Here is a 72,089-nt window from a genome sequence, read left to right as displayed (position 1 = left end):
TAAATATCCCAATTGAGTGTAAGCCAACTGCACCATGTTTAATGGAAAGTGAGCAATCACTTTGGCACTAGTTAGAAGAGGTAAAGTGGACAGAATCCGAACAGCCAACATAACCGGGTTCAGAAAACAGAAGGGTGAAGGCAAAAAGTTTGAGGGTGACCCAGAAAGAGCCAAGTGCAACAGCATGCTTTTGTCAGTCTAGCATCACAAAGCCAATTATCATTTGGGGAATCATCAGTGGATTCCTGTTCATGTTTTTTAGTGATATTCTGGGCTTGACAAAGGCTACATAACACGTTTGGGCAAATAACAATGGGAATAAGATGAAGACCACAATAAAGGACGTAGAAGGTATTTAAACCTTCAGATGTCCTTTCACTGTTCTAGTACGGTGCTAAAGTGTTTTTAATCTTATCAGGTTGACCATTATTAAATAGTGTTTACATGGTTACAGCCTGGATAATTTTAGCTCCTTCCATCCCTTCAATATCAAAGAGTTCCCAGACTTCTGGTCAAGCCCACCATGATGCACAATCATTCTAAGGTGAAGGATCCAATGATGAAGCATGCCATGAAATTCTGTGGGTGCGCCCCCTCCGCGGATCCCAATGCCCCAGACTACATCGCCTCTAGGGCGCACTCCCCCACTACACCATACACTACCATTCTTCCTTTCCAATTTGTCAAGAATGACCAATGTCCATGGTATTCCCCAGTCTGGATGTGTCAAAGGGTTGTCTTCCCTCCTCCCTATCCCCTACACTTACCTCCCTCTCATATTTTCACCTCAGACAAGAGGCTTGTGCCGTCTCATGCCCCCTCTACTTTCCCTAGATCAGGGAAATTGTCATCAATTGCTACCACATAGCTACGAAAGGAGGGTCTGGCTGAAACACTATTGATGATGTATACTACACTGAACCAGAATACTGCATATTACGATGTTAGAGCTCATTCGTGCTCTGTCAATGTAGACGATGTATATGATGTATGATGTACTCCTTCTCCATACTGTTAAGCCACACCTGTTCTCTACCCCCTCCTTTCAACCCACCCACCCTCTTCTTCCTACCTGAACACCTCACCCCCATCACAGAACTGATGTATCTATTATGTCAAAATCTACATGAGTGTACAATGTTGTGCGCCATCTGCACTGCTGTGTTTTTCTCTGATACTTAATAAAAAATTACAACACGAAAAAAAGAAATTCTGTGGTTTAGGATACTTTTGTTACCCTAACCAGTTATGCATGCAGGGTCATGGAATTGTAGTCTTTTGACTCATTCCGCTTATGGGCTTATTACCTTGTTTGATGACTGGTGGGTTAACACACCAGATTTTAGAATCTGTAAATGGCAATTCATGTATTTGATTCTTAATGCATCTCTGATTGAATAAGTGAGTGCCAATCAGCTGTCAATATTACAGCGTTTTAATTACTCTGCAAGAAATGTGCGCTATCCTACTCAAAATATAATAGTAAAATAGCACCTTACATTAAGCAGTTCTCATATGAGATGACTGTGCTACATCCACGTAGGAATCCACCAGCTCTAAAAAACAAGCGTAACAGGTAGTTTCCTAGAAATAACTTTGCAAAGAAAGGTGTACTACCATGCAAAGGACTCAAGCAATCATTCCTTTAATCTTCAGAACACATTAAATATGTGGCTAATAGGCAATGTCCTGCAAATATGTCACCCCAACAGAAACAGAAACTAATCCTTTTAATAGTCTATGTTAGAATAACAAAAACATGCTTCATTCTCTTTTGAAGCTCTCAGCACATAAAATGTAGAATCAAAACATGATTATTGTCATGCAGGGGCAATGTGCATTATAAAAGGCAACATTTTCTACAAATTTCTCCAACATTCTTTTGAGATGAATATTTTTATGGGTGGGAGGAATTTGCTTAGTCGCGTCACGCAAAATTCCCCAAAATGGTAAAAAATCTCTGTGAGCTACGCAGAATTCCGTGAGCACGCGGAATTGCTTGTTACGCCCGTTCGCAATGTTTTTTCCTGTTCCGGACGCTGTTTGCATACTCGGGGGGAAATATCTTGTGAACTTGCCCATGCGGTCGTGGCCATCTTGTTTCACTTGTCCCATCCGTGTGCTTCCTGTTTGCGACCGCGGATGTCCAATAGCGTGTCAAAATTACATGTGCGCAATCGCACACTCTCGCGGGATCGCGCGGCCAGATGCAAACGGATAGGAAAACTCGTTAGCGAACGCACGCATCTCAGTAAGTCACTCCCATGCACGCGAACACGCATTTTGAAAGCACGAACAAGGAAAAAATTACGCTACGCCGCAGATCGCAAAATTTTCTGCATTTCCACGTTCTCCACGGAACGCAGAATGTGCAATGTTTTTACATTCAAAATCTATCATATATAATATCTGATTCATGCTGCTTTTGACAGACCCAGGCTTAGTTTGACAGCAGAATAAGGTTCATCAATCATTTTGCTGCCAAATTACATTTGTTTCAGGAGGCTGGACACATTGATGCAATGCCTATGCAAGGGAGAACTGGAGTACTGCATCAGTATAGAAACCCTCCTGAAAACAACTACACAAAGATTCTTTGCCTGGCCTTTAAGATCCTGAAAGGCATTGGCCCTGAAATTCTGGCTTGCTCTCTTTCTCTCTATGTCCCTACTCGCACTCTTCGCTCCCAGGGCCAGGCCTTGGCTGTAGTCCCTAGATACAGGCTCTGCCGTATGGGGGGACGTTCCTTTGGTGTAAAAGCGGCATCAGCTTGGAACTCTCTCCCGGTGGAAATTCGCCTGTTGGAGGATCTCATGGCTTTTCGGAAAGCCTTGAAAACATTCCTGTTCTAGTTCCCTCCCTTAAGCCCCAGCCCGTTTGGGTACTTTTAAATTAGAGTGGTCCTTCCTGGTTTCCCTTCCTGCTGTGTTATGTTCCTTTTATGCACTTCCTTGTCAAATGCGCCAGGACGCTCCTTAGCTGGAGTAGCTGTGCGCACAATAAAAAGCAATAACATAACATAACATAACATAACAAACCAAATGTCAAAACAAATTCTACATCTGTCTTACAGTGCATTCTTAGAAACTGACCATAGAGACATTTGCTTTAAACAGAAGAGGTATGACTCTTGTTAGACATAAATTGTAGGCCTGTGTAACAACGGTAAACATATACTTTTGTGTAGGTTTACAATTGTATATTGTTCACAAAGGGATTAACAAGTAGTGTCTTTATGAGTGCTGGTCTTTGCACATAAAAATACCTATCTTTTTATGCGTGGGGACCCCTCACTCGTAAAGATACTACACGTAAATCCCTTTGTGAATAGCAAACAATCATAAGAAGTGTAAGTTTACCTTTGTGAATCAAGCCCATAATGTTCCGGCTTCTCACAGCTAAGCGATCTCTGTCAACCCATAGGTCAGGCGCAAGATACCGGAGACATCCCTCAAGTCACAAATCTCCATCAACAGACACAGGGTCAACAACCATCATTTCTGCTAACAGCTTCTAAAATTGCCACCTGCCCTGATTTTACTGCCTGAGATTACCCACTAAATATACACCGTAAAGCATCTTGGAACTGAACTGACTAACAGCATCAGAAAAACTTTGTAGATAATCAGTGAAATAGGTTGATTTAAGTGCTTTCTTAAACATGGAATGGCTCTTTATTTTGCATTGGCAAGACAAAGGGCCAGATGTAGGTAGCCTAATACCGGTCGGTAACGGCCGAAATTACCGAATTTCGGCCGTTAACGGCCGGTATTAGGCTTTTCAGATGTAGGTGGCATGATTGTAGGATTCTTTATTTTACCAAATCGGTAACTTAAGGAATCGGTAAATTACCGAATTCTTAACAGACCGATTCGGTAAATTACCCAATCCGTAATGTAGGGAGCACTCAAATCAGTGCTTTTTCCATTTTAGGATTCGTTATTTACCACCAACTACAAGTTGGCGGTAAATATCGAAAACCCTAAAAGAAGCAATTTTTTGCAGTTTAAAACAGTGACATGTGGCAGACATACATCGTTTTATTTTTCGTTTGCTGGGTCTGCGCCAGGCAGTGGTGCCAATTTGATATTTCTTTAAAAATATCTGTATTTTTTCTTATTTCATCTAAACACACAATCATTTTATACAAGGGTAAAAGAGCGGAGAAGAACCTAAGTTAAAACAGTCCGCCCACCGCTCTTTCACTTTAAAGGATAACCATTTAACTGTCCTGTCTTATGATGGGAACAATACACCCTTGGTAGTAAGTCCCAGTCCAATCTAAAGGCAGACAAGGGTAAGCATGAGATCCACACATGAACTACTTATGACCACCTTCTTGGTGGCTTTTCAGAAACACTAGTCCATGGGGTGATAGTATTTAAAGGGAGGGGACTCAAAAGGGCTGTTCTCTACAGTTAAGGCACCTTTACTAGGTCCTACGAAGATACTGGAGATATTAGCTCCTCAGTGCTCCAAAATAAATCTTTGCTCAGTCATTGTGAAATAAGTGTCATCTGACATGTTGTGGTTAAAGAACTATTGAAATGTTCTAGACCTAGGAAAGAAGATGAGGAGAGTAGGAGCAAGAGTTAATGGTCTGCTTGTACATCTCCAGCAATAACACATAGGAGTAGACTGGGTGGTGATTTCATACTAGAGAAGTTTCAGCACAGTTCAGTCTTGTAATAATTCCCTATTCTGCAGCAGGGATGTACCCCACCACCATCCAGATGGCCTAAGCATCAATGAAGATAGCAGGCCAGACCCACAGTGGAATCCAGTATTCAGAAGGAGAAGACTGTCTAACATGGACAGAGGCAGTAATAATGAGAGGCTGTCAGGGCATCATCATGTGCTGGTGGAGCAGGTAGAGGAGTTGGGCAGAGTGTAGTGACAGTACCAGTAAATACTTTGAGAACAGGCCAAGACCTTGGAGCAGTGGCAGAACCATTGTCAACTCTAGGAGGACCAGCTTGTTTGCAGTGAGAAGAGTAGATCCAAGTTCCTAAGTCTCTACATTTACCAGCAGCGTTCATCGTGATCAAGATCTTGTAAGGTCCACTCCTGGGGAGCTGTAGTGCAGGTATATGCAGAAATATACCCAATCGTCTACGTGGAAGGAATGGCATGCCTGAGTCGGTTATTCAAGTAAGGTATGTTGCACCTGAGAATGGAAACTGTAGAGCCCTTGTGTTAGCTTTCTGCAATATGGTAACACAGCATTATCATTTAAGTGCAGATTTACCTTTGCAGAGAACGCATGTGGGTCTCGGGGGAGCATCATGGGTCGGCCCATGATTATTTCTCACAGGCTTAGTTTAGTCTTCTGCAAAGGGATCACTCACAAGTACAACAGGGCTAGTGATAAAACATCAGAACAGTTTAACTGTGCCTCCAAACATATGTGGTCTATCTTATTCTTCATGGTCCCATTTTTCCTTTCCACTTTACCTACTGACTTTGGGTGATAAACACAATAGAAGGGCTAGTCCATTCCTAATGCATTAAAACTGCCTGTACCATTGCAGACAAGAACTGAGTTCCTTGAGCATGACTAATTCAGTTTAGTATCCGGAACCTAGGGATGAAGTATCTGAGTAATCAGTTATCAACAGTAATGGCATTTGTTTAAGCACAGGAGTATGTCTGCACCCATCCTAAACTCTTGCACACCACAGTAAAGTAGGAGTAATTGGCACTCTTTGGTAGTTATATAAAGCCACCCTGGATGTGAATGAAGGGACCCCATGGGGGAGGGGAGCATTGGGGTAGTGTTTGGGGGGAGGAAGGACTTAACCACTTTCCCAAATTGTAGGACAGGCATGTGGAACAGGATGGGCAATAACTCAGGACTATTGAATTAAAGACGGGTGCATACCAATGAGTTGCAGCCCCATGTATTATGCTGACCCTACCACCGCGGGCTGCTCCATGATACAACCTGGTGAGGATGGGAATTTTGGTGCTACCATGAGCCCAGTAATGTCCCTCCACACCTTCTTGGGGTTTCGTTTACATTATTGCTTGATTGAGGGTTGTTTTTCATTCCCAGAGGCTTGCTCCTGCAGTTGAGTCAAATATTCTAATGCAGGTATAACATGCATGGCAATATCAGCAGTTTTAGACAAAGTGGCTTTCTTCACAGCAGAATTGGCTACAGCATTGCCTCTTGACACATCATTATGAGGGTGCTGGGCGGTACATTTAACCACTGACACCTATTCTGGTAATGGCAAAGCATTTAAAAGATTTTGAACATACTGCCCATTCTTTTTTGGAATACCTCCTGAGCTTCAAAAAAACCTCCCCCCATCCACAGGAGCCCAACGTGATGCAATCCAAAGCATACTTTCAGTCTGTGTCCAGTAATAGTCTTTTTTTGGCTAGGATGCTAGCTCTGGTGAGTGCAAGAAGCTCTGCCACTTAAGCAGATTTCACAGTGTGCAGATTACAGCTTTCCACCACGTAATATGCAGTGCCAACAGCACAACCAGCAACTAGAGTACCTTCATCGTGTCTGAGAGAAGAACCATCCACAAAATAAATGAGTTCACATTCACTGAGGGGCCCATCAGCTAAATCAATATGTGGCTTAAGGACATGTGCAGTGGTTCAGATAAAATCCTGTGGTTCTCCATCCCCAGTGAGAAGGATCAGATAAGCGGGGTTCATAGCAGGACAGCAGACAACAGAAATATGAGAGGCTGACCCTTGTATTATTTCACATCGCGAACCTAGGACAATATTTTCAGAGCCTTCAACAGTAATTGTGGTTGCTGCCAAAGACCATCAGCATGGTGGGAGTCCAGCTTTTACTGTATACAACAATGAATATGCTATGACGCTTTTGTGATGTCTGTGGCTTTGTACCGACACCCCAAGTACAAATCCATTTAATTTGTGACAATAGTTAGTAAAAGGTTTTATATAGTCAGGAAGTCCTAAAGCAGGCGAGGAAGCAAACCCCTACTTAATCTTTAGAAATGCATTTTTACCTTCATTAGACCACTGCAAGTGTTATTTAAGTACATAAAGGGCCCGATTCACAGAACTTACTTAAGACAAAATCCTAAACTTACTACCATTTTGGTATCCACAGAAGGCACTTACTCATTTTGATATTCACAGAAGGCACTTACTCATTTCGGTATTCACAGAAATTAGGAGTCCTAACTTTAGGACTCCTAAATTCCTTTTGTGAATACCGAAAGTCTTAAAGTTAGGATTTTTCTCAGTTTAGGAGTAGCAAAGTTAGAACTCCTAAATTTAGGACTCCTAAATGCCTTCTGTGAATACCGAAAGTCTTAAAGTTAAGATTTTTTTCAGTTTAGGAGTAGTAAAGTTAGGACTCCTAACTTTAGGTCTCCTAAACTGAGAAAAATGCTTCTGAGAAAACCACATTACATTTATGTAGCACCTAACTAGGTAAAAGGTAATTGCCAGACCTTTTATGTAGAACAATGGTAGATGAGATGTAGGTAAAGGGTTGTGTAACTACAGAGGCCTATATTTGGGTACCTAACAGTGCCCTCCAGAACCAATAGCAGAGCCCAGGGGGTCGGGCCCTGCTAGGGCCCACCAAAGTCTCTTGCTGTCTGCATTTCTATTGTTGGACATTAAAAGACAGGCAGATGGAAAGGGACATTGTGACCCCTACATCGGTGCCTGAGTAGACACAGCCCCACGGTCCCAGCCCCACGGTCCCACTGCTTCTCCGATGGGCTCAAGGAGCCTGTCAGAACAGCAGCGGTCGGACCCTCCCCCAGATGCCTGTAACCGCATCAATTATTGTCTGTGGGCCTGCCACTGACGGCCTGTCCATAGCAGGCCACCCACATCAGAATGAGTGCCTAAATGTGCACTTGGCGTAAGATTTTCCCCCAATTTTCATCCCGTCACTTAGCACTAGTTTCTATAGAACATGATTAGTGAATGCAAGCAGTCATTCACGCTCGCTAACTGTGCTCCAGCAGTAAGAAATTGTTTCCCCACAAATTACTCTTAATTAGGCGAATTGAAATTCCACCCAAGCCTAATAATAACCTCTTTACTCATTTAAATCTTACTGATTATATTCTCCATCTGGTCAATATTGCATCCCTCAATTTTGTGCAAATAGCCTTCTCTTTAGGGTTTCACATTAATGAGAATAGTAGACTCTACAGAGCTATGACACTGCCACTGCCACTTTTCAGAAGACTGAGGGGGATATGTACAAGGGAGTGTGGGAGCATGGTTTTAGCCTCCTTGGTTTAAAGCTGTGCTCTGCCACTTCTGAAACGCAAGGCTGCACCATATTTACAAGAATGTGGTGCAGTCTTGCATTTCCCCCTGCGATGGAGCTAGGTTTAGCAACTTAGGCCAATGCAGGCACTCTTGAACCATAGTGTAAGGGTGTCTGCGTGCAGGGGAGGATTGTTGATGTGTAGGAAGGTGCCCCTTCCTGCACCTAAACAATCCTAAAATTAAGCCCGGGCGGGTAACTACGATCGCCAGTGAGTTTACGTAGTTTCGCATACTGAGGCAAAACTACGACTCCGTGCCGGGGCGTAGTTAGCCGGCCTCTCCACCTGCCCAAAGTACTTATATAGTAAGAAAAAAGGCACTTACCTACCGTTGCTGCATCATCCTTGCCATGGCCGCTCTCCTTCCTCGTCCTCGCCATCCTTCTTCTTTGATAAACCCTACGTAGTACTGTGGAGTAGGGGTTTGGGCGGACCGGTAGAACAGGCGGGGAGGCCGGATGTAGTGCGCTATGATCAGCGAGATTTATTGACTTTGCAGGGTATGGAAGGAAAGTCTCAGGGAAAACAAACAATGTTCGGTAGGTCCCGGATGTCCTCCGCTGGGTGGGCGTCATCTGGAGGGGGTTCTCTGCTGGGCTGGGGTCGTCGGGTGAGGGTCTCTGCTGGGCTGGGGTCGTCTTGTCCTGGGATGTGCACCGGTGTCCCTCGGAGGTATATACAAAGGAGAGAAAGTACAGGGCCGTTAGTCCTTTAGCATAGGACCGTTTGAGTACTGTCACCGACACCGGGTTGTGAAGGTTCGGAACACGAAATGTGGGGGCGGGACGGTAAGGAGGGCTAAGAAGGGGAGGACAAGAAAGAGGAGGGGAAGAGGGTGATATCGTGAAGGGAAGGTGCAATGGCCTCTATACAATATACAGTGCGAGTGGTAGGGTTATCTATAATATACAGTGGCTCGGTGGTCTATCAGGTGAGGTTCTAGTTGCACTACTTTACAACTATCTACAATGGGAACACGGAGAATAGATAACAGCGTACTCACGTGCCCCGCCGCAACTCTCCAGCGAGTTGCGGCAGCTCTCCAGCCACCTCCTGAGGACTCCACCAGTCTTCGGACCAGACGTCCTCTTCCTCGTCCTCGCCTCGGCTCTTCAACTCGCCTCCGCTCTCCGTCACGGGTTCTTTGCTTGCTGGCTCCTGCCACGGGTCTGCTGCTCGGAACGCTCTCCCTTCAGGGTTGTCAGCTTTACTGTGTTCCGGGGATGTACTTCCGGTGTCAGGGGGGACCGCTTCCGGTTCTCCGCGCGTCGCCACTGGTTCCTGTAGGGGGAGAGAGAGGGGAGGAGTCCTGGTTGACAGGAACGCGTTATGGCCGGGCTCGGAGATCAGGGACCTCAGGCTCGGACGCCACCCCGCAGAGGTAAGGGCCGCTTCCTTTCCACATCCCCTTTCCCTAGCAGTCTTTCTTGTAGGGGTGGTGGGTGTTGGATAACGGGAGAGATAATCCGCGTTACCCTGTTCCAGCCCTTTTCGGTGTAGTGTTTTGAATCGATAGGGTTGCAGGGATAGGAACCACCGGAGCACTCGGTCGTTGTGGCCCCTGTTGCGGGCCATCCATTCCAGCGGGGTATGGTCGGTGTACAAGACAAATTCACGTCCCTCTAGGTAATATCTAAGGCTTTCCACTGCCCACTTAATAGCCAGTGCCTCTTTTTCAACAACTGCATAATTCATCTCACGAGGGAAGAGCTTTCTACTGAGGTAGAGGATTGGCCTTTCGACCCCTTTCGGGTCCTTCTGTGATAGGACAGCCCCCAAAACTGATCGGAGGCATCCGTCTGAAGGATGAATGGCTGTGTATAGTCGGGGCTAATAAGTACAGGTTCGGAAACTAAGGAGTGCTTGAGCTGATTAAATGCATGCAATAACAGAGAAGAGGGGTTCTGTAGTTTCTCATCGGTTCTAGTGGCTTTCTTTAACAAGTCGGTCAACGGGGCCGCAGTTTGGGAAAAGTTGGGGATGAACCTCCTATAATAGCCGAATAGACCGAGGAAGGCCCGAAGTTCTTTCCGTGTTTGGGGGAAGGTTATGGCCTGGATGGCCTTTATCTTGTTGTCCTGGGGTCGGATAACCCCTTCACCCAACAGGTACCCCAGATATTTCGCGCTTTGGGCAGCTAGGGTAGTCTTGGAGGGGTTAATGGTGAACTCGTGGTTCCCAAGGGACGATATGACGGCCTGCCAATGTTGTAGATGCTGTCCCCAACTGTCACTATAGATGACAATATTGTCTAGGTATACCCCGGCGTATTGGGAATGGGGCTGTAGTACCAGGTTCATGGCCCTCTGAAACGTAGCCGGGGCTCCGTGGAGCTTGAAGGGCATTACCTTAAATTGAAACAGGCCTTCTGGGGTTGAGAACGCTGTTTTTCTTTTATCTTCTTCTTTTAATGGTATCTGCCAATAACCCTTGCACAGGTCAAGGGTGCTTATGTACTTGGCCTTGCCTATGCGTTCCACCATCTCATCTACGCGGGGTAGGGGGTAGGTGTCGAAACTAGAGACCTTATTCACCTCTCTGAAATCTATACAGAATCTCGTGGAGCCATCAGGCTTGGGAACTAGGACCATGGGCGAATCCCAGCTGCTGATGGACGGCTCTATGATGCCCATCCTCAACATCTGATCTGTCTCTTCTTTGATGATGAGCCTGCATGCTTCGGGGATCCGATAGGGCCGTTGTCTCACTGTTTTTCCCGGTTCCGTGTGTATGGCGTGTTCTATAATGGTTGTGTGTCCCGGTAGTGAGGAAAAACACGCTTGTAGGGTGGTCAAGGACCGTCTGAGGTCCTGTTTGTTTATTTCAGGCAGGTCTGGGTCAATGCAGCTTTCAAAGGGGAGGATTTTCTGGGTTCGTGTCCCGGATAGGACAGGGCGTGGTCCCTCCCATTTTTTAGGAGATTTACGTGGTATATCTGGGTTAGACCTCTGGTGGAGTCTGTTTCGACTTTATACGTGACAGGGGTCACTTGTCTTAGGACGGGGAACGGGCCCTGCCACTGCCCTAGCAGTTTATGGTCGGAGGATGGCATGAGTAGCAGTACAAGATCCCCAGCGACAAAGGAACGGGCCTTGGTTCCTTTGTCGTACTGGTGTTTCTGCGTGGTTTGGGCGGTTACCATATTCTGCATCACTATCTCTCTTATTTGCCCTAAGTGGGTCTTCAGGTTGTCCACGTATTCGGGTAAAGGCCGGGTTTGGTCCGGTTCGGCTTCCCAGGCCTCCCGAGTAAGCATGGGCGGATTTTGCGGATCCACGATTCACGAATTTGCGTATTCACGGATCGTGGATCCGCAAAATCCGCGGATTTTGCGGATCGGCGGATTTGGGGGCGGGGCTTCCATGCCAGGACCATCGTGCCAGATTGAACCCTGCCCTTTATATTTATTCAAGAAGACGCCACCGTTTTGTGCCATACCTCTACTCAACTGGAGTACTTTCTACTGGATAATCAGTAAGTGCTACCTCGTTGGGTAAATGTATAGTGCTTTTACTACACTACAGCTACCTAAAGTGCCCGAGAGTTGTCAACAGCGACCAGGTGTGTGTTACTATGCAATCGCGCCGAAGGGCGAAGGGGTCCCTTGAGTGACCTATCATAGTGGGTAAATGGCGGGAAGACGGTGCACACCTCGAGTGTGTGGGCGGGGCCAAACGGACGGGGCTTCCATGCGAGTGCACATGCCTCTTGTGTGTATAAAAGGTCAGAGACTGATCAGAGCAACAGATGTAGAGACAGAAGCTCCTGGTCACAGAACAGCACGGGGATTGCGCTCGTGAAGGTCAAAGATGCAAAGGCCTGTATCCAGCGTCACAGCTGATTTTCGACGGTATATTTGGGAAGAAGGCACACCTGCCCAGCCTCCACAACGCTCAGGATTGTTTTTGGGCTGATGAATGAGTCACTGAATTAAAGCTTCAACTAGGGCACATGCTGTATTGATATCTGTAAGTGCTTCCTGTTGAGGTGTAATTTTTGTGCCAGGACCGTCGTGCCAGAATGAACCCTGCCCTTCATATTTATTCAAGAAGACACCACCGTTTTGTGCCTGTTGTAACTAATTTACGATGGCGCCGGCAAGCTGCCAGCGCCATCCTAAAATAGTTACTAAATTAGCTTCAACAGGAAGCTCTAATTGGTAACATAAAGCAGGCGCTCGAGCCCCTGCTTTATCTTATTTATTAGAGCTTCCTGCTGAAGCTAATTAAGTAACTTTAGGATGGCGCTGGCAGCTTGCCGGCGCCATCGTAAATTAGTTACAGACCAGCAAGGCGTGAACTTTTGACCGAGGAATCCGCCGCTCGCGAATTGCGGATTTTCGGTAAATTCGCGAGAGTTCGCGGATCGCGGATTTACCGAAAATCCGCAAAATCCGCGATCGGAGCGGATTTTTCGCTCATGCTTACTCCCGAGCCATGTCCAACAGCGTAGGTGGTGATCGCCCATACAGAAGCTCATACGGTGAGTATCCAGTACTGCTTTGGACCTTACACCGGATTGCAAATAGAGGAAGGGGGAGCATCTCTTCCCATTTTTGTACTCTCCAGGCCTAACAGTTTCTTGAGGGTGGCCTTTAGGGTAGCATTATAGCGTTCCACTAACCTGTCTGTTTGGGGGTGGTAAACCGAGGTTCTTATTTGTTTAATACCCAGGTGGGAGCATACTTGGCGCATGAGGGAGGAGACAAAAGGGGTCCCTTGATCCGTTAGGATCTCACGGGGAAAACCTACTCGAGAAAAAATGGAGATGAGGGCTTTTGCAATATTCTGGGTGGTGGGTTGACGCAGGGGAACTGCTTCCGGGAAGCGGGTGGCATAGTCCACCAAAACCAGAGCATACCTACACCCACTCCTGGAAGGTAGCATAGGTCCTATGAGGTCCATCCCCACTCGGCTAAAGGGTACATCGATGAGAGGGAGGGGCTGTAGAGGCACCCTAGGGGGTCGATACCGACTGTTCTTCTGGCACACAGGGCACTCTCGGCAATAACGTTTTATCTGCCCGTACACACCAGGCCAATAGAATTTCTCCAGAATCGTTTGTCCTGTTTTTTCGTCGCCAAAATGACCCCCCAGTAGGTGACTGTGAGCCAGAAACAGTACCTTGTCACGAAAAGGGCCGGGAATGATCAACTGAGGGGTTTGCTGGGGCCCTCCCTTCCTGTACAGGAGACCATTTTTTTTGAAGAAGTAAGGACCTACTTGTAGCGGGTCCTCGTTGTCCTTGGCACGACCCCAAGCGTCCTGTAATACAGGGTCTTCTTGCTGGGCCGCGCGGAACTCCCTGTCGGTTTCCCAAGGATGGGTGTCCACTTGAACGGGATAGGCCATGGAATAGTCCCTTTTTTCCTTCTTCTTTTGGCTCTTGGATTTAAGGGGTTTGGGAGGTGGTTCCAACGAGGGAGAGGTTTGGGAAAACGGGGCCTCGGCCCACCATCTCTCCAGTGAGTCAGTGGTATCATGAAGAAGGCGGGGAAAACCACTGTAGTCGCTACCCAGGATGACTTGTTCTGGTAGGTTGGGCACCAGACCGACTGTTAGTAGACTTCCTTCATCTGTGGGGTGTTGTACTCGTACTCTTGCTGTTGGGTAGTTCTTCGTGTCACCGTGTACACATTTGATGGCCACAGTACCGGTCACGGGGCCGATAGGGGTTGGCAATTCGTGGGGTCGTAGGACGCTCTGCCAGCACCCAGTATCGGCGAGGGCCATCACTCGGTGACCCTCTATTCTTACTGGACAGCGGAAAGGCGGAGGGGTTGCTTCAGCGGTGAGACAAACATAGTTCCTAGCGAAACCAATGTCCATGGGTTCCTCCTTCTGCGGGCATATGCGGGCTATGTGCCCGTATCCTCCACAATGATAGCACTGAGGACCGGGAAGGCTTGGTCGAGGCGGTACCGGGTAGGGAAACAAAGGAACGGGATCAGGTTTCCTGGGCGGGGGGGTCTTTGGGCCCGGAGGTGGCTGCCTTGTGGTGCCCGGGTAGGATGTTCATCCTTGATTTTGTGGAATTCTTGCGCCCTGCTATAGGCGCTGGCTATCTCTACTGCGCTCTCTAGCGTCAGGCAGGCGTGTTGTCGGACCCACTTTTGGGTAGCCGGATGGAGTGAAGCCATGAACTGCTCCAGGTAGATCTTCAAGAGGATGTCCTCCTTCGAGGCCGTGGCAGGCTTCAGCCAACGATTGGCCAGGTCCTGAATCTGAAACGACAAAGCCCGGGGTGTCTCCTGGGGTCCTTCTCGTGCTTGCCGTAGACGAACCCTGTAGGTTTCGTCATCGATCCCCAGACGCTCCAGGATGCAGGTTTTTATGTCGGTATAAGGGGTTTGTCCCTGTATGTTTGCCTGTTGATAGGCTGCCTGTAGTTCCCCCATCAATAGAGGTCCCAGGTAGTGACCCCAGCGATCGGCAGGCCAGGTAGCAGCCTGGGCCAGGCGTTCAAAGTTCGTAAAGAAGAAATCAGGGTCTTTACCTGGCACGTATTTTTGCAAAACCACTGAGGGTAGTGAGGCAACAGGTCTTTGCTGTCCCATGACATCGGTGAGTCGCCCTATGGCTTGATCCTGAGCGGCGCCCTGGTCCTTCAGGACGTCATGTAGCTGTCCGCGATCGTCCTCGGCCGTCTTGAGGAATTGCTCTATCATTTTCCCTAGTTGCTCTTGGCTTTCCGCCAGCTTTTTGACTGCAGCCTCCATGCCTCCGGGAGATTCCACTTCTGACACCAAGCGTGGAGTAGGGGTTTGTGCGGACCGGATGAACAGGCGGGGAGGCCGGATGTAGTGCGCTATGATCAGCGAGATTTATTGACTTTGCAGGGTATGGAAGGAAAGTATCAGGGAAAACAAACAATGTTCGGTAGGTCCCGGATGTCCTCCGCTGGGTGGGCGTCGTCTGGAGGGGGTTCTGTGCTGGGCTGGGGTCGCGGGTGAGGGTCTCTGCTGGGCTGGGGTCATCTTGTCCTGGGATGTGCACCGGTGTCCCTCGGAGGTATATACAAAGGAGAGAAAGTACAGGGGCGTTAGTCCTTTAGCGTAGGACCGTTTGAGTACTGTCACCGACACCGGGTTGTGAAGGTTCGGAAAACGAAATGTGGGGGCGGGACGGTAAGGAGGGCTAAGAAGGGGAGGACAAGAAAGAGGAGGGGAAGAGGGTGATATCGTGAAGGGAAGGTGCAATGGCCTCTATACAATATACAGTGCGAGTGGTAGGATTATCTATAATATACAGTGGCTCGGTGGTCTATCAGGTGAGTTTCTAGTTGCACTACTTTACAACTATCTACAATGGGAACACGGAGAATAGATAACAGCGTACTCACGTGCCCCGCCGCAACTCTCCAGCGAGTTGCGGCCGCTCTCCAGCCACCTCCTGAGGACTCCACCAGTCTTCGGACCAGACGTCCTCTTCCTCGTCCTCGCCTCGGCTCGGCTCTTCAACTCGCCTCCACTCTCCGTCACGGGTTCCTGGCTCCTGCCACGGGTCTGCTGCTCGGAACGCTCTCCCTACCGGGTTGTTGGCTTTTCTGTGTTCCGGGGATGTACTTACGGTGTCAGGGGGGACCGCTTCCGGTTCTCCGCGCGTCGCCACTGGTTCCTGTAGGGGGAGAGAGAGGGGAGGAGTCCTGGTTGACAGGGACGCGTTATGGCCATGCTCGGAGATCAGGGACCTCAGGCTCAGAAGCCACCCCGCAGAGGTAAGGGCCGCTTCCTTTCCACAAGTACATCCTGCGTGTGCGAGTGGTCCTGATTGTCCTGATATGCCAATATACTCTAGGGGCTAGATGTAGGTAAATCATTTTTACCGATTCTAAAATACCAAATTTTACCGAATCGGTATTTTAGAATCGGTAAATCTGATGTAGGTACATTTTTGGTATTTTTTACAGAATCGGCAAGATTCGGTAATTATGGAGGCCCATAGGAATGAATGTCAATTACCAAATCGGTAATTACCGATCTGTAAATACCGAATAATTCAAGGGTGGCAGGGTGTCACTTTGACACCCTGTTGCTCCCCTGATTAGGGCTTGTGTGCCATGTGGCACACATACATGCCCTAGGGGCATGTATGTGTGCCACATGGCACAGGTGTACATGCACAGATTTGCATATACACAGGTATGCGTTATTTACCACCAACTAATAGTTGGTGGTAAATAACGAAACCTTAAAGCCCTGTGACACTGTTTACAGTGCCACCTCCATCTTAAAATACAGATTCAGGTAATTTTACCGAATCGGTAATTTTACCGAATCTGTAAATTTACCGATTCGGTAAAATTACCAAATCTGCATTTTAAGATGCCCTACATCAGGTATCCAAATACCGGTCGGTAACGGCCGAAAATCGGTATTTTCGGCCGTTACCGACTGGTATTTGGATACCTACATCAGGCCCTAAGTCTCTGTAAATTGAGCTTCCTATTCCCCTTGATTGCGGTCCCACTGGTCCTCTTTGCCTTGGTCCTCTTAGGCCTTGCCCTGTTTGCTCTAGTTGCCTGGCCACCTCCTCTTTATTCTTCAGGTCCTTGTCTCCTAGTTTCCCTCACTCTCAGTCTGGTTTGCCTAGCAATGGTATAACTATTTCTGGTCCTTACTGTCCATGTTCTGTTCCAGGTTTTGTGTCCACTAGACATGTTCCTTTTGTTTCTGGACCTCCTTGTATGTCTAATCCTCTCATTTCTAGTCCTTCTGGCCATCATGGTCCTTTCAGGCCCTTTTCTCCTAGCTTTATCTTTTGTTTCCTGATCTCTTTGACCCTCATCCATTTAATTAAATACTTCTGATCCTCCTCACCCTTCTCATCTGATTACCAGTACATCAGTTCCTTGTCCTGCTGATCCCTTCGGTCTACCTGACATCTTGTGTCCTGGCCCTCTTAGGGCTTGCTCTCTTACCTGTTGCCTTTCTTCTTTGGCTCATCCTTGTCCTCCTGGCCCTGTGCCTTGTTCTCATGGTCCCTCTGGCACTGCACCCAGAAGTCTGGGATCTCTGGGTCCTGGTTCTCTTTGTTTGGGTCCTCCTGAGCCTCGTCATTTTGTTCCTGGTCTGTCTGGACATCCAGGTCCAGTCCCCTTAGTCTTCCTGGATCTGGCTGTTTTGGTCCTACTGATCTTCCTCACCCTGGTCTGTCTGCTCCAGTTGGTACTCTGGGCCCTGGTCCTATGGTCATTATCCCCCTGGCACTCCTAGGCCTGATCCTCATCCATTTGGTGCTGGCCCTTCTACTCTTCCATGCTCTGATCCTTCTAGCTTTGGTCCATCTGGTATTCGTGGTACTGAGCCCCTTGTCTTCCTTGCATACTCTGGCCCCATTCCTATTGGCCTGGACTTCGTCTTCCTGGATCTGATCTTCTTGACCCTGACATTCCAGCTGCTTCTCCTCTTGCTGTTACACAAACTCATCATGGTCCTCCTTTATCTGATATGTCTAGGCCATTCTGTTCCTAGCCAACTGGCTCTATAGACCTCCAGGCTGTGATCATCCAGGTTCTGATGTTCCTGGTCCTCCTGACCCTCATTTTTCTCCTCTCACTGTTCCTCCTGGTTCTGGTACTCAAGGTATTGATCCTCCTTACCCGGAGCTTCCCGGTCCCCTTAGTGCTTTGTTTCCTCGTCCTCTTGGAATCTTTCCTTCTGACACTGGCTACCCCTGTCCCTGGTCTCAGCTACCTGGCACTCCTGGCCAAGGTCATGCAATTCTTATTTTTTATAGTCCTTGTCATTCTTGAGAGTCTGTACCCACTGTCCCTGATCCTCGTGGTCCTTTTCCTTAAATTATTTGTTCTCCTAAACCTAGTGCTCCTGAACCTGACCTACCTGCTATCTTAGTCTTGGTCTCCTTGGCCCTGGGCATCCTGGCACTTCTTATCCTCGTGTGCTTCACTCAGTCTTGTCCCATCTGGCCCTGTTCCTTTTGGTCAGTCACCTTGTCCTGGTTCTCCTCACCGTCAACCTCCTAGCCCAGGTACAGCATGTCCTGGTCCACCTTGCTTCTTGTATCCTGGCACTTTTAGTCTTTGTCCTCCTGGTTTGGGTTGTCATTGTTCTCCTGGATCTGTTCAGTGCCCATGTAGTCCCACTAGTACTGTAGCCATTGATCCAGGTCCTCCTGATCCAGCCTCCCCTTGTAATTTGGGTCCTGGTCCTCCTGCTTACCACTGTCCATTCCACTTGGCCTTTTAGATGCTGGATAGCCTTCTTACCTCAGATCCTCCTCACCCTGGTCCTGTTACTTGTAATGATTGCTCTGCCCCACTCACTAAACCAAGCCCTGCTCCCATACATCCTGATCTTCATGACACTCTTACCCCTGTTTCTGGTCCTCCAAATCATGATCCTTTTAGTTTACCCTGTCCTCCTGCTCTGGTCTTCTGTGTGCCTCGCCAGTCTTCATAAACCCTGTCCTGCTTGTCCTAGTATCCTGCACATACTAGCATTGCCCTTCACTATGGTCCTGATCCCCCTGACCATCGTCTTCCTGCTTCTTGCCTGCATGACTCTGCAATAGTTTGTCCTGTCACAGATCATACCAGCCTTTCCTAGTTTTGATGTTCCTTGACCTCCTGTTCATGCTAGTCTAAGAACTTCTCGGCCCTGTGTTCCCTGGTCCTGGTTTGACTGGGTGTCATTCCCATGTACTCCTGCCCCATGTCAATTGGGTTCTAGGTCTTCTGTTTCACAGGCTACCAGTCTTGGACCCTTTCATCCAAAGGCATTGATTTTCCTATCCCTCATAGTCCCTGGTTCTCCTGCCCCATCCTGTCCCACCCCACACCTACTAATTCTCCTGGTTTGCCTATTCTACCTTGCTCTTGTCCATCTGACCATGGGCCGCTCTATAATTGTCCTCCTAGTAATGGTCCTACTGGGTCTGGTCTTCCTCATTCGTCTGGCACTGGTCCTCCTAGTTCCCATGTTGTGGGATACCCTGGTTCATGTAGTTCTTGTCACCCTGGTTTTAAGATCCTCCTGATTCAAACACTCCTGGACCTTCTAACCCTAGTCCCACTGGACCTAGACTTTCTCACATGTATAACCCCTTGGTCAATCTGATCTATTGTCTCCAGGTGCTGATATCCTGGTTCTTTCTGGTTGTGGTCTTCCTTGTCCTGGTCTTTTGCTTCTGGCCCCTTGGTCTCTGGTCTTTCTCTCAATTGCTCTCCTGGTACTGGTCCTCTTTGGTCTGTCAACTTGGGTCTGCTACTCCTGGCTCTAGTTGCCCTTGTCCCTTTGGTCCTAGTCAGTCCTTGTTATGATGGTCCAGGGCTTTCTGTTCCTTCTACCTCTGGTCCTTCTGTACGGGTACCCTAGTGATGTTTTTCATTGTCCTGTTCACCATCATCTATTTGTTCTTGGTCCCCTCCGGCGACCTGTTTGCAGAGCACAAAGCACCATTACTGACCACGAGGCATCTACAGCGACCGAGGGAAACGTTTAAACCAGCCTGGACCCGCCCGCCAGTCTCCAGCCGCCGACCGCCTGAGAAACAACGAAGAGCGGGGCTGCCTGGAGGAGACCGGCGAGGGGCCTTGAACTACATCACCCAGCAGCCCTTACTGGGGTCCAGCGTCACCACTGAGCGCCAAGCGGCGCTTTAAAATCCCATCAACCCGGTCGAGTGGGCGACCTGTTTGCAGAGCACAAAGCACCATTACTGACCACGAGGCATCTACAGCGACCGAGGGAAACGTTTAAACCAGCCTGGACCCGCCCGCCAGTCTCCAGCCGCCGACCGCCTGAGAAACAACGAAGAGCGGGGCTGCCTGGAGGAGACCGGCGAGGGGCCTTGAACTACATCACCCAGCAGCCCTCACTGGGGTCCAGCGTCACCACTGAGCGCCAAGCGGCGCTTTAAAATCCCATCAACCCCGTCTCGCGGGACGCCCGGGGCTAAGCCCGGGCAAAGGGCGGGCCCTCTGTGGCCCTCAGGGGACCGAGGAGGACGGGACGGGGCCACCCCCCTGAAATCCCGCCTAGCTGACATCTACTAAGGTAAATACCAAATGCCATTCTCATCCTTCGCACTTGCAAGCCGTTACTCTTCTATCAGCAACTTTGTTTACAGCTTATAATAATCCGGTGAAGATGCATAAATGTCGAAATACTCCCGTGGCCACAAGATCTGCAACTAGACTGAAAGACGTCACAAATAGCCCTCTTCCCACAATAACCGCCATAGACTTAATGCTACAAAAAACGATCAATGTAGTGGCGGACGCTATTCAGGACTCCGAAAGACGCCTTTCACTTACCCCAGACCTATGTTTCCCGGACCTCTCTTTACACACCACTGGAAATATTAACATACTGGACAATACTATAAATTCCCAGGAGTCCATCCTAACGTTGTCATTCACAGGGCTCCCTAGCCCTCAAACAAGAGACAACACACAAACAGCCTTGCCTATACCCTCTATAGGCAACAGCAGGAACAACAGTCTTGAGCTACCTGGTGAAAACGGCATTAATACTCATCTGTCACCTATAGCCCATTTACACTCAGTGGCCCCCTCCCCGGGTGGTTTAACATCTACAATGACGAAACCTGTCACCAAAGTTAGTCGCACGATAAAGAGAAAAACTAGGCCCATAGGCACACGAGGCAAAATCAAGTCATCTATAGCTAAAAAACAAAAATCTCACCTCAAGGCTAAACATCTCATCTTAGCTAAAGACATCTGGTCTACCTTTAGACTGGCCAAATCTGTCCCCGACACAGTGTCCTCATGTCCTTTCATAAGCAGTCAAGACCCAGACCTGATCTTGAATAAAGAGCCGACAGTACCCACAAATATGCCTACACACACCACAGTCAGGGCTGATCACACAATGATAAACACAAAATCACTCTTGAGTGACCTTGAAAGTCTAATCAAGTCCCTCCTGTTACCCATCAGTGAGAGAGTCCTTAATATTGAGAACGCTTTAGGGAAGTTTGAAAGGGCCCAAAATGATGCAACATCTACCTTGCTTAAAACACTGAAGGTACCACAACCAATTTCTACCTTTATACCAGCCAGTAATTCCCTCGCTTCGACTAGTAATAAAAATCTCAGGGCAAAAAAAGCTATAGCTACCTCTACTTCTGCTGGTAAGCGAAATTTGCCACCATGTCAGGAAAAGATTCCTCCTACCATCCTAGTGACAACTCAAGATAGAGGTATTAATATATGCCATCCAGTGGCTGCCATTCCAAGTAGCCCTCAAACCTCACCTGACGCTGAGATAGAGGATTGTGAATGGGCCGCTGAAAGCTCCCCGATTAAAATAGTAACCACCCAGGTAGAACAAACGAGACAAACCAAAAACCTCAAACAGGGTATACCTATAAAACAATCGGGTCCTACCCTGATCAAACCGGTGGTAGCTAAAAGACCACTTCACGTTAACCTCCCGCCTGAATCTAGCCCGTACACCATTGTAATGATTGGAGTACCTAAATTGGTGGGGGATAGGGTAGAATCTCATGGGGACCTAAAAAACAAGGTGAGCCATTGGCTCACAACTCATAGACCGATCCCTAAACATATTAACGGCCATATTGCACACGTGAGAAGAGTAGATTGGGTGGGAAACAGATTTAAATCGACCGAGGGTGACTGCATTGTGGTAACCCTTGGGGATAGTCGTGCTGCCAGTTTTATAAGTAGCTGGAAAAGTGGTGTGACAAATAGCCTGATTCGTACTATGGCCTTAAGCTACTTTTATTCAAATAACCTCGGTCACTATCCAACACAAGTACAGTCAACTTATGGACAGGAGGGGTTGCTTGAGCCAATAGCTGATAACCAACCTAGGGCTCATACACTGCCTATTGGTCCACATACCCGAACAAACCTCACTGACTATAGGCAGGAACACCCATGGCTGAGTAGGCCAAATAGCCATTCCAGTAGATACCAAGAGAGAAGTGAGTTTTTTACCCGCCCTCAACAGCAGCGCTATTCATACCCCTATTATCAAGACACACAATACGGGGTACCCATCTCTAATATATTTGATGCTCTTTACGATACTGATTACCTAGATGAGATTGATTGACAAACCGTATCTCCATCCTCCCACTCTATCACTACTGAGCCCTCAACTAAGGTAGCTCCCCTTTATAGAGTATCAAGCATTAGTCTGGAGTGCACACATGTCTCCCCTCGAGAGGCTAGTGAAGCACACAGGGTAGCTACCATAGTACAATCTCATGAAAACACACTGATTGTGAATGGGTGTAGTCATTCATGTCCCTCAAACCAAACCCAATGTATAGTGCCCAGTGGAGTAAAAAACTCTTTAACCATCAGCAATGAAACGGAAGCACACTTAACAATGGGTCATGGGGTTCAAGTAATCTCTTCATCCACAAATAAGGCTCAGATAGTAGGTTTGGGCCTCATTGAACAACGTTCCATACATCTTTTATCCTGGAACATAGCCGGTCTGGCCGTTAAGGTTAACGACCCAGCCTGGTTAGCCTATGTAAAAAATTATACAATCTTATGCTTTCAAGAAACCTGGTCAGTAGATGAAAATGTACATATTGAGGGCTTTCAAAGTTTCTTCTTACCAGCAGCCCCGTCAAACAGCGGAAGATCTAAAGGGGGCCTGGCAACTTATATAAGCCTTGCACTTAGCTGCCAGGTCTCAAACAGAGCATTGGACAATAGACACATTCAAACCTTAGTGCTCAGGAATGGTAAAAAGGCACTGACCCTTATTAATTTCTACAATGCTGCGTCATCAAATAAGGAGTGTAACATTCTTAACTTACAAAACTTTTTACAAGCAAAAGCGGATAGTCTACCTCGAAGTATCATCATCGCTGGAGACTTTAAATCTCACCCCTGCGGCAACCCCGAAATGACACCTATTGGCCTTTTAGGCTGCAACAATAGGTCTGGTTTTCACTTTGACCATTCGCTTCGTGGCACCTGCATTAACAACCTAATTGATGATAGGAATCTAACCGTCGCAATGACTACGCTGGAGGACTCACACATATTTAATGTCCCTACGTATAAAGGCCATGGTAAAGGCTCCTACATAGACCACATGTTTCTTTCAAGTGATCTTGTTGATCTAGCCACTGACTTTGAAATTCAAACAAGCATCTTCAGTGACCATAATCCTCTGTCGATCAGGATTGGAGGAGGCCTTTTTGAACTTAGGAAGCCTCGTCCTGATCATGGCGTTCTAAAACCTAGCAATGGAAATCGTCGTCTGAAGTGGTCAAAGGTTAACAGTGACTCTTTGTACAGCTCAATCAACAGTAGCTGCGGTAATGATTTAGACCTTTGTGTCTCTCCATCCACCTTGCCTGAAGCGACTCTGATTGCCTTTGCTGCCGTTGTTGATAAAATCGGCCAATTGCTATCTGTACCAATAAAGGGTCACCATGAACACCAACCAGGGTGGTTTGATCAAGCTTGCTCAAAGGCCGGTCGAGATTTAAAAAAAGCACTTAAGGCTACCCCAAGAGATCCTGTCCTTATAAAGTCTCTGCGATTTAACTACAAGACAGTCCTGGCAGCCCGGAAAAAAGAAGTAAAAGCTGGTGTTTGGGAAACTTTATGCGATCCTGCAATTCTGGGCAATAGCTCCAAGTTCTGGAGTATTGTAAATAAACCTATGTTTGACGTCCCCATTAACCCTATGGCTGGGACTAACATACCCGAGGAAGAGTGGATATCACACTACAGTACAATTTTCAAAAGTGATAAACCACAAGCAGACTCTGTTTTTAAATCCTTCGATGAAAATGTGTTGTGCTTCACAGTGGGGGAGGTAGTAAAGGGGATCCAAGGACTAACTTGTAATAAAGCACCTGGCCCTGATGGTATACCACCCGATCTATTTAAATCAAATACCCTTTTATGGGCACCAGTTATCACCGCAGTTGTAAACGCCGGAATCCTGGCTGGTTGCCCAAAAGCTTGGGGGTCCTCGACTATTGTCCCTGTTTTCAAGAAGGGTGATCGCGGCAGTGTTACATGCTACAGACCCATATCCCTGATCAATTCAGTTGCAAAGGTGGTGGGGGGCATTATCCTAAATAGATTAACAGCTTGGGCCAATGAAAATAACATACTGTCATCAATACAATATGGGTTCAGACCAGGCCACTCCACGATAACCCAATGTCTGAATCTTTATTTAATAAACAGCAAATATACCCTAGCAAGAAAAGGGACGATCCATATGGCCTTTATGGATTTATCGTCCGCGTTTGACTGTGTAGACAGAGGCAGGCTTTGGGAGGTCCTGCTAAAAATGGGGGTGGAACAAAACCTGGTCAACTTCCTTGTTGACCTCCACTCGGACACAAGAGCAAACGTCCGCTACACCCATGATATGAAGGTAACAAGGGATTTTAGTATAAATCGAGGTGTCAGACAAGGGTGCATCCTCGCCCCTTTTCTTTTTAATCTTTACATTAATGAGTTGGAGGAGCACTTATTAAAAACTGGTACAGACTTTCCTTATATTGGCAAGAAGGGCATACCTGTCCTATTATATGCGGACGACGCCGTTTTAATATCTAGAACGGCGCTCGGTCTTCAAATCTTGTTAGACTCTTATAATAATTTTATGAACTCCCGTGGCCTGAGTATTAATAATTCGAAATCTTTTACAATGATGACAGGTGTAACTCCCCAAAAAATATACCCTCACTTTGTAAACGGGGACAAAATACCTACCACCAAGACCTTCTCGTACCTTGGTGTCCTCTTTGATCATAAATTAACTTGGGCACCAGCAATACAAAAGAAAAAGGGTGAGGTAGTGCGGGCCAATGCGGCTATACTGGACTTCTCAAGAAAAATGGGCAATAGTCCGGTGGCTGCTGTCTTGAAGTTATATCAAGCCAAAAGCACTGCAATCGCACGTTACGGAAGTGAAATATGGGGATCAGAATCACTAGGTGCCCTTGAAGTTACTGAGAATAACTTCCTAAAACAGGTTTTACGGCTACCTAGGGGCACAGCCAACTTTCCAGCACATGAGGAACTTGGTATCCCATATCTAAGTGATAAGTTGGCTGTGAATCCTTTGCTATGCTGGCTGAATAGCTGGCTAAATACAGCCATACCTCTTACTAGAAATATCCTTCAAGAGGCACTAGAGTGGGACGGTAGACTCAAGATCCCATGGTTAAAATATGTAAGAAGATGGCTCTTTGAACTAGGCCGACCAGATTTATTTCTATCCCCTGAGACAATAACTAAAACTGATGTAACCTTTGTTAGGAACACTTTTATGTTGTCCAGATGCATGGCGCGGGAGGGAAATGAGTACAAGAAAAGTAGTGTGAGACAGTATGTTCTAACTAAAACCTGTTTACACATGGAACCTTACCTAGCTTGGCCCATGTCCGGTTATGACCGTTTTTTGCTAACAAGGTTCCGATTTAATATGTTCCATCTTTTATTAGCTGTACCAAGTGGAGCACATAGAGGACAAGTGTTGCCAGCTTGCGGCTGCGACAATAAGTCTCCGCAAGACCTGGCACACTTTTTATTTTTTTGTCAGTTTTATACACTCCCCCGTACTCTGTTTTTAAAACCTTTACTCAAACAGTTGAACTTTGTACAATTCAGACCTGCACTCTGCCACCTCCAAATGCTAAACAGTGAATGTACTATGTTTGTATGTAGTTTTTTAAAACTCGCAGTTAAACATAGAAAAAGCATGGAAGGGTAACCAATTTTGCTGCTGAATGTACTCTTATCCCCACTGTATTTTTATCTTTTTTAACCATATTATCGCTTTTATGCCTGTGAATGTTTGCTGCAATATCACTCTTCCTATTTTTATCTTTATTGTATGGATTAATTTTTATGAAATGCACTTTTATGATTGTTATATGCAAACAATCGAATAAAGATATTCTTATTCTTATTCTGTCCTGCATGTCCTAGTATCCTGCACATACTAGCATTGCCCTTCACTATGGTCCTGATCCCCCTGACCATCGTCTTCCTGCTTCTTGCCTGCATGACTCTGCAATAGTTTGTCCTGTCACAGATCATACCAGCCTTTCCTAGTTTTGATGTTCCTTGACCTCCTGTTCATGCTAGTCTAAGAACTTCTCGGCCCTGTGTTCCCTGGTCCTGGTTTGACTGGGTGTCATTCCCATGTACTCCTGCCCCATGTCAATTGGGTTCTAGGTCTTCTGTTTCACAGGCTACCAGTCTTGGACCCTTTCATCCAAAGGCATTGATTTTCCTATCCCTCATAGTCCCTGGTTCTCCTGCCCCATCCTGTCCCACCCCACACCTACTAATTCTCCTGGTTTGCCTATTCTACCTTGCTCTTGTCCATCTGACCATGGGCCGCTCTATAATTGTCCTCCTAGTAATGGTCCTACTGGGTCTGGTCTTCCTCATTCGTCTGGCACTGGTCCTCCTAGTTCCCATGTTGTGGGATACCCTGGTTCATGTAGTTCTTGTCACCCTGGTTTTAAGATCCTCCTGATTCAAACACTCCTGGACCTTCTAACCCTAGTCCCACTGGACCTAGACTTTCTCACATGTATAACCCCTTGGTCAATCTGATCTAGTGTCTACAGGTGCTGATATCCTGGTTCTTTCTGGTTGTGGTCTTCCTTGTCCTGGTCTTTTGCTTCTGGCCCCTTGGTCTCTGGTCTTTCTCTCAATTGCTCTCCTGGTACTGGTCCTCTTTGGTCTGTCAACTTGGGTCTGCTACTCCTGGCTCTAGTTGCCCTTGTCCCTTTGGTCCTAGTCAGTCCTTGTTATGATGGTCCAGGGCTTTCTGTTCCTTCTACCTCTGGTCCTTCTGTACGGGTACCCTAGTGATGTTTTTCATTGTCCTGTTCACCATCATCTATTTGTTCTTGGTCCCCTCCGGCATTGGTAACCCTGGTCATCATAGATTAGGTCTCCCTGGGCCTGGTTCCTCTTGTTTTTGTCCTCATGGCTCATTATGTTATGGGTGGATGGTGGACTATGCTCTGCCAGCCGAGTCAACAGAGTTTTGCCCACTCTGAGCTCTGCTTGGAGCACGGAGTTTGGCAAAAACTCTGCCAACTGTTGCATAGCGGACTTTCAGGCCCAGTACTTACCCCTACTTTAAAGGGGGCTTTGTGGAATGGTTCAAACCCTGTTCCCCTATCCTAGCATACACCAGATAGAAGCCTATCTCCAGGCACTAACACAATAAACCCACATTTCTTGGGTACCAAGAGAGAAGAAGCAGACTGTCTTTAAAATAATAATGTCACAAACTTGCTGCATGAGTCCTGTTGCTCAGTGTGTGGAGGTAAGCACTATAAGTTAGGGTTGCCGCAGGATGAGCAGTGATCCTGAGAGGAGCCCTTAGGCTCACCACAACATGGAGGTGGTGGCTTCGGCTCTGTGTGCTACCAGTGTCACATCCTTTGAAAAGTGTCACCAGGCAGTAGATTCAAGTACTTTGACCCAGAGTTCAGCTTTATTGCCACTGGTGTCATTAAGACTCAGTGGTGGGAAGCTGGTGGGCGAGGTGATTATGGGGGACTGCTCGGAGGTCTGTGAGGGGGTCGCAGGCGCTGCCAGACCCAGGAGGAGGGTGGGTAGAGCGGTGTATGTGATATGCAGGGCAGACTCTGCAATTCATCATTTGGAGGTTGGTAAACTGAGCAGCACTGACTGGAGCTATAACGTCGCTTGCTATGACAGGCTTCTGAGTCAAACAGTGGTTTCAGAACAGTATGCAGAGACCTGTGATGAAGGTTGTCACTTTTCAGCAAAAAAAGGCATGCAAAAATGGGAAACATCCTTTATAACGAAACTTTCACAACGCGGTACCATTACCACACAGGTTTTACAACTCAAGTCGTTACAATGACTTGCGCTGGAGGGTGCTGGAGGATAGGGAATAGTTTAATTTACTATCCAACACCTTCCCTACTATCCACGGGGACTGGAGTTGGAATAGTAAATTAAACTATTCACTATCCAGCGCCCCCCAATGCAAGTCGTTGTAACGACTTTCGTTGTAAAACCTGCGAGGTAACGGTAGCCGTTGTGAAAGCACGCGTTGTACCGTCATACATCCTGCAAAACTGATTTAAAACGCTAGTGAATTGTGCACTAGGTGCTTCGAAGATGATTTCACTGGTAGTGCAGGAAGTGGAGTATAAAAGTGCGGATAATGGCGCAGACGGGTGTCCAATCTCAGGATCATCCGTGGACCGAGTGTGGAATTATTTGTAAACAGCAAGGAGGCAGTGACATTGTGGTCTCTGACCATCAGTGTCTGCACACAGCCTGGAGTAGCGGCTCGCGAGCGACTTGCTGATCCTTTGTGGTGTGTTTTATTTTGTAATCTTCTGGGATGAGTGAGCCCTTTTTTCCTGAGTGGATAATATCTAAGCAATTCCACAGGGTAAAAGACTAACCCAGAACTCACCCTCAGTTTGACAATCATTATAAACTAGCTTTCCATTTCCTATTGATTTTGCTGAGTGCAAAGCAAACCATGTCAAACAGAGGTTTTAAGGTCCTCAGAAGGTGTCAGGAGGTAAGTCACCTGTTCAAAAATATCCTGTAAATTTTGAGAGGGCTAACAATTGTGTGCACTTGCAAAATTAGTCTTTGGTGCAGTCGGTGCACCCTGCCCCAGCATTTGTAACCTGATTCTGTAAAGTGTCATATTTTGTGAATCACTCAGTTATGAAATGAATCTAAATTTGTGATTTTTTCGAGATCTTTTCTTACTAGGAATGCAGTGCATGCTGGAGGGTGCATGGAAAATATGAGGGCACACTTCATTTCTGAGACACACTGAAGCAAGCATTCGTAGTTATGGAACACGTCGCTCTGATAGTAGAGTATATTGGCCTCCTCTGAGCCTGTACCCTCTCAGCACGGTCCGGGTAGACTTCATGTATCCTCTCAGGTGCCCTCTGAATGTGTATACCCTGAACTATGAGGGCTCCCCTGTGCATGGTACTGGGGTTTCTCCATTACAAGGTGCCAGTGTCTCCAGTGCACGGTACTGGGTCTCTCCTGTGCACAATACTAGAGGTCTTTCCTCTGCAGGGTGTTGCGGTATGTCAAGTGCAACGGAATGGTGGTCTCTCCTGTGGACGGTATCAGGGTGTCTCCTGTGCACAGTATTCAGGTTCTCTGCTGTGCATGGTACTGCGGTCTGCCCTGTGCAAAGTACTGGGGGTCTCTCCTGTGCACGATACCAGTGCCTCTTGTGAATCAGAATCAGAAAAATGCTTTATTTGATTTTAGCAGATGATTAAAATCATAAAAGCAACAATTTGAGAGAACAAATTCATAAAAATACATTACAAAACATTCCATACTACGAAAACTAAAATTACATTATGCTATACACTTACTGCATTTTCCCTTCAAAATAGCTAACAGGTTATAGTGTTCAGCTTCCTCAGAATGCTCTTTAACAGGCCAGTCATGATGCCTATACATAGCTGCAGCTGCCTTGTGCATATTATAACAGTTGACAATATTGCATTGTGTGTCAAAGTAATTGCCTTTCTTCTGTGACCATTTGTTAGCATTTGTTAGGTACTTGAGGCCAAATCTGAATGATTCACTTGGATCCTTCTCCCATGCCCATGTTGCTGCTCTAGTGATAGTATTCAAATTTAGAAAGTGATTCACAATTATTACATATTACTCTACCACTATATGTCAAGTGGGCAGATTAGCCCATGTCCACTGAGGCCTCCTCCTACACAAAATTATGTTTCTGTCCACGAACATTTAATATGTCGTTTGGTGATCTTGCGGGACCTGGGTAGGATCCAGAATGGTATATTCAGGGAGTATAATGGTGCTACTCATTCTTTTTACACACATCTGCCAACAGTATATTGCTACTCTCAGTAATTTTGAATGGGGGCATTGGTTTGACATCCACCAGTATTATACCTTAAATAGTTTCTGTGCGTATATCAACTTGTTTGTCGTCTTTTTGTAGATCATGTTTTCTTTTAAGTCTTCTCATTGAAGCTCTAGAATGTAATAGATTTTTTTCTGACTGAGATTAATTTGCCAAGTTTTCCATCAATGAACTGTTCTTCAGTGTGATGTTTGCGTAGATCCAGGTATTTCATTGTGTCTGCTTTCAATCAGTGGTGTGACATTAGACCCCCATGGTGTGGGGGGTCGAGCTCCAAGGAGTTCCTGCAGCACAGCCAGCACTGGGCATGGGCATATGGAATGAGAGCTCCTGACTGGGTCCGGGGTGGGGGAGAGGGTCCCTCCATATACTTTGCAGCTCTCCCAAGTTTTGTTAAGCTACTGCTTTAAATTCAAAGGGAGTGACTGCCAGCTGTGAGAATCCCCTTCCCCCAGTGATTTTAGCGGCATCAGCCAACTTTTGGTCCAGTTTTTTCTTTCCAAATTTGTTTATTGTAGTCATTGCGCTTTGAATGCATATTCCACCTCCTGAAGGTAGAGAAAAGCATTATCTGCATAAAGCAAGACCACTTGCCACAGGTTTTATAGTGGAATACCGCAATCAGGTCCTCTATCTCTAAATAGGCATACAAGGGGGGTTGGCCAAGATGGCGACACAATAGGACGTGTTGCGCTCGAGCTCCTGCCCCGCCGTCTGTCTTAAGGTGCCTTAAAACGGATGCCCCCTGCTGGTGTGGACCCCCGCCGGGCCTCGTACAGCTGACCGACCCAGGGGACACCGCCGAAAGTGTTGTGGGTCTAGAGGCCCGTGCCCAGCACACCACGGATGACTCCCTGGACGGGGCCTGTGACTTGCTCCTAGCTCACCCAAGCAGCCGCACGGCGTGAGAACTCACCAGACAGAGCTGATATGCACGCCCCTGGGGGTCGGCCCTCCTGACTGCTGCTCCCCTACTTTCTGCTGACTCCTGTGGCGCTGCTACAGAGAGGAGATTGCGTGCCCCGGCCAGGCCTCCCCATACTCGGCCTCCGGCAAGCAGAGATGCCGGAAGCTATGCGAGGCCCCGCCGGCTAGTGCGGCCTACCCCACATGTGGCACCTACCGGAGCTCTCACCAAGAAGCAGCAGCGACGATCCGGGTATTATCGGGGGTCCCCTTGCATCGGAGCTTGCTTACCCGGCACCTGGGATACAGGGGGAGTTGGTGGTTGCAGGAGTGGGCCCCGGCTGCTTCAGCAAACCAACCACCGGGGGACCGCGTGACACGCCACGAGGCGCGGCCTACCCTAAACACTGAGACGCAGAGGAGACAGCCAAAGGCGACACGATGAGGTGGCTGGGCCTGTGTGGACTGTGAACCGCCCTGGTGAGGATCTTCAGCTTCTGGCGCCGGAGGGAAAACACAGACACTCGCCCTTCCACTCATCGCCGCAGGGTAAGGAGCTCAGCCGCCGGGGGCTAGACGGTGCGAGCCCACGAGGGAGACCCACCGGGATGCAGCACATCACCACGCTGCTGCCGGGCCGGCCTGTCCTTCCCGATAGGATCCCCCTGGCTGAGCAATTATCGTGAGGACATCCTTCCAGGCCAGTCCTGCTCCCAGCTCAGTGTCCCCGGTGAAAATGTGGGCTGAGACACAGGGGCCCGAGGTGGTGACGCGCTACACAGGTACCTGAAGACACAGATGCCGGCGTTGTGAAGGGGTGCCCTCTGCTGTTTTGCACTACCCACTGGCGGGCACTGGCCCCACTGACTGTTCACGGACTTCTCCAGCGGGACACACCATGGCCCTGAACCCCTGAGACTGCACTATAGTTTTTCGCCTCCCTCCCCAGACCGCAGCGGAAGTGTAGGCAGTAGCCCTGGCGCTGCTGCATCCAGGCACAGATCAGGGCTCGCCTACAGGTGGGAGTTGGTGGGGGGTCACGGCGGACTGCCTTTCCATGACACGCACAATTCCCATGTGGCCATTGCAACGTCGTACAGTGAACTTCCCTTGAGTCTGCCATTTGCCAGCCTACCCGCTACCATGCCATCCTTCACTCCTGCTCTGCACCTCTCTGGGAGTCAGTGGTGCTTCAGGCTATGTCCAACCCAAGGGACAAAAGAGAGAAATCGCTGAAAGACCTGTTTGCTCACCCGCAGAACACATCCACCATGGCGCACTCTGCGTCTGGGGGCCAGGCACCTGGGAGCGCTGAGGTTGCAGGTGAAGAGCCCATCACCCAGGCCTTCTTGGAGTCCCTCTTCGCAACCCTTCGTGAAGACCTGCAGACTGTGAAAAAAGACCTTACCTCCGAAATACAAGATATTTGGAGAGACGTGGGTGGCATCGGGGAAAGGGTCCCCACCCTGGTGGAAAAGAGTGACAATAAGGACATTGAACTGAACACTCTTCAGCAGGAGGTCCTCCGACTCTAGGATCAACATCTTGATCTGCAACTTCATCTGCAGGATTTAGAGAACCGCTGCCGGAGTCACAATATTCGAATCCGGGGAGTGAAAGTCACATCATACACGAGGACATGTTTGCCTTCTTCAGGGGTCTCTTCAACCACATCTTGGGGGCCTCGCCCAATGGCCCCATCAAATTGGATCGCGCCCATAGGGTTGAGCTCCCTTGGGTGGGCAATGCTACACCTGCTGACATCCTTGTATGGGTGCATGACTACAGAACAAAGGAGGAGATCATCAGTAAGGCCAGAACCATGCACCCAATCTCATTCCGGGGATAGATCCAGGTGATATTTCAAGATTTAGCTCTTCTCACTCTCCACCGAAGGTACCAGTTTCTGCCAGCAACAGACCACCTCCAACAACAGGGTGTCTCCTACTCATGGGGCCACCCCTTCCGGCTCATCTTCAGGCACAATGGAAAATTGATGCAGCTACGTTCCCTCACTAAAGCCTGCCAGTTACTAGATCACCCTATTTCTACAGAGGAGGAGGAACGTCGCAGTGCAGCCTCCGACCCAGTGGTCTCCCGATCTGGCTGGCGACGACAAGGCTGCTGCAGACGTAACCGATGGCCAGATCAATCAGAGGTGATTGAGGGACAGCGGGCGGTCCTTGACTTTGACGTCTATGCAGCACGCAGCATAGGACAATTGAAGAGATTCCGTGACCTCATCTTATATTGCTGCCTTTGGGGTGGGCGGCAGGCGGGATGGGAGCTCGAACACTTGGTCACAACATGGACCGCGCATTGGCCTTCCACCGGTCATCTAGACTCTTGTTCTTGATTTCTTCTCATCATTGTAGCATTAAAAGCAGTCGTGCGGGGGGAATTCATAGCTCACAGACGGAAGAGGGAGGAGCTCACCCAGAAAACTAAGGAACTGGAGCAGATGCACCAGATGACCAGGCCCCTCAGGGTGTGGAGGCAACTAAAGGCCATGCGGCAACAACTGGCCACTCTGGACCAAGACAGGGCAGAATTTGCAGCCCTCAGGCTCCGTCACGTATACTACACTGGAGGGGACAGCTGTGAGCACCTGCTAGCCCATAGGCCCAGAGAGGCCAGAGTGAAACAAGGAGTCAAGGAATTCCGACGGGGGGGTGGGGAGAAGATAACAGAGGACTCAGAGATCGCTGAGGCCTTCCGAAATATTTATGCCCAACTCTATTCAGGAATGTCGCTTGATACCGCCTTTGGGGAGGCGTATCTTGCTGATGCGGATGTATGACGTTACAACGCATGCTTTTACAACGCATGCCATTACGACGCAGGTTTAACAATGTAAGTCGTTACAGCGACTTGCGTTGGGGGCGCTGGATAGTGAATAGTTTAATTTACTATTCCAACTCCAGTCCCCGTGGATAGTAGGGAAGGTGTTGGATAGTAATTAAACTATTCCCTATCCTAGAGCGCCCTCCAGCGCAATTCGTTGTAATGACTTGCGTTGTAAAAGTTGCGTCGTAATGGTAGTGCGTTGTAAAAGTTGCGTTGTAAAGGATGTTTCCCATAGCCACTATCTCAGGTCTTAAAATAGGGAAATCGCTGGTGCCTGACAAGCTCTTTAATTCCTTTGCCCAACCGGGGGCGATCCTCAGAGACATGCTCGAAGTCTCCATAGTAGTCATACAGAAACTGGGGCGAGAAAAAACCGTCTAAGGTGCGTACCGCTCCATATCCCTCCTAAACATAGACATTAAATTATACACTGGAGTTTTAGCGACCCGTCTAGCACCCTACATGTCAGAGTTAATAGACCCCGAACAAGCTGGGTTTATCCCTCAACGCCAGACAAGTGATAATACCAAACACTCTTTACACCTTGTAGAGAAGGCCTCCAGGACACAGGGGGAATACATGCTCCTCACCATCGATGACAAGAAGGCCTTCGATAGAGTGCACTGGCCTTACTTAAAACAGGTGCCCAAATGAGTGGGAATGAGTAACAAACTGACAACATGCATCTTAAACTGCTACTGGTTCCCCACTGCCACGGTCCGCGTGAATGGCCACACATCATACCGGTTCCCTATAGGCAGAGGTTTGTGACAGGGGTGCCCCCTCTCCCACCTGCTCTTCACACTCTATGTGGAGCCTTTAGCCCAGCAAATACGGCACAGCCCCTTGATAACCGAAATTACATTTGGGAGCGATATTCACACCATCAGCTTATACACCGATGATGTCTTACTTTCCCTCTCAAACCCGATCTCAGCACTGGGATCCTGTTTTTTAGAACTGGAACACTTTGCACAGCCTTCCGTTTTCACGGTTAACTTAGATAAATCTGTAGCACTAAATCTCTCCCTGTCATCTGTCACCCGGGCGTGTCTTCAGGTGAAGCATCCCATACAATGGTCTGAAGACTCAATCCCCTACCTCGGGATTCAACTGGCGCCCTCTATACCGGCGACGGCCGCCATGCCCGACTACGGGCCCGTATACGGGCAGACTTGGGCCAATGGAAACACTACCCACTCTCATGGCTGGGCCGAGTGGCAGCCACCAAAATGACTATCCTGCCCCAGATATTATACGTCTTTCTAACCCTGCCACTCTCCCACCTACTGGCTGGATCCAGCAGACCCAATCGAAGTTGGTGCAATTTATCTGGCAGGGCCTTAAGCCCCGGCTAAAACACACCATAACAGTTCTCCCCCTGGAGGAGGGTGGCCTTGGCGTTCACGATCTTCCACTTTACTTCCAAGCAACAAAGATGCGGTATCTAGTTGAGTGTAACCGGCTGGAATCCAAAAAGCACTGGCTCTTTCAAGATAGGGCGGTCACTGCCTCATCCCTCCAGAAGATGCCTTTTCTCCTAAAGAAGCACAGGCCCCTAATCTCTACGCATCTTACATCACAAGGGTATCATGGGATAACACTACCATCAAACACAATCTAACTACATTTCCCTCCCCACTCACTCCCATCTTTGAAACCGAGACTTCCAACCCGGTCTGGGCGAGTTGACGGGCGCACGCTGGTGCTCCACAGAATGCAGGTCTCTGGGTCACCTGTTTGATCTGAGAGGGATCATCCCCTTCCAACAGATTAAATCAGACTATGGGATCCCTGAAGCCAAACGATTACGCTACCTCCAGATATGACACTGGGCACTACATCCAGACACTAAACCACACGCTCATCGGCCTTTTTTCTGTGTCCGAAAAGTGGCTTATCACACGCACATCTGAAAAGAAACTTATCTCTGACTTGTACAAAATGCTCCTAGCCAGGAATACACATACATATAGCGCCAGTCGAGCTCATTGGGAATGAGAGCTGGGTAGATCCCCCATTCGCAAGGAGTGGGAGGGGGTCTGTTACAAAGCCCGCTCTTCATCCTACCACACGGGACTGACTGAAACAATGACGAAAATAGCTACTTACTGGTGTTATACCCCTGAACGCCTCCACTTGGTAGACCCACGACTGAGTGCGGACTGCTTGCGAGTTTGTGGGAAGACCGGCACCCTGGTGCACATCCTATGGGAATGTGAACATCTACAGTCTTACTGGGCTCATGTTCTAGAAGAGGTGGACAAGCACCTAGACACACAACTGCCATGGTTACCCGCCTACGTTCTCCTAGGTCTCCCAAATCCCTTGATGTATATTCTCAAATCCCGCAGAGGCCGCCGGATCGCGATAGCACTAGGCTCTGCACTACAGAACATCCTGACCCATTGGCGCACGCCCCAGATCCCTTTATTTACAAGCTGGCTACATCGCCTGTGGCAGGTTCTTGGAATGGAGAAAAGAAGTCTCACACAAGCAGGGAAAGGCACCACAGTTGCAGACCTTTGGCAACCACTTTTGTCCCTCCTTGCCTCAGAATTTAGGGAAGTGACCTGCCCCAGATACCTGAGACTTCTGCGCCTTATTGATTACCAGCAGGTAGCTAATTAACCTGACACCCACGTACGCACTTTGGAGACAGTCTTTAGAATCGTCAACAACCAAATGTTTTTGAAAGCCTGTATGTAAATTGGGAATAATGCAATGAAATATACAATTGGTGATATAACAAGTATAGTGACATACATAATAATCATTGGACCTCGTAAATAACTGAAATGGGAATGAACTTCTTTTTCTAGATGGAACTTATCATGGCTCCTTTAATACTTGATTAATTCATGGACTACTGAACGAGGAATGGACTTAAAAGCACTAGTACTCTAAGGGATAACTATCACATCTACTATTGAAAGGCTCTAAGGTAAGCCGTTGGATATGGAATGGGTCCTGGATAAACTGCATAGTTAATATGACACACTCTAAATACCGGCGCTGTTTGGTTTTACAGGAGAAATAAGAGAAGGATTTTTAGATCTTTTATTGATTTACACGAGATTACGCCACTCACCATTCTACTTTGTTTTGGTAAGTGGACTTTTTAAAAACTAGCTGGCAATATTGATGCACTCAGAGTCTGACTGGGCATGAGAATGATGAATAAGTTCTAAATATGGATAGAGTGTGGTGATCATGGGCACACTGATATGCTGTTTAATAAAAAGAAGAAACTGAGGCATAAGTGGTGGTCATCTTGACTGACAGGATTGGCAAGTTAACTTAATGAGGATTATCTCAAATAGATTTTATGAGCTAAATATGTCAAGTAGGCTGACCACTAAATAAGATATGCAAGTGATCTTTTTTATAAATGTATGCTTGCCATTGCCTTCAAGGTAAGGTGCGGGGACTCAGATTCTATTTATCATACGAGAAAAAGACAACTGATGTATGATATACATGAGAAGTTGGAATTTGATAGAACATGAGTTGGAGTGTTTAGTCAAACACTGATGGGCAAAGGTGGCCTTTAATGTATGATTTTACTGATTGTATGTATTTGTATACTAATTTGCAGCCTTGAAAAAGCCCGTGGAGGGCGAAACGCGCGTCGGCTGTGACGATGTGGCAAGAAAATAATCAATAAACAGGAATTTGAAAGATTGATGGACTGTGTACTACTTGATTATCTGTGTGGATTTGAAAGAAATTGATCCATCAAAGTGATTGAACTACGACTCAACTGGAGAGAAGTAACAAACAGGGATGTGCACTGGTGGAATTATTTTTCCAAATGGATGGGGACAGGAGGGGGGTGGGGGAGGGATAGTGTAAGTTTAATTTTCATGTTTTTTCTATGTTACGTATTTGCTTGGAATTCATAAAATGTGCCCTCTGCTCTCTGGGCGTAACTGATCACACTGCTCTTTACTGCACTGGGAGACCAGTAATTTTTCATGTTTGATAAAATCTCAATAAAAGATTTAAACCAGAAATAAGCACACCAGGGTAATTTTTTCCCCTCCGCTATCCAATACTTTCCCTACTGTAGCACTCACTGGAGTGGGAATAGTAATTTTTACCCCTCGGCTCTCCAGCATTTATCCTACTGTTCCACTCGCTGGAGTGAAAATAGTAATTATTACCCCTCCGCCATCCAGCACTTATCCTACTGTTGCACTCACTGGATTGAGAATAGTAATTTCTACCCCTCCGCTGTCCAACACTTTCTCTACTGTTTTACTCACTGGAGTGGGATTTGTAATTGTCCCTCCTAATATGCATTAATCATAATATGCATGATTAACATACCAAAATGTTCTCCCAGCCCTAATATTTACCAAAATGTTCTCCTAGCCCTAATATTTTTGTAACCCTGGTTAAAATATTTGCATTTAGGTCCAGCATTCATGAAAAATATCAAATCAATGTATGCACAAAATGAGCACCAAATAAGTTTGAGGGAGAAGCCTGCCGTCGTCCATGAAATTATTTTCAATATTGTCAACACTGCCATACTACTTAAGGCAGTCTATATCGCAAAGATTCCACCAATGTAACACCAGCAAACACTTACGTGGGCCGGATGCATCCATAAGTAGGATGACTTATTTTTTGGTATTTAGGAGTTAGTCAACAGTAGTTATGAGTCTGTGGCTATGGTCTAGAAAATAACAGGTTCCAATTCACAAAGATTTTGTGGTGACTTAACCTTGCAGTACTCCTTGGGTAAGCTCCTGAAATTCAAAAGTACTCCATGACTACTGGAAGAATAAGTCACATCTACCTATACACCAGTCTTTGCAAATTAATCTCTTAGGTCCTGATTACGAGTTTGTGGTGCGGTGGTTCTGCCCCGCCGCCACACCGTCAAACCCATGGTCAGGCCACCTGCCAGATTACATGTGTTCCTTGTGTCTGGCGGGATTTTTTTAGAATGCTCCTGCAGCAGTGCCTCAGAAAATGGTCACCGCAATGGGAACAACAAAAACAGTTCCGAAATGCAGGGACTGCATGTCCCGGCTGTGCAGGAATTGGGGTGAATGCACACGGGGGCACATGTTGTGCCCCCCTGCATGCACCCCATGGCCCTGAGCCTCAAGGGGGCCCAGAAAGGACCCCTTTATTTCCTCTCTGCCACGGTTTTCATGGAGGAGGAACCGCCATAAAACTGTGGCAGAGAGAAAACTCGTAATATGCTTGGTGGGACCATGGCAGCACTGTCAAGCATATTACAGCCTCAATAACGCCGCAACACCACCAGGAAACAGTGGTTCCCTGGCACCTGCGGCTGGGCAATGGGGGTCCGACCACCCTTATTGTAATAGGGCGGTCGAAAGACCGCCACCCCCGTTCCCTGCGAGTCTGGTGGTCCATGGACCGCCTGATTCGTAATCAAGTCCTTAAAGTTTACCAAACCTGAAGTAAATGTTAAACAAGGTGAATTGAAAAAAGAGCCCAAGTAACAATTCTTGATTCATTCTTATATATATTTATTTTATTAATTAATAAGCGCAGACTTAGATTACAAGAACACTAGAGCCCTTTACAAAGAACAATTTAATGCAACCGAACATCTCAAACATATGGAACGATATGGTGTTCATTGAAGGCTTGAATATAGAATCAGTTTTCCAAAGTGATGGAGTGAGGATGTGTTAATAGATAGGACTTAACAGCACACTTTGTTGTGTTTTTGCATTACACATATTTAAAATTCCAAACGCAGAGAGATAAAAACAACTTTTTCTGAATTATACAATGTTGTAAAACCACACAATCAATAATCAATCCCTCATTTGAGTAATATGTTCAAATAAAAGCTGTTCCCATCTATAGAGAATAAACATGTGGTCCATTATCAAAGAATGACACACTACCTTCCTCTAAAATGTCATAAGTGTCTAATATTAGAAGATGATCACAGTTTACAAGGACTGGAGAAATATTTTGATATATTTTGCAGTTAATTGAAAAAGTTCATCCCCTACTGAAACACATCTTAATAAGGATATCCTAAATATTTATGCAGTTTGGGTTGTGCGTAACACACTTATGGAAAATGCCCTGAAGGAAAATGAGTTACAAAATTTGCAAGTTAAAATCAGTTCAATTCACCAATTAAGAGATTTTTAAAAGAGATATATCCATTGAGCAAACAGAAGCCGGAGAAAGCAAAAGGAGTACGGCAACCCTACATGCGGTATAAGACAGGAATTCAAATGTGCCTTTATGGGAACTGTCAAATGACTTCCTATAAATCATCCTATATTATCTTTTTATTTCACTCTCTACTTAAACGATTGGCCATTGAAACTACTAGAAGTTGAAGATGAAGCACAATAGGACTTTTATACTTCATCGTAGTTCAAGGAGTTTCCTAGTATTTGAGAGAAGCGGAGTGCAACAAAAACATAAGAGGAGACACAAAAATTATGACTAGAAATGCATAAGTAAGATCTTTTTAAACATTTGGTGCCCTAGCTACAAAAATAATTAAAGTACAAATGGGGATTGAAATCTCTATCTGAATGTAATTTTACTTCCTTTTTTTAAATTCACCAACATTCCTAATAGTCCACCTGGAAATCCATGGTAGACGAAGTGTTCAGGTATGCTACTGGGAATGACGTGACAGTGCCAGCAGGCTGGTATTACAGCTGTGCGGAATTCTAGAAGGCATGTGGGCCACATTTGTTCCCATGGGGAGAACATGTTTCCCTCTAGAGAAGGTTGTTTGCACCACACCCCCAGCAAATCTAGAAGTGGTCCACATTCTCTTTTCTATCCTAGAAAGGGACTTGCTCGAGTACATTTTTGACAATTTCTAGGGTAGAAAGGGGTCAGGTAAACATTTGTAGATGCCCACAAATACAGATATTTGTGGGCGTTGCCAAACTTTCAAGGCAAACCACACCTTTGAACACCCACTTCCCATCCCTTACAACAGATTTACTCCACCAAATACAACAGTTAAGGCCAACCTACCAGTAGGACATGCCCCCTGCTAAGGACTTTAGTCAACCTTTAAGCACTTCAGGCCTAGTGTGCCTCGTCAGTAAGCTGCAACATGGATTTCTAGAGTCAGCGATCCCGTCAAGCGTGACGTGATCTATGACTCTATGTTATAGAGAGTAATATGAGTGAATAAGGAAATAAATAATATTGTTAACAGAAGAATGTAGAGACAAATAATAATTTTTGAAGGACAGTGTGAAGAGGGCGATTCATAAGTGTATTTATCGAATATCACAGTTTAGCTGCTGTTTTTGATGCTGATCGGAATTTAACATGTCAGGATAAGGAGTTGAAACTTCAATGATATACTCTAGTTTACGATGTACAAATAGGTGTCACTGCGTGCATTTTTCACTAAGCATTGGTTTTCCAATTAGAGCCTCTTTAGTGTTGAGATCAGGTCTTAATAAAAGTATGTAGCACTTGGGGATGAATATACAGCCCAGCAGTCCAGCACTGGAGGCCAAGATAGCGAACACTTCAACTGCAACCATGTATTTGCCCTTGGTGCTGAGGTAGGCTGGGATGAAGGAAACCCACACACAGCAGAAAACCATCATACTGAAAGTGATGAGCTGAGCCTCGTTGAAACCATCTGGCAACCTCCGGGCAAAGAAAGCCAGAACAAAACTTACAAGAGCCAAACATCCAATGTAGCCAATACCAAGGTACAGTGCCACTTCAGACCCATCATTGCACTTAAAAATGATCTTTCCCATTTCAGAGGTGTCAACATCTGGAAAGGGTGGAATGAAGATGAGCCACACAACGCATATAACAACTTCACCTAAAGATGGAACAATAACTAGAGAGTAGGTAAGTTTTTGCCCAGCCCACTTTCTGAACTTGCTGCCAGGCTTTGTGGCATTAAAGGCTATTAGGACAGTCACAGTCTTTGCCAGAATAGTGGAAACTGCAATTGCAAAAGTTACTGAGAAGCTTGTTTGTCGGAGTAGGCAGGTCACTTTTACAGGTGGACTAATGAATAGTAAACAACATAGGAAAGAACATATAAGAGAAATGAGGAGGATGTAGCTTAGGTTCCTGTTGTTGGCCTTCACTAGAGCTGTGTGATGGTGTTTTACAAAGATTCCCAGAACTCCAATTCCTACTATAAATAACAGAACAACAATGGAGGCTAAAGCTCCACCCAGTGGATCTTCATAGGACAACACCTCTATGGTCCTTGGTACACAGGCATCTTTCCTCTGATTTGGCCACTGATCTTCTGGACATCTTACACAGTTTTCCATATCTAGAATAAGAAGGAAAGAATATTGTGTTCAGCAAGCAAATCATCAAAAAGTTATGATCTGTTTAGAACTGGGAACTTTTAATTATGATATGGCTCTCTGAGATAATGTTTTACAGCTGCAAACTGTGTACATAGAAAGGAAAAGATTTGAGTTGAAAGATTTGGTCTCCAGTATTCTTTGTGTAGCTAGAATCAACATTGTTCCTAGAAAGTATTTTAGGTCTGAATTTCAGCTGTATTTCTTGATGTACATACCAATAGAAAATAGAAACTAATGCTTTGAGTCAGTCCCTTTCTAATGTTGGTTGCTTGATGTGTTATTTAGACTTTGGATCAGCCCACAAGACAACCTATATATGGTGAGCAATGAGTCAGGGCCCTTCAGCCATTGGCTTTGATGACAATGTCAATGCAACTTTGGCTCATCCTACAGAACAATCAGCTGCTATCAGTAGATTCACAGGTATAATGTACATTAATATTTGCTAGTTTGTTTAATTTCATATCAATGTTTCAACTTTTTAGTGATGTAGTTCCCCATAGAATGTTGGGAGTCTTTTCTCAAAAACAACAATTACACAAGTGGCTAATTATTATTATCATCTATGTCTAGATGGTGGGCTGGTATCAGCAGTTGTCCCTTTGATGACTGCCAGTACCACAAGCTTTGACTACAGATGACACATACAAAGGGCTTTCAAAACAATGCAACTGAAGTTTTGGATTAACATTGGATGCCCCCTGGTGGTCACTAGTTCTGGACATATTGGTCCTTGTTCCCTTTGTCCTTGTAATAAAGCAGAATAAAAATAATAAAAAATCAACTAGCAATGATTTTTGCTTTGCTGACTTTTTGAGGATATGGGCATTAAACAATCATTTCAATTAAGGTTCTTTCTAAATTGTTAATCTTTCTTTGTTTTTCAGGTAACAGGAAGACCAGGACCACCAGAGTATTATACACCCCTGGTGAAGCCACACTCCTCCAGGAGCATGGCTGGGCCCACAATTCCGGTGGCCTCCTGGCTCTGAAGTGTCTTCTCTCTCTCTCCACTTCCTGCATGGGTCTTGGAACCCTTCAGGGAGTGAACTAAGGAAGTCTTTTCTCTGCTGGTTTCATTCTATACCCAATGTGAGAAGTTGGCCTGGTATATGATGTTCACTATTCTAGTGAACACCTTGCACCAGTCCAAACAACCCTTATGGTGATGGTTGTAAGTCAATCTTATAGACCAGCTATCCTAGTGGTAGCGTGGACTGAACAGTCTTAGGCTAAAAGACTCTTGAGGGCGTGTAAAGCCAGCTGTTTTACCATATGTAACCCCTTGAATATCAAATGAAAGGACACCACATAGGATATATATAAAATATATATGTATTTATTTACTAACACAGTCCTCTGAACTCTTTATGAGGTCAGAGGCAAAAGCACATAACAAGTTACTCTTAGAAATACTTTAAATAGCACAATTTACAGTTAGGCCCTAGGGGCACGTAAAACCATATACTAAGTAAGAGGTATAAGAACCACGACTTGTGAAAGGAGAAGGCCCAGGGAATCGCTGGGGCTACACTATCTGACCCTTAGGTTAGGAGTAGGAGGCCCAGAGGCGGCGCGTGCAGTGTCAGTACACTCACGCGAGAGTCAATAGAAAGTCAATGGGAACTTAGAAGGTAAGTAAATGAAGATTTAGGACACTTCCGGTCTAGCTAGGAGGAAACAACTATTAAATCTGGACAGTAGGATAGTCAATCCCTACTGGAGCACCGAAGTACTCGCGTTACCTCACCTACGGGCTGCGGGTGCATAGGTGTCAAAGTGTGTCGGCTCACCCACGGGCTGCGGGTGCATAGGTGTCAAAGTGTGTCGGTTTCAACGTTGATTCCAATGGAGCCTTGAAGAAAGATGCTGCAGGCGACCAGGAGGTAGATGTGCGGGTGGATCCAAGGGTGGATCGGAGATGAAGAAGACCTGAAAGCAGAGGCGGCAGAGTCTAGGTCACTAGCCAGTGACCGGGTGGAACCAGGAAGGAACCAGACGTCGTCGAGGAGCAATCAAGTGCTGTCGTGAAGCTTGTCTTTGCAGCCACGCGGACCAGGAGGCGTTGAGGATGACCAGGTGCTGGAGTGGAGCTGTCCCACGAAGGTTCTCGCAGATGGAGGGGTCGACTTCAAGATCGGAGCCAACAAGCCTAAGCAAAGGCAACCCATGCAGAATACACAAAGAGCTTCTGGTGCAGACCAGGAGGGTCTGAGGTACTTCGCCTTTTCAGGAAAGCAAGTGCCAGTCTGAAGCAACCAGACCAGCGATGGATTTTCAAAGGATCATCGTCACAGGGCTACTAGCCAACTGGCCAGCAACCGGGACAATGTGTCGAGCAGAACACAAGCAGAAGGGCCCCACGCAAATCTCGTGGAGTGTGGAGGGCTCGTGTCGGGGTGTCTCAGTCCCCAGGGCACAGCTTCGAGGATGCCTCAGGAGCTGCGCTGTTAGCAAGTTGCAGGCTTTCCAAGATGCCTGGTTCCACGAGTTCCGACTCCTTCCACGGGGCTCAGCTGTGCTGGAGTCGTGCAGTGGGGTCAGAGAGGTCCGGGAGTTGAGGTCTTGTCAGGCTCTGTGCTCGGGTTCCGGCGGGAACAGGGACAAAGCAAGCCGTCGAGTTTCTGGAGGGTGCCTGGTTGCCCAGGGTGGTCACTCCTTGGCCACAAGGGAGATTCTTCAGTCTTCAGCTCAGGTGAATGTCGAAGGGTCCAGAGTTTTGTTTCAAGTCGATATCAGGATAAATCTAAAGTCTCCTGGGTCAGCTCCTACCTTTATAAAACTAAAGGGGGCTGGTTTACTCACTAGGTCCCTCCTATGGGTGGGACCAGAAAGGGTGGTGGTTACACCCCCTATCCTTTGTTCAGTTTCACGCCAGAGCTGGGGCTGGAGTGCCCCAGCAACTGGTTTGAACTGGGGTATGCATGAAGCACCTAGTGTGCCTCAGGCAGCGTCTGTTTCTATTCAGCCCTCCCTGACCAATACACAAAATCCTGAATGGGGTGGTGCTTGCACCTCTCCAGGCAGGAAACCTATTGTCCAAACCTCCGTGACTGGAAGGACTCCCAGCAGCAGGAGGTCAGACTTGTGTCGGGGCAGCAGCGTCCATTTTGTGAAGCTGGGGCTCTGGTTAATTTAAACTGGGATAGTAGGAACTAAGATGTCTTCTCCCTCTAGAAGGGTGGAATGCTACCCCCGTCGCAAGAATTGGCGAGGGTGTAGTATTCCAAAGCGTATGACACCTTACTCGACATGTTTAGATAAAGCCAAACCAAAGTTAGCATTCAACCGCGAGGATTATAATGTACTTAAGAGTATATGGTATGGCGATATCATAGAACAGCTATAAGGACATGGTCCCGAAAGCTGCAGACAGGCTCAGCTCATGCTAGAGCACCATCTCACACATAACCAAGCACTCTGCCTCCAGGATTGTTAAGGCCTGCCATAGGAGTGACTTATAGGTTACTGTGTGTCTATATTTAAGGGTAGATATAGGAATACTATACCTAAGCAAGGGGTGATTACACGACCTTGCCCCAGCTGTGTGATCAGCCAGTTGTGTCAGTTTGAGTGGCCAGCCAGGGGTGGCATAATACATGCTGCAGCCCCTGGTAGGCCTGGGTTGCACCTATGCCCTGAGTACCTAGGGTACACTTCTACAGGGGCTGACAAGGTGAACCAATTCCCAATTGTGTATGTACCTAGAGTACATGGTGTAAATTTAGAGAGAGTGCATTGCAGGAAATCCAATACTGAAGCATGTCTCAGATAGATTTAATAGTTCGCAATTGTTCTCAGAGATGAGGTCAAGCACCTTAATAGCATGTTTTTGAGCCCTGATTCCTAATTTGGAGATGGCTATGGGTATTTGAGGATGGTTCTGCTCAGGTGATAAATACCTTAAATTTAAAATGGGTGAGGCTAGAAATTGCTGGCTACTGCCCTCGATCCATACCATAGCTACCTCCTCCAAGCACAATAGGGGTGTCCATGTGGGTGGGGAGGGGGTGGTTGAATTGGATTTCTTTTATTCTTACTCGTACTATGTACATGCGTCATCCTACTGATGTATAATGATGGCGTACAAATTGCATACTCTGTGTGAACTCCTTCTTGAATGCTGTTGAGGGGTCAATGAGGATCAGGGCCGCCGTTTCTCCCGGGTCAAGGAGGGTTCCGATGTCGTAGTGGCAGCGATCAGGTCAGTTTCAGTGCTGTGGTTGGTGCATAATTCAGATTGGGAGGAGTCCAGAAGGTCTTTGAACTCTGGGTGCTGCTTGAGTTGGCTCTTGATGGCCTTTTAGAGGACTTTGGTGGGAAAGAGGGGCAGCTAGATGAGGCAGTAGTTCTTGAGATCATTGGGGTCGGCTGAAGGTTTCTTGAGGAGGGTTGTGGCTTCTGCATGTTTCCATACTTCAAGGAAAGAGGCTGTGGTTATAGATGACTTGAAGATGGCAGTGAGCTCGCTGCTGATTATCATGCTCATGAGGTTGAAAATGTGAAGGGGACAGTGCTCCATGGGTGCTCCTGAGTGGACAGAGTTCATGATATCTGTGGTGTTCTGTGTGGCGAGTTGGTCCCAGGTGAAGACCAGGTAGATGGAGACCGCATCAGGCTAGTACCCATGGGAGCAAGGAAACTGAGGCTGTCGTTAGCGGTGTGTTGGAGTTCTAGGTTTTTGTAAGTGATGGATATATTGTCATTGAAGAAGCCCACCCGGGATTAGCAGACTTCCTGAGAACGGGTGGTGGTGTTTTCCATGGCTGAGGGGTTAGTGAACTCTGACAATGTTGAAGAGTTACTGCTATGGTTGGAGCTATTTTTGATGCAGCTGGGCAGGGTGTCATGTTTTGTCTTTTCCAGTAGTTGGTGATATTGATTAAGGGACAACTTGAAGGTGGCTCGGTCTGTGGCATCCTTGCTGGTATGTCACTTGCGGTTGCCTTTTGTGATTTCCAGTTCTGTGGCATACCAACTGGCTTGTTTGGTTGGTCTCTTGAGATTAGTGTGGTTGACAGGAGTGACTCTGTCGGCACTGGTGGTGATCCAGGCAGAGAAGTTCTTGACAGCCAGTTCTAGGTTGGGTGTGGTGGTACGGCGGGATGTGCTGAGGGCAAAGGTCCACTGGCTCTCTGCTACTTTGTTCCAGCTGTGGTGTTTTGCTAGGCAGTGGATCCTGTAATGGTGAAGTGCACAATGGCGTGGTCTGTCCAGGTGAGCTTGGTGACATGGCTGTATTTGACTGTTGCTGGCTGTGACAATGGGGTAAAGCGTATGTCCTGAGGAGTGTGTTGGGTCGGTGGTTATTTGGGTGAGGCTAATGTTGTTATTGCTTTCGAGGAGATTGTAGGGTGTTGGCATTGTTGAGGTCGCCAAGGTGAAAATTGGGGGTTTCGAGGAAAATGTCATGTTTGGAGTCTACCGCGAGCGGCACAAAGAATTTGGGGACGGTGATGCAGAAACTGGGGCATGGTCCTAGAGGTTTGTATGTAAGGGTGCCTCTGAAGTGGTTTTGCCATTGGAAATTGAGGTGTTTCATGATCTGGTTTTATCATTTGCGACAGTGGTGCAGTGGATGATTTTTTTGTGTGGATAATGGCGCTTCGAACTCCGAGTTTGTTGAAGCAGTCCCAGTGTGCTATCTTGTAGTTGTCTGGTGTTGCCAGGGTGTTGTCTGGAGCTGCTGCAGAGTCGAACCAGGTTTCAGTGAGGAAGACGGTGTCAGGGTAAGGCAGGCAATGGTGTCCCAGATCTCTGTGGTGTGCTTGCAGAATAATTGTGAATTGAGCAGGAGGCAGAGAGAAGTTGTTCTGAAGCTGTTTAGGTTGGCGTGGTTAGCACGGTCATGGTTGTTATGCGTACAGGTGCTTCGGTGCTGCAGGAGAACAGACAATACCTGCAAGCGAAGGGTCCTACAGTTGAACTTGGAGAAGTGTGGCAGCAGTTGCTTTTGCAGAGTGCTCGGTGTTCAGTGGTGATGTATCTTCGGGTGGTTGAAGAGCCAGGGTTCCTGGCACTGGGCGCGGTCCAGGCATGGATGGCACAGTAGGTCCTGAGTGGAGGGAGAGGCGCTGGGTGGGGGTGAGGCAGGCGGGTTTGTGTTGTAAACTTGTGGGAAGGAGTAGTGAAGTGAGAGAAAAAACAGCACACAGAGGGAAAACAAAAGGCTGTACTTAAGGAGGAAAACAAACAGCAAACAGCACAATCAGGCAGGAATCAGGCAAGAATAGCAGCCCGACAAGGCAAGAAGAGTCAAACAGTAGCAGGCACAGTTGGCAGGGGGCCTGCTCAATGGGGTCGAGTTGCAGCCTCTATTAAGTAGGTCCTAGGAGAAGGGGGGACACGGGGCAGGTGGGAATCGAGATGAAAAACAGCAGTAGGATCGGCGTAGTGAGAAAATGGCGCACAGTGGGAAAACAGAAGGCTAAGGAGAAAAACAAAGAGCAAACAGCAGAATGAGACAGGAATCAGGCAAAAATAGCTGCCAGGCAAAGCAGAGTCAAGCGGCAGGGGGACATGGTAACAAGTCCTGCTCAAAGGGGTTGAGTTACAGCCTCCATTAGGAAGGTCCTGGGAGGAGTGCTTAGCAGGGGGCGGGGCAGGAGGGAATCGCGATGCATGACAAAAAAATCAGCAGCAAAAGTATTGTAAAAAAATATCAAGAACACAAATATCAACTTTAAAAACTTTCTGGGCTATTCACAAAGATAACTTACACTTGTGAGTAATTTAAATTTGTACTTTACTCTTACACTTTTGAGTAACTTTACTACTTTTGTCTTTTCAAAAACCCTATGCGTGAAGTTACTCAAAAACATAGTCTTATACATCTCCATCACCTGAAAAAGTGGATTGAACCAAATTTCCAAGTGGCCAACCACTGGCACTGCAACCCCCTCTCACAGAAAATAATGGCGGTAGGGGCTTAAAAAAAACCCTAGGAAATAACATCAAATTAAACTAAATTATTTAAAATAGTTAAATAAATAAATTGGGTTATTTATTATGTACCAGGACAAGGGTGTTTCTGTAGTCCTGGTGCTATTGGATTTATCAGCAGCGTTCGATACTATATCACATAACATCTTGATTGGACGCTTAGAAGAGATTGGGCTGAAGAAGATGGCACTGGCATGGCTGAGGAGCTTTCTTTCTGAACGCACACAATGTGTAAACATGGGTGCGTATCGATCAGCAGAGGTTAAGATCACCAAGGGGTACCACAGGGCTCATGTTTGAGCCCTACTCTTTTCAACATCTATGTGGCCCCCTTGGCCAGGATCATGAGAGCTTTTGGTTTCAGCCCGGTGTCATAGGCTGACGATACTCAGCTTCTGCTTCCGTTCAAATCCCTTACTCCGGAGGTTAAACATTCTTTCTCCGATGGTATGAAGGCAGTCTCCCAGTGGATGTCCTCTAACTTTCTTCAATGTAATGTTGGGAAGACATAGGTCATGCTTTTTGGAGAGGCAAAGATGTTATGGGCACCAGACTGGTGGCCGTCAGATTTAGGCCTGGTTCCCGAACCAAAACAAGTGGGGAAGAATCTTGGGGTACTCCTAGATCAGGAATTATCTTTAAAACAGCATGGAAATGTTATAGTAAGATCCTGTTTCCATGTGATAGGGCACCTCCGTAAAGTATTCCCATTACTCCCCGACTCCACCAGAAAAACACTGGTACAGGCCTTAGTGCTTAGTCGACTTGACTATTGCAAGGACTATTGGCATCAGCCAATGAAGAAGTATTGGATAGACTTCAAGTGGTGCAGAACACCGCTGCTAGACTGGTCCTTAATGCACCGCCCAGATCCCCCTCCAAACCCCTTTTGGAAAACCTCCACTGGCTGTCTGTCCGCCAAAGAGTGAAATTTAAGATCTGTTGTGTGGTCCATAAGGGTCTACATGGACTTGAACCCTCCTATCTGGCAGATAAACTGGTCCCGTATGTCCCTACCCGTACCCTCAGGTCAAGCAACCAGCTGCTCCTCCGTGTGCCCATGATCAGAAGGGTCAGGCAGGGTGGTAAGGCCCTATCAGTGGTCGGCCCTACACTATGGAATAAGCTCCCTCTTCCGCTAAGGCAGTGTACAGATCATTTGACCTTTAGAAAAAGGTTGAACACTTTTCTATTCCGGGCTTAGTCCTGCTCTGAATTTTTCTGGTTAGGATTTCTTTATTGGATTGGCAGTTTCCCCCTATTGCTACTGGTGTTTTACTGGGTGCAGAGATACTCCTCCGGGAGTGGATTCAAGCGGGTTATAAACCCGCAAATAAATAAATAAAATAAATAAAATTAAAAATAAAACACATTTATAATTGAAATATATATGATTTTAACCCTGTTTAACTTAACATTGATATTTATTAAAATATATTTAAATACGTTTAATTTTATTCTATACATGTGGAGATCATTGGGCAGCTGCTGGGAGTGTCAGGTAGACCACTGCCAGCCCCTGTCTGGGCCGAGGGGGGCCACAGCATTCCAAGGCCCTGTCACCACCACAATGTAGATCCTGCCTTCCACCTCAAAACCAGTGTTGTTGGCAGGACAACCAGATCTTAGGCCAGGCAGCAAGTATAGAGGCCATGAGTTTTATCACCGGAGCTTCACTTCCAGGGCCATGGCCATATATGAGGAGTTGAAGGTTTCATCAGTACCCACCCTGTGTCTCTGTGTCTGCTCAACCGTTGACTCTTCTGGCATGAGGTGAGCAAGTAGATCATTAGTTGGGGATGATACTAGTCCGCCACAAGTAATATTGTTTCCAGTTAGGTCAAGTAAAGATTACAGTAATTTAGTGAACACAATTACACCAAAATGACAAAAATCCAATTAGGACTTGGACTAGTGTGACGTTTAATGCCAACCATGAGAAGAGTCTGGTGTCCCAGTCAGAGTTACCCTCACATTTAGAAGATTTCAGAGAAGGGAAAGTGATCAGCGTGGCAAGTCTGTAGGCTGGATCTGAAGGCCAACTTGTGAAGCATGCGTTGAGGAAGGTCAAGATTCAGGGAAACCGTTAACAAAGGAGGGAAAAGTCTGGATTTCTCATCCAGGAAGTTGACTACGTTGATAGGATGCTGCTCGGTGTATGGCTCAGAAAAGCTTTCTACTTTCAGACTTGGACTTTATCTGGAAGTAGGATTTACTCAGGAGGCCGAAGCTGCTGGCTGTAGCCAAGGAGGGTTTGACGTCATCAGGTGTCGGCTGGCATCAGTCCAACAGAAATGGATTTGCTGCTGCAGGGAAGAACATATCGGGAGCTACGGCAAAGTCAACCCTAAGGGCAATGCACGCTTTGTGGGCCATCTGGCAGGTTGGTACCAGTCCATCTACGGTTCTCCAAGCAAAGATTTAGCAAAGAGTTTTTAAAGGTAAAGTTTTAGGTATGGACAGGAATAGTACACCCTGTTGCCAGCCAAGGGTTTGAGGACCTCAGGAGCAGCGCTCGTGAGGCAGGACTCACTCCAACATAAGCCTTCAGCAGGGTCCAGGGCAGGCCCTGGTGAACCTGGTCAGCTGGGGGCTTTCAGGAGAATGGGGTTCTTGTAGCTTTGATAGAAACCATCGCAATGGACCGCACACCGCTAGCCCCTCCTCCGGATCGCCCCTAGGGACTCTGGTACATGGAGTTCTTGAGTGGTTCACCCATGTGGGTGCAAGTAGGTACTTGTTGAACTGATGATCTCTAGACCCAATACATGTCCCGGGTTTTTGGATATCGCCCGAGACATGGCTGGGGTTTCGGGATAACTTCCCTCATCAGTAGAGAAAATTGTTAGGGGTGGAAGAGAAGGCCACCAAACAACCGTCAATGGCCTCGATGACCGAACCGGCACGCAGGTGCGTCGTCCAGGAGCCCGTCGGCCCAAAGCTCAAGGGAGCCATATTGTGTTTAGTCATCAATGGAGCGCACACCGCTAGCCCCTCCTCCGGATCGCCCCTCAACTTCTTCTGTCTTCCACAAGTCCAGCAGGGTTTTGATGAGGGTGTCCAGGGATGTCACATTTATGCATGGCACTAGCTTGTGGGGGGTTGACTCTAAGCCCTTCCCTAATCAATAGTGAAAGTTTTTTCATGTGTAACCCTTTCCTACTTTTGCAGCAGTTCCTGTGTGCCACACTGTAAACAATCTCACAGTGCCACTCTCTACCTAAAACCATAATGGCAGAATCTTCCTACCCCTAAGCAGAGCTCCTCTGCCCTTTCTAGAAGCCAACAAAAGGCACACAGATGATGGCTAGAATCCAGAACAAATCAAATATTCTCCCCCATTCTTGAGATCCGGGTTAAATGAATCATTCTTTTGCTCACCATGCCACCTAGGTTTAGACCCAGCCATAGGCAAATCAGTCTTGACCCTGTCCCTTATGGGAACAGTCCATCCTGAACTGCCAGGCCAGGTCCTCCCTGGACCAGAAGCAAGCATGCAGGGACCGGTTTCGGGCATCATCCCTCATTAGCCAGGCTAGCTTGAATCCAGTGGCACAGTGAGCCCAGGACCCATATCTGGGCATACCCCACGCACTTAAAGGCGAGAAAGCAAAAGACACACAAATGATGGACAGAATGCAGAGCAAATCAATCATTCACCCCCAGTCTTGAGATCTGGGTTAAATCCATCATTCTCTTGCTCACCATGCCATCCAAGTTTAGACCCAGCCATATGCAAATCAGTCTTGACCCTGTGCCTCATGGGAACAGTCCAGCCAGAACTGCCAAGCCTGGTCTTCCCTGGACCAGAAGCACGCATCCTGGGACCAGTTTTGGGGTATAACCTCATATCAGCCAAGCTAGCATGAATCCAGTAGCACAGTGAGCCCAGGACCCACATCAGGGCATACCCGGCTCACTGGATTCAAGCTAGCTTGGCTGATGAGGGGTGTTACCCAGAAACTGGTCCCAGGATGCTTGATTCCGGTCCACGGAAGACCTGGCTTGGAAGTTCGGGCTGGACTATACCCATGAGGCACAGGGTCAAGACTGATTTGCATATAGCTTGGTCAGAACTGGGGTGGCAGAGTGAGCTAAAGAATGATGATGGATTCAACTCAGATCTATGACTGGGGGTAAGTGTCTGAAACGTTTCAGCACTCCTTCCATCATCTCCTTGTGTTTGCTTTGTTCGCTCTAAGTTGGCAGGGTATGCCCAGACGTGGGTCTCTTGCTCACTTTGTCACTGGATTCAAGCTGGCTTGGCTGATGAGGGATGTTACCCCAAAACCGGTCCCAGGATGCTTATTTCCGGTCTAGGGAAGACCTGGCTTGGCAGTTTGGGCTGACTGTGCCCATGAGGCACAGGGTCAAGACTGCTATGCATATTGCTGGGTCTGAACTGGGGTGGCGAAGTGAGCTAAAAAACAATGATGGATTCACCCAGATCTGTGACTAGGGGTGAGTGTCTGAAAAGTTTCAACACTCTGGGCATCATCTCCTTGTGTTTGCTTTGTTCACCCTAATTTTGCAGGGTATGCCCAGACGTGGGGCCCTTGCTCACTTTGCCACTGGATTGGCAAATGAGGGATGTTACCTCAAAACTGGTCCCAGGATGCTTGTTTCTGGTCCAGGGAAGATCTGGTTGGAATTTCGGGCTGGACTGTACCCATGAGGCATAGGGTTAAGACTGATTTGCCGTAAGGCTGATGCGGCTGTTATTATCTTACAAACTGCGAACTTTCTACTGCTGCTTATGCCTTATGTTCTTGTTGATTTTAATGGTGATTTTATCTCTGATCCTTAAGGTGCCTCTATTTACTTGTTCAGCCAACTCCACGCTGCAGGTTACTTATCTTTTGTGCAATTACCCCGGCCATCTCAGTCACGGCTGGGTTTACTTGTGGGAAGGATTCTTGGAAGATCAGTGGCCCGGTTCCAACCCTGATCTACCGCGGCTAGTGGCGATTGTGCAGAGGGCGTGTTCCAATGGCTTCTGATTCTCCCTCACTTCCGGGGCAGACAGGTAATTCCAGGTGGTGCGCGGGCTAGTTTTCCAGCTGCACCTCCTACTTAGCCTGATGCCAGAGTGGGCGCGCACACTGAGCACACCGTCGGCGCGCCAAAGGCAAGCCCATCTGCGCCCGTCTGTGTCTGGACCACGCCAAGCACCAGAACTCCTGTACGTTTTCACATCGAAGCAAGATCTATGATTAAATACTCAGGGGAGGAACTACTCTAATAAAGCTGATATAAAATCCCCCTGCACTCTAAAAGACCTGCAAAGTGAGCCTAAGCATTGCCAGCACTGTAAATTGCATCTTAGCTTCACTAAAGCGAATGTTTCAAACCCACAGCACAAACAATCACAACAAGGAATTAGTGAGGTATTCTACGCTATGCTGATCAACACACGGTCCCTGCCAAAACATAACACTAATTTTGCAGAAATTATGGGCTCATATAAACTCAATCTGGCATTTGTTACAGAAACATGAGCGGACAAATCCTCCGATCCTGATCTGGCTTTAGCAATCCCAGCAGAATATTACATCATTAGAGCCGACAGAGCAAACAAGTGCGGGGGGACTAGCAATTATCTTTAGAGACAGTTTGCAAGTTGCAGGAACCTCAGCTGGAAGTTAACCAGACTGTGAAGCACTATCCTTTCAGATTGCGCTAAGTAAAAACCATACACTAAAGTGCCTTCTTTTATATAGGCCTCCTAGGGCAAGAACCTCCTTTGTGAGTGCCATTAGCCCTTTTTTAGAATCCAGTATAGATGCATCTGAATATACCACAGTTGGAGACTTCAACTATCATCTAGAAAAACAGGCGGATCAGGATACAGCCTCACTGGTCGATACGAAGGCCAGCTTTTCCTTGGCTCAGATCATCAGGCACGATACTCATATTGCAGGGCACACCATAGACTGTATTTTTTACTTCAAATCCATAACTTAAAGTTTCTGGAGTGTTATCCGTCCCGTGGTCAGACCATAAAGCCATACAGTTTACAATAAACACGGATCAATACATTCCAAGATCTTCAAAGCCACCAGTCTCAGTAAATTGCCGGGACTGGGCTAACATCAATCCCCTCACTCTACAAGCGACCCTACTCCGCACAAAGCCAGACCTTTATTTTTAAGGTTTTATATAGCGCTAGCTCCACCCAAGGGTATCAGAGCGCTTTACATAACAGGGGTAATACACAGGAAAGCAGCAAAACAAGTTCCATTTTTTGTTAGATACAAGTTAGAGGAACCATTTAGAGTACATAGTGTGAGGATTACAAGTCATATACGCAGAACGTCAATTACAAGAAACAAAAATGTCATACTATATAGCTATTTTACAGTGTGCAAGGAGGACTCAAAAAAGCAGCAAAGCGATGTAGGAAACAAATATACAGAGAGGAGAGCAGGGGGCTACATTCCCCAATATTTAGTGAGGAAGTGTAATTTAAGGTTTCTTTTAAAGTTGGCATAGGAGGGGTTGCAGCGAAGGTCTTTGGGGAGGTTGTTCCAGATAGTTGGGGCCTTGCCAGAGAAGGAGCGGGATTGAGAGGAGCTTTTTTTGAGGAGAGGGGGTATGAGTTGGTGCTTCTCAGAGTTCGGGTGCAGCCAGCTTTTTTCAGTTTAGTTGATAGGTAGGATGTAGTCTTCCGATAGAGGGCTTTGTGTGTGATACAGGCAATTTTGTAGGAGGATCTACCTTCAATGGGGAGCCATTTGAGGGCCTTGAGGGCGGGTGAGATGTGGTTGAAACGCTTACAGTTTGTAGTGAGTCTGGCTGTGAGGTTGGGGACGGATTTGATGGGGGCAAGGTGGATTTTGGGGGTACCAGAGAGAAGGGCATTTCCGTAGTTGATTTTGGAAAGGACCAGTGATTGGGTAATAACTTTGAGGTCTTCAGCTGGAATAAAGGGTTTGATTTCTTTGAGATGCCGGAGTGTGAAAAGTGCACTTTTTGCTGTGTTTTTAATGTGGAAGTTAAGAGTAAGATTATTGTTGATGGTGATGCCAAGAGATTTGACAGATTCTGCGAGGGAGAGAGGGCAGTTAAGGGCATTGAGATCCGCAATCCATGATTGAATGGGGAGAGGGTTATTCTTGGGCGAGAAGAGGATAATCTCAGTTTTGTTAGGGTTGAGTTTAAGATGGTTGCTGTGGAACCAGGTTTGGATCTTGGTTAGTGCTGAGTTGAGGTGTAGGATGTCAGATTGGGTTTTTACTTTATAGTACAGTTGATTGTCATCAGCGTACAGATGGTAATTGATTTTGGCTTGTTTGAGTATCAAGGTGAGGGGTTCCATAAAGAGGTTGAACAGAGCAGGAGAGAGGATGGATCCTTGCGGTACACCAAGGGAGACAGGAGTTGGGCAAGATAGGGAGTTTTGAATTTTAATTTGTTGTGTTCTGTGTTGGAAGGAGAGGTGAACCAGTTAAGGACAGTGCCATTCAGGCCAAAGCAATCCTTAAGTATATTGAGTAAGGTCGGGTGGTACACCGTGTCAAAAGCAGCGGTGAGGTCTAGAAAGATGAGTAGGTAAGTCTCTCCCTTGTCCAGGGCAAGGTGTATGTCATCGACTATGTTGAGCAGCGCAGTTTCCGTGCTACAACATTTGCGGAAGCCAGATTGAAGGGGGTCAAGTAGGTTGAATGTGTTAATGTGTTCGTCCAGTTGAAGTAAGGCGCACTTTTCGAGAGCTTTGGAGAGGAGGGGAAGGTTGGAGATGGGGCGGAGGTTGTTGGGGTCAGTAGGATCGGCTTTAGGATTTTTGGGAATAGGGGTGATTTGTCAGAGTTTAAGGGAGGGAGGAACTTTCCCTGTTGAGAGGTGGTCCAGTAGGGGACAATGATGTGTTTGAGACCTTGGACAAGTGAGGAGGGGAGAGGGTTTTTAGTGTGTGCAGATGGTTTGAGATGTGATAGGATGTTGTAGACTTCCCGTTCAGAAACGGAGTGGAAAGTAAGCCGAGAGGCGTTGTTTTTAAGCGGAGTGATAGTAGGGGGGGTTCCGGGGGGGCAAGAGAGGTGAGGATGGGTGAGGGTGATGTGGGAGATTTCAAGGGCGTGGGATTAGGTGTAGTATCCTGGGGGGGGGGTTGAGGGTTGGACGAGGGTTGGGTATTAAGGAAAGCACGGTCGATTTTGGCAATTTGTTCGGCGAAAAAGCTGGCAATTTCTTCACACTTGTTAATAGAGGCCACTGGGTTGGGTGGTGCAGGGGAGGTTTGGTTTCTAAAAATGTTGAACAGTTCTCTGGGTCTGTTTTTGGCATGTGAGCGTTGAAGGCGGAAGAAAGAAGCTTTTTCAGAGAAGAAGTGTTTTTTGTAAGAGGATCTGGCAGTTCTAAGGAGAGCAAGGTGGGCAGGTGTAGGGTTTAGTCTCCATGTTCTTTCCGCTAATCTGAGTGAGCGTCTCTCTCTATTAAGGTAGAGGGTAAACCATGATTTGGAGGGGTTGTTTTTTAGCGTTTTACTTTTCAGCGGGGCAAGCTCGTCTAAGACCTCTGCGACAGTTTTGTTAAAGTGTTCCGTGAGTTCATTTGGATTTGAAGAGGGGGGGTGAGGATGAGATGGGATTGGAGTTTCAGTTCAGGGGTGCCGGGAGGGATTTGCTTAAGATTTCTGCTCATGATAATAGTTTTGTTGTTTTTGATAGGAACAGGTGGGGTTGGAGGGGAGATTGTGAACAGAATGAGATGGTGGTCAGACCAGTCGATAGGGATAATATTGGTTAAGGATGTCATGTCAGGGTTGGTGATGATGGCATCAAGAATGGCTCATTTGGCGTGGGTAGGGGAGTGGCAGAGTTGCTTGAGGTCACTAATCGCAAGAAGGTTATTGAGAAGGTTGATTGTGGGGTCATCCGGTTCATTCCAGTGCAGGTTAAGATCTCCTAGGAAGATATCTTTGGAGTTGGAGAGTAGAGATTTAGTTAGAAGGTCTGAAAGTTCTTCGGCAAAAGGAAGGGATTCACCAGGAGGGTGATAGATATTATGAAGCCATAATGGGGGGAGCTTTTCATTTTAAGTTCGGCTCCTAAGTATTCAAAGGTTGAACAGTCGTTGTTGGTGATTGGGGAGAGTTGAAGTTCTGTTTTAAAAATTATTGCTAGTCCTCCACCTATTCGTACAGGTCTGTCTTTTCTGAGAATAGAGTAGCCGGGGGGGCGAGAAGGTCAAGGATGGGCGTGGAGTGGTCTTTGAGCCAGGTTTCGGTGAGGAATGTGATGTCGGTATCTTCATTAAGAACGGTTTCAGAGATTTCGTTTGCATGCCGGACGGCCGAGCGGCAATTCACAAGCATGCAGTTGAGGGGTTTAGGGTTGTTGCTAGTGACATGGAGTAGTTGAACGGAGGTGAGTTGCGGGGGGGGTCTGTGGGAGTTGGGATAGTCGGGGCTTCTGTTCATCCCCAGGATAACAGGGATCTTGGAGTGAGGGGGAGGCATATCTTTAGGCGAGGGTTTGTTAGTGTAAGTGTTGCAGAGTACGGAGTGATCGTGGTCAGAGTAGGTATTCAAGGTTCGAGGGGGTCTGTGGGAGCAGGGTAGGAGAGGCGTTGTTGACCAATGTTTGAGGTATGGACGTTTTCGAGGGTTGGCGCAAGGAGCAGGTGGCCAGGTGGGGCTGGCTGTGAGTTTGTCGGATTTGACGTGATTAAAGTCTTTCCTGAGTAGGGTAAGTTCATCCACCAAGGTAGAGAGATTGAAGTCAATGTTACAAAGTGCTTGGTTGAGGATGGATAGGAGGGAGTTGGGCGTGATTGGAATGGAGGGGGAGTAGGGGACGGATTGGTTAGGGTGGGATGGATTACCGCTAGGGGATAGTGGTACTCCAGGAGGGTTTGCCGACGGGAGTTCAGTGTTAGTATGAGGATTTGGGAAGGCCAGGGGAGGGGGTGGGATGTGGACCAGAATTGGGAGGATGGGATGGGCAGGATGGCAGGTGGACTGGTAGGGAGAGGGGAGGAAAGGGGGAGATGAGCGGGGGGAGTGTGAGGGTGAGGGGGGATGTGGTAGTGGCGTAATGATTGGGGGTAAAGTTTGTGGAGGAAGGAGCCGGGGAAAGGGGGGCTATGGACGTTATGGGGCAGTTTGGAGGGGGAGGAGGGATGCTAGGGAGGAGAAAGGGAATTGGAGGTGGGCTGTCATTAGGGATCAAGGGAATTTGGTGGAGTGTCGTAGGGGATAGGAGGGGTCCGGGTTCAAGGAGGGAGGTAGGATAGGGGAAAAGGGGATAGAAGTGCCCTTACGGATGGGAAAGTCCAGGGGGAGTAGGGTTTGTCCCAAAGAGGCGGTGGAGAGCAGGGAGGGGTCATGAGTGGGAGCAGGTGTGGGGCTGGGGGAGCGGATTGAAACAGGGAAGGGTTCGCGAGGGGGGAAGTCATTAGGGAGGGGGTTATGAGTTGGGGCGGCTATGTCCTGGGGGTGAGGAGTCTGTCGAAGAGAGGCGGTGGAGGGCTGGTAGGTGGCATGCAGGGGTGCGGGGAGGGGGGAGCGGATCACAACATGGGAGGGTTAAAGAGGGAGGATGTTGTTAGGGAGGGGGTTTGGCATTGTGGAGGCGGTGGGGAGCAGGGAGGTGTTGGGGGATTGAGAGGATGATGGGGGAGGTGTGGGTAGTGATAGCTGGACAGAGAGAGTGGTTCTCTGATAAGCTAAGAGTACAAAAACAAACCTGTAGAAGGGCTGAAAGAGAATGGAGAGCAAACAACGACCCCATAGAAAACCTAAGTATGCACAAAATCTTTGGCAGACTATAAGAAACTGATATTGGAAGAAAAAAGCAAATACTTCAGGCAAGAAATTCTAGCAAGGAGCTCTTTTCAACAGTTAAACGATTAGCTAAATTAGCTGAGAAAACTGGGATGGAAAGCAGTGCTGAATTCTGCAACACACTAGGACAGTCGTTCAGGGACAAAGTTGAGACGGTGTATCAGTCCTTCAGGGACCGCGTGGATTCCATCCCCGAGACCACTACAGCGGTTACAGACTCTCTTCTTACCAATTCACCTCTCTCCTTTTCCCCACCTACATTAGAACAGGTCATTCAGGTGGTAAAAACATCTAAATCAGGGGCCCCTGTGGACCACTGTCCTCCCAAAATACTGCACCTGTTTCCTGAAATACTAAGTTAACAATTGGCCATAGTATTCTATGGGATAATTCAGTCAGATGCCTGGAAAATAGCTTAAATCGTTCCACTCTCAAAAAAATCAAACCTTGACCCCACTGATCCCAGCAGCTATTGACCCATCTCCAGACTACCATTTCCGGCCAATTGCTGGAGAATATGCTAAATGCACAACTCACTGCATTTATTACCTCCAGGGACCTCCTAGATCCTTCACAGTATTGGTTCTGGGAGGGGCACTGATCTGAGACAGCCCTGGTCATGGCTGTAGAAGAAATTAGAGCAATAAAGGACACGGGGGCAAAGCCGCCTTGATTCTGTTAGATTTAACAGTGGCCTTTGACACTGTGAACCATGAAATACTAGCCAGCATGCTATCTGAGCTGGGGATCAGAGTCACCGTCCTTACGCTGCTGATATCTTTTCTTGCCGATAGGACCTTTTCAATAGAAATCAGAGTCTTTTAAACTTCCTTGTGGTGTGCCACAGGGCTCATCCTTGAGCCCCACACTCTTCAATGTATATGCGGCCCCCTGGCCTGTATCATTAGGCAGTTTGGGTTCTCAGTGGTCTCCTATGCTGATGACACCCAGTTAGTGGTATCAGTCTCAGGCAACATTGAGGAGACAGCTGACCGTTTCAATAGCTACATGACACAGGCAAACCTATGGTTCTAGTCCAACTGCCTAAAACTTAACGGTGGAAAGACAGAGGTCCTGGTATTAGGCTCTGATTCATCCTTCTGGTCACCTAGATGGTTGTCCACCAGCCTGGGCAACTGCCGAGGCCCAGTGCCTAAGGTAAAAAATCTAGGATTTAATTTTGACAACCCGATTCCTTAAAACACTGGTTACAGCATTAGCCTTGTCCAAGATGGACTACGGCAATGCCCTGTATATGGGGATCCAATCTCAACATCAACAAAGGTTGCAGCGGCTACAAAACGCGGCAGCCAGATTGGTATTGGATATCCCTAGGTTCCAGCCAGTCTCCCATGGTTTAAGAACCCTTCACTGGCTCCCAGTGGACAAGAGTATTACGTTTAAATCCCAATGCCTAGCCTTCAAGGCACTACATGGCTCGGGTCTTCAATTCCTGAGGACTCATTTGAAATGGTATGCACCGTTTAGATGTCTGAGATCTGCACACAATAAACTCCTGCAAACACCCAGGTTCAAGAAAGCACGCTGGGGCGGAAGAAGCTTTCAATTCAGGACAGCAAAAACTTGGAACTTACTCCCGGTAGCCATGAAGAGCAGCGCTACGCTGCTATTCTTCATAAAGGTGCAAAAACTAGGCTCTTTTCCAATTAACGTGATATGTACACTATACTGGCAACCATACTTGGCCAACTAGTCTGTGGCACCAAGACGCCCTTGGGCATTCGTGTGCTTTATGAATTTATAAATCAAATCATAAATGTAGAAATCAAATATAGCTAGGACTGAACTGAGGTGGCAAAGTGAGCTAAAGAACGATGATGGATTCAACCCAGATCTGTGACTGCGGGTTAGTGCCTGAAAAGTTTCAGTGCTCGGTCTATCATTTCTTTGTTTTTGCATTCATGAGATGTGGCCATGCAAATGGGCAATGTCTCCTCTGTAGTCCTTCAAAACTGGTTCTGGGAGCAGCTCCTCTCTCATTGGACTGATGCCTGGCTGGCTACATGTGCAAAGAAGGAGGCAGGCCAAGGAGGTTACAGGAGGCCTGTAGCAGAGGAGGCACAGTGGTACCTACAGGCTGAGAGGGGTTTGGAGGCCAGTCAGTATCCAATGCATTTTAGTAGGTGCCCGGGGACTTGGAGATCCACAGGGAAACTCCTGTCTGGTGGTAAGGTGTTCTGTGAGGTAAGTAAAGTCCACATTTGTAAAGCGCACAATCACCCGTAAGGGTCTCTAGGCGCTGGGGGCCGTCGGGAAGATTAAGCGAGCTATTGCCCAGAGTCACATGGTGCTGGGCTAACCTGTCGCTGGAGCCGGGGATCGAACCGTGGTCCCCAGATTCCAGCGTCAGTCGCCCTGGCCGCGGCGCCACAATTTGAATGGAGCCAACAATTTCCTCTTCCACTGCAGAGGTAGAGGCTGCTGAGATGGCAACTTGCAGCAACATTTGCTTTTCTTCTGAGACGCTACGCAGTTCTTCTCTCATGGATGGAATGGCATCATTGTCAGTCTGTTTATTTCCGAATGCTACAAAGGAATGGAAATGGTAGCTTTAACTTTGTCTTCAAAAAACGTTTTAAGGCACCTGCAAACAGGTGTCATTTTCAACTTATGACACTGGACTGGATGCCTCACCATTTCCTAAAGCCACACACTAAAAAAAACCTAAGTGCCCATTGTTAAACTTTATGGCTTGTGTAAGCCTTATTTACATGTACAAAACCACATTTCTAATTTCAAAAAGTTGGTTTTGTTCCTGTAAATCAAATTACTTCAATACGCATTTCTGTGGCAGCAATTCTATAAACATATGTGGGGAATGGGTGGGTGCCGTGTGGGTGTTACATGGTTGGCATGTTCTGTCAGTTTGTCAGAACCCACAACACGTTTCTGGGTATTCACATACTCATGACCGAGCTCTTTCTGTCTTGAGCAAGGTTGTAAATGTACTCCTGTAAAGGGAAAATTGAATGCATTTCCAGGGTTGAAAGGGGAAAGGAACCCCCTCCTAAATTGGTGAAAATGGAGGGAAAGGAGTTCTTCTACAGGGAAAATATTTACTTTAGGAAAAAAAACAAATTGTCAAGTCCTTTTTTGCTAACGATTTTCCAGTGTAAAACTATACACTTAGATATTATCATATGAAAAAATAAAATTCACAGATTTCTTTCTTTTTTAGGTCGCGCTTTTGAGACCTCTTGTATATACTTTAGTATATACTTTAGTATATATACATTAGTATAAACTTATATGTGTATGTATTTTGTGGGTTCTGGAGGTCAGCCCTAAGACTTGTCTGCTTCCGCTTAGGGACTTTTTTCTGTTCAACTGCTCATATGTAACTGTCTTGATAGAAAAAGACCAGCAGAGGTCAGTAAAATACCAGAATTGCTTTCTGCTGAGGGACTTTCTTTTTTTAATTTTTCTGGAAACTGCCTCTATTTAACTTTCTTGATAGAAAACAACAAGCATAGGTCAGTACAATACCAAAATCACTTTAGCATTCTATAGATTCCAGTCCATAGATATTGTCCTAACGAGCACCAGTAGACAGTGATATGACCACCGAAGGCCCAGCTTTTATATTAATAAAAGAGCTTTGGGCTATACCATTTACCGCTGAAAGGCAATATTTCTCTCCATGTGTTCCCATACCTGGCGTGTCAAGCAGTTTGGTGCTTACTTTCCCTCCATGTTAAAGAACAGTAGATGTTTCAGCACCCAGGATAATTTGCTGCATAGCTAAATACATACAAGGTCCCAAAAGCGAGACCGATTACATTGTAAATGCTTGATTCTCTCTGGTATAAGTGGGTGAAAAAACAGTTCACATGATGAAATAACAAACATGTTGTAGTTAAAATTATTGTCCATAACGAGATAGAAGAGACAAAGTTACTGTTACCAGACTTTTTTGAATAGATGGTCTTGAGTTATTTTCTGAAAGCTAAGAGTAGTGTTCAGAGGCACAGTTGGAAAATGGTGTCCATAGCATTTTCAAAGGCATGCCTTGATAAACATTTTTCAGTTTCAAGTGGGTGAAGTTGGAAACCTTCAGACTGCAGATTTCAGACTTCTTTGATGAATCAGACCCTCAATTGCTAAATCTGTTTTCCTCTCCTTTACCCTCCTAGATTCGGCATTCAGCCCTTGCATAAGATGCAGCTCTCCAACAATAGTGTCCAAGCTGCCCAGCTTGAGGAAAACTTCACTTTTATTATTATTATCTAAAGAACGGAAGGAAGAGATCTTAAGCTCAATTGCACAGACTAAGAAAAGTGTGGGATCTCTGTGTGCATTGGACAGTATCTCACTGCTGTCAATAGCATCCTTTTACGAGCACAGTCCCTCGTATTATACAAAGGTGGATGGAGGTGGCCACTACGCACCACCAATGGGGTTGACTGCCAGCTTCTTTTTTCATAGGCAGAGTTCAGTTGCATACTGGCACCCTCCATCTAGACAAACCGGGTGCTACAGTGTGTTGGTCTGGCCTCACCACTCACCTGAAAATCCAGGAAATCAACAGGAGCGATGACTATTCCCTAACCCCCTCTGAATACCTCTCAGAAACACTAATTGTTAAGACAGTGGTCCTGGCAAATATTCAAGGGGGGGAAAGGGTTATGGGGACGAGAGAGAGAGACAGAGAAAAATGCTCTACTTGAATCTGCTGTCTGGATCCTGCTATCTGGGCCGGCCAGGGTGGTGTGTGCTGAATCGTTAACGTCTGTTGTTCTAGAGAAGAAATAAAACAACATAAATATTTTCCTATCACTTGTTATTTGTTCATTACTTCTATAAACTTACCTTATTACTATTCACCTTTTTCTGCTCTCTGCCAAGTTCCCTTGGGCTTTATTTTCTAGTTATTTTCTTTCTTGTGCATTCTTTTATATTGGTGGAATTCTATACATTCTCCACTCAAAACAAGAACAAATAAATTGGTGTAGGGTACAGAAAACAACTCGAGTTGAATCGAATGTATGCTAGTTATAACTAAGTATTTGTTTTACCTTTATCTTTTAAGCTGCACTGAAGTGCCCAATGTTTATTTAAAGAAACAGTCCAGAAACCTTCTTCTTAATTTATACTAACTTCACGATGTGTATCAGCTCTTAACAATAATGACACATTATTATTCTAATTTCTCAAGATTTGTAAGCAGCAGTCCAAAGTCTCATTTACTTAGTGAAATCATAGCGTGACGGTGCGCTTCTTAACATAGTCCAAAGTCTCAATTTGCATCAGAAATCTAAGCGTGACCAAGTGCTTCTTAACCCCTTCCATGCTGCCGCGATTCTGCTCCTGTGCTGAAGATTTCAGCGCGGGTGCAGTCATGACGGCCCCCAGCCGTCATCAGCACACGAGCACTGTAGTGCATGACGGCTGGGGCCGTCATCAGCATGCAAGGGTTTAAACAAAAAGAAAACACGTGTTTAAAAATAAAAGCTCGGAAACCCTGTATGGAATGCTTTCCAATTAAGGGACTTAGCTGACTATGAAACTGTTGTCCTGCGCCGAGATCATTTTTAGGTCTCGCACCTGGCGATACAGCGCGAAAGCGCTGTCGTCCGCGAGACCTAATGTTGTCAACTCAAAAGGGAGACATGAGATGGGCACGCGCAGCATGCCGGAATAGGATCAGGTTGCGCGCGTGAACAAGCGCTCCATTGCTCGCGCTATTCATCTCCTGTCTCCCTTAATGCGGGGTGAGTCAGTGGCACATGGAATAGCCATTGTATTTAAAAGCGCCCTATGAAGTGGTGGCCCGGCCTCTACTTTCAGGAAAGGAAATAACTGCAAGCCACACGCAATTGTACATTACAGTTAAGCTCCCACTGTGGCTAAAAAGCAATCACAGGCTGGTGAGGCGCGGCGCTCACAGGCACTGCAGTGCCGTCAGTCACCCGCCTTGGTCGCCCCCCGGTAGCTCTTCTCAGGCAGGCAGGCTCCTCGGGCGTGCAGCATGGTGTGCAGGGGCTGCTTTTTTGTTGCTTTGGCGACCCCCTCCCACAGCCTCGCGAGCCGCGCAGCACTTCTCCAGCACAGCGGCGAAACCCACATGGTCTGTGACTGCCAGCCACCCCCCCACCTTAACATGCAGAATAGTTACACATTTAACAGACCAACAACAGAATTTCTTTGGAAGGCAGGGGGTCTCGAGCCCGAGACCCCCGGACGTATTTATTAAAATATGAAACAAAATTAAAATTTTAATAAAATAACATTTTCATAAATATTAAATGCAAACTTCAGAACATTAGATTTACATCCATTTTGGACAGGTATGATGGGCTAACCTTAACAAATGTCTAAAACAGCGTGGTTCCTAACCGAATCTAACATCCTGATATTAAATTTGCATTCTAATATTTTCTGGTCCTACGGCAAGGTCGCTAACCGGTGTCAGATCCTTTCTCCAGCTACGCCCTCACGTCCGAGATGCGCATGCGCATGCGCAACAAGGGCCCGTTTTACCCGCGTGCGCTCCGTGAACTCCATTTAAACCATAACAGAAGGGCCCTTACACTCGCGCCCCTTGATGACGTCATAGTGTATGTGAGGGGTGGCTACCAGCCTGAGGAAAGCGTGACTCCCTCCCCCGCACCCTTCTAAGCGATGGATATCCTGCCCCTGAAGTTCTGGGAGAGACCAGTGGCCCCTCCCCCTGGGCGGCCCCTTTCGTGAATGGGACCGCCCCCACCAAAGGACCCTAAATTGCTGCTCACCGATTATGACCTTACCGCCAGACCCACATAATAAATACTACATTATTAATCTAAGAGGAAAAAAGGCCTAAGGGAAAAGGGTTAATGTAACCGCAAGACATACCCAGAAAACATATACATACCAACATTGCCTGTAAACGTGGAAAAAAGGCCTAAGGAGGAAAACTTCATTCTTACAACATTGCATAGCATTACACCGTATACCTACCAGTGTCCTTTCCAAGACAAGATTCTGCTACCAGGGATGGAGGGTGGGGAAAATTAACGGCCCCTACAGCGGGGCGAGGAGCGAGCCTGGGGAGCGCGGGCACAAAGAGGCCGCTTCCCGCCCTCCCCAGGCTCTTAACCCCTCCTATGTCGTGGTCCCGCCCTCGTGGCCCGGAAGCGCAAACCTGCTTCCGGGGCGAAGGGCGGGACGCACAAACCAACCAGGACAGGCAGAAAGGGGGGGGCCGGGCCCAGCGATGTGTGCGTGGGGGCCGATCGGCCCCCACTTTCCTCATGCGCCGCAGAGCACGCCGATGTGCATGCTCACGGCGTGCCTTTCACTTTCACTTGTTTTTTTTTTATCCATTTCACGGCGAAGCGCTGACGTCTTGTTTAATTCTGACAGCAGCTCTACCTGTGAGTTGTGCCTTTATGTGGATTGCTCATTCTGTTAGGCTGGTTTCATAAATTATCTTAAGAGGAGGGTAAAAAGAAGCATTTTTTGGCATCAGCTTAAAATCAAAATCCCTCCTCATGAAAAGTTACATTGACCGTTCTATTTAATTTTTCTTTTAGAACAATTAATGTAAAAAAGAATTTCCTCCTTGCCCATGCCCTACCATCTCAAACATTATAGGATTTATTTGAAGGGGGCGTGACTATGCAAGATGGCGGAGCAGATGTGCTAGAGAACAGCGCCCTCACACCACGCTGCCATCCTGCTCCATCCTGATCTTAAAGGAGGTTACTAGTCCTATCTGGCACAAGGCCATATTAGAAAAGTCTCTCCCGGAAGAAGTGAGGTGCTGTGTGACTGAGCAGCTACCTGAAGAGGGAGGTCGTTGGAGCCCCAGAGGAGGGGACGTGGCAGTGTGCTTGGTCCTATGCGGCATGAGGGCCTAGAGTGAAACCGGGTCACTAACCGGACCCGGGTTGTGTACATACTGGCAGCTGATAAGAGAACACAGGCCACTTGGTGGCCTGAGGAATCGAGGTATGGTTTGGCTGTTCGGCAGAAGGAGGTACAGCCAGGCTGCTGGCCTGCAGCGGACTTTGCTCGGAGATGCTGAAGCCCCAGGGGAGAATTCACCACCGCACGCAGAGGCATCCCGAGTGGCAAGATGACCTCGGGCTGTGTGGAGACGGCGAGCCCCGGCGCTCATGAGGGTCAGGACACTGGCTGCTTAAAGAACTGCAGCGGAGCTCTGGAAGAGGGGCCAGCGCAGCAGACGGTCAAGGTAGGAGCTGGCGCGCCGATCTCTGAGGTCTCACCTGTGTTCTAGATGTTGTGACGCCTGCGGACAAAAGAGAAAAATCCCCTGCCTGAATTGTGAGTGACTGCTCTGTTACTGACTGCAGTCATTTGAGGTGAAGAACACTGAACACATCGGATTGCATGGCATGGGGGGCGCACTGAGTGGCAGGAGGAGCAGCCTGCAACCCTGGACCACTGTATGTCCATGCTGAACCCCCTCACTCCCCAACTCCCACGCCCCCCAACCTGGACTGGTGCAGAAACCCATGGCCCAGTGGTCTTTCAGGTAAGTTTAGGACCACTATCTCCCTATCAAAGTAGTGCCTGGATTAGGTGATTCCAGGGAGATGCGGAGATGTTTCTGTTCAAAAGCCAGTCACTCTCTCGAAGACCCTCATGTAGGATGCACCTCCCTGTACCCAGGCCTGGTTCCTATGGGCTTTATCTTTTCTACTCTCCACACCTCACCCTTTTTTCTCTGTCTCACCTTCCTTTCTTCCAACTTCACCCTCCTTTCTCTCCACTTCAACTTGCTGCCCCACCCACTTCACCCTTCCACCGACTCAATTACAATAACTTTTATTTAAGTATTAATTATTTAAAAAAGTTAAAAGCCATTGTTATTTGTAATATCAATACATCTCAGTCACATAAATACAACACATATTGCATTACAAATGCTATAGGTGTCACGTTTGCAAAAGTTATAACTATTGGCATTGTCATACACAATGCCAATAACTCAAATTTTAATGCTGCGAGACTTATTGCATTGTAAATGCTTGTTTCCTTTTGCCGTGCAGTACTTAGAAATCCAATGCCTGAACAGCTGATCTGCCACAACACAGCAACTCCTCATCTGTTCCTTCCTGTCTGGATGCCAATGAAGTCAAGCGCGTGATCTGGGCTGACTTCTATTTATAGTTCAGCCCTGGGCGTTGCCGGTCACGTTTTACCAAGGGTGACTGCAACGAGTACTCGAGATCTTTTGGGCACAACCAACAACACATTTTATTTATTTCTCATGCCCCTTGTTATCAAAAGAAAAATACTAAGAGAAAAACATAAACATAAATCCTGACCTTTATAAACAATGATGCCCAAGCCCTATGCACCTTCTGAAGGATGTACAACGTTATCCGACACACAGATGAAAACTTACATGGCACCAAAAGGCTTTACATGATTAAAACGTTTCCCTGACATCAGCAGGCAAAGGCAAAGAGAACAAGACACTAAGTTGGTAGTAATGTGTTGATTCCTGACACAGTGAAATAGTAAAGGCAGACCAAAGCACAACACCACCTTGGTTTAAACAACCCCGATACATGTTGAATTAAAAAAACAAGCATAACAACACACGCTGCATTCAATGATGAGTGTTAGACCAGACTAGACCTAACATCCTTGGTTTGGTCTTTACCAAATATCTTGCCTTCCCCCTCCTTATTGTCTGGGTTTTGTTTTTGTTGGCATTAGGACTCTGTGCACTGCAAACCAGTACTAAAGTGCTTGTGCTCTTTACTTTGAATATGGTAAAATTGGCTCACACTCAATCGGCACAATTAATTTACTTATAAGTCACTAGTAAAGTGGTACTACAGGTAACCAGGGCCTGTAAAGGAAATGCTTCCAGCAGACCTGCAACAAGTATTGTGCCACTCACTTAGGTAGCCCTTTAAAATATGTCACAGGCCTGCCATTGCAGCCTGTGTGCAGTTTTAAACTGCCAATTCGACCTGGCAAAATAAACGTTTTCCTGCCTAAATCTTCCCTTTAAATACATGTCACCCCTAAGGGAGGCTCAAAACAGCCCATAGGGCAGAGTGGATTGTATTTTAAAGGTATGGCATGTGGTTTAAAAGTTTACCACTCCTGTTAGTCAAAAACTACCAAATTAGTTTCTTACTACTGTGAAGCCTCCCTCTCACATATGATAACATTGGGTCACCATATTACATTTAATACGTGCTAACAGTTGATTCTAAACAAGTAGAAATGTCATGTTTGGTCTCAAAAGAATTATAATCTAACATCCTCTTAATAATTGTAATTGTGAAGTTTATAAAGCGCATGGTTACACTTACCAGTGTCCCCCCGCGCTGAATAAACCGCTGAGGAACCTGTCCTGGCCTGTTCCTGTGAGGCGCCCAACTCCTGGGCACCCCCCTGGTGAAGCCAGGCATCCTTAGCGATTAGGGCCGATGTGGAGACTAAGAAAGCTATTGCCCAGAGTTGCAGCGTGGGACCCCATGATTAGAGTAGGCACCGTGCCGAGAATTATCGGGTCCGCGGACATTTGAGGTCAAGACCCTGCCGCGACGGGAATTGAACCCTGGTCCAGGGCCAGACCTCTGCATCAGGGTCTGCCGCTCTAATCAGTGAGCCACACTCCTCCACAAGTAATGGTAAAGTCGAATTTTATGTCACAATACTAGCAATGCCGCTTTTAGAAAGTTGCCATTTTCTTGACCTTACCTTTTGGTGCAGGCAACATGTGTCCTGAATTCCAAGGCAGTCTATTCTTCCCAGACAGTTAGACAATGGGGGACTAGATGTTGGCAGGATGGGCAATCCTGCTAGGATGGGTGAGTTGCAGGGTGAGTGAGACTGAGCTGTTCCCTGCCCCACATATATTTCAAAGGTCTGTCTCCAGCATGCTCACAAAGGAACCTGTCACCAGCCTACTGTTTCCATAGACCAGTTGGAGCCTGGGCAGGGGAAGGAAGGAAAGTTTGAGGACCATGTGTGGTGGTAGCCTAGAAGTTCCCCCCACTTCAAAGGCTGGCACAAGGTATAAATATTGGACCATCAGTCCAAACTCCCCAGTATGCTCCTGGACTTACAGAGGACCCCCAGAAGGAATGCTGTCGAAACCTAAAAATGGCGTGAGAAGTGACAGGAGACCGGAACCTACCTGCTTGCCAATTCTCCCAAGGTGCATAGCTGGTTGGCCTGACTTTATGGTAGCTCCCACTATGTTCTTCTCTGCCAAGTCCTCTTCGACGGGACCTCTTGGAAAGGGTAGTCAGGCTCATGGAGCCCTCTTTGGCTACATCCTTCAACTTCATCATACTTAACATTTTCGTCTTCCAAAAAAGTGACAAAGTTGTAAGGTACAAATGTTCACTGAGACTTTATCCAGCGCCTGCCTGACGATGACGCCTATTTCTCAAACGCAATCAGCTGCGTTGCCCTGCCGAACTTTACTTTCTGATGACATTTTCTTCAAAATTTCTTCTAGGTCCGAAGGTAAGCCAAGACCGGGCCCAATCTACTCGTGTAGTCAAGCCACGCTACATTGCTGTCAGCATTACTTTTGCCTTTGCCTCGGTTTTGTGGGACTAAATGCCAGTGTTTGGCGCTTTGATCTTTTAGGTGCTATTTTTCTCTTAAAAATCGAAAAATTCATACCTCTAGTTCTACTGATTGGTTTTTATGCATTTTGGTGTGATTTTATTTATTAAATTTTACTTTATTTTTCTAAATTGGTGTGCAATTTTTCTTGTGTTGCATTTTCACTTTATTACTGTTGTGTGCTGCATAAATTCTTAACAAAGTGCACCAAATAAGTCTGACTGTTTTTGTGCCACACTACCAGATGGTTAAGAACAGCTTAATCCTATAACTTTAGTGGTTCACCCTGACGAATACTGTGGTTGTTGTTTGGGAAGGATTTACACCCCCTTCAATCAATAAAAACAATTTCTTACAATGGGTATATGGAAATCAGTGGTTCCGGGGCGTGGCTTGCAGCCAAAGAAGATGGCCACAGCTTAGGTGAGCTTCGGATCCCCGGAGAGACAGTCATCCCTGCCCACAACTAGGCGGGAACTGCTGGAAAGGACGTCGGAACCACACCGGTGCCCGAAGATTGAGCC

At 47.0% G+C, this 72,089-nt stretch overlaps 1 protein-coding gene across 1 annotated transcript; it reads right to left on the bottom strand.

Annotated features, from left to right (window-relative positions):
• Positions 1–41,306: 41,306 nt before the first annotated feature.
• LOC144763979 (vomeronasal type-2 receptor 26-like) lies at positions 41,307–71,291 on the bottom strand. The gene is made up of 2 exons (XM_078650085.1): positions 71,126–71,291; positions 41,307–42,226 (listed from the first exon to the last, which is right to left on the bottom strand). The coding sequence occupies exons 1-2, from the start codon at positions 71,289–71,291 to the stop codon at positions 41,307–41,309; spliced, it is 1,086 nt and encodes a 361-aa protein (XP_078506211.1).
• Between the last annotated feature and the right edge of the window lie 798 nt (positions 71,292–72,089).

Source organism: Lissotriton helveticus, chromosome 1_1 (assembly GCF_964261635.1).
Source record: "Lissotriton helveticus chromosome 1_1, aLisHel1.1, whole genome shotgun sequence".
Classification (NCBI taxonomy): domain Eukaryota; kingdom Metazoa; phylum Chordata; class Amphibia; order Caudata; family Salamandridae; genus Lissotriton; species Lissotriton helveticus.
Note: the sequence above shows the minus strand (reverse complement) of the source record. Positions and strands in the feature narration are given on the sequence as shown.

Bases quoted from the DNA above. Each gene is read 5' to 3' on its own strand.
- LOC144763979 (XM_078650085.1), bottom strand. From the start codon at position 71,291: ATGTTAAGTATGATGAAGTTGAAGGATGTAGCCAAAGAGGGCTCCATG. The intron at 42,227-71,125 runs GTAGGTTCCGGT...TTCTTATTCTAG, and splicing joins TTGGGAGAATTGGCAAGCAG to ATATGGAAAACTGTGTAAGA.